The 70,156-nt window shown below is 52.7% G+C and overlaps 1 protein-coding gene across 1 annotated transcript; it reads left to right on the top strand.

Moving 5' to 3' along the window:
- Nucleotides 1–12,613: 12,613 nt before the first annotated feature.
- Nucleotides 12,614–64,646, top strand: SLC6A17 (solute carrier family 6 member 17). The gene is made up of 12 exons (XM_039251136.1): nucleotides 12,614–12,732; nucleotides 29,833–30,208; nucleotides 34,887–35,044; nucleotides 36,727–36,853; nucleotides 37,601–37,782; nucleotides 39,464–39,574; nucleotides 55,192–55,433; nucleotides 55,709–55,901; nucleotides 57,701–57,893; nucleotides 58,393–58,552; nucleotides 60,150–60,312; nucleotides 60,805–64,646. The coding sequence occupies exons 2-12, from the start codon at nucleotides 29,920–29,922 to the stop codon at nucleotides 61,171–61,173; spliced, it is 2,187 nt and encodes a 728-aa protein (XP_039107067.1). The 5' UTR covers nucleotides 12,614–12,732; nucleotides 29,833–29,919; the 3' UTR covers nucleotides 61,174–64,646.
- The last annotated feature ends 5,510 nt before the right edge of the window (nucleotides 64,647–70,156 follow it).

The following is a 70,156-nucleotide window of genomic DNA, read 5'->3' as shown; positions in this document are numbered from 1 at the left end:
CCTTCATAGAGGAAGTGACCCTGGCCATTTTCGGGTGTCCCCTTCCTAGGGATCGCATACGCATTTAGAAGCAGATACGGATATACCAAATATTCATGGTACAGATACAAGGTCTCACATTCAAAAGGTATGTGTTGTATTTAAAATAATTCTTTCCTCCTTGCTTGCCCACAGCCATGCAGTCCCTCACCCTAGAGGCAAGCACTATTATCAGTTTCTTATGTATCATTCCAGAAATATTTTATGCCTGGACAAATACGTGCAGCATACACAAACAGTCCCACCCTCTCCACACTATTCTGCATCTTTTTTCACTTAAGAATACATTTTGAAGATATTTCCAAATCGGAACATATAGAGCAGATCTGTTCGTTTTAGTGGCTGCAAAGAATTTCAATGTGTGGAGGTACCATCAATTATTTAAACAGTTTCTTGTTGATATATATCTAAATTGTGTCCTTTATTTATTTTTTTTAACAAACACTGCTACAAGGAGTATTTTTTTAACAAATGTCTTTAAACAAACACATGTTCAGAACAAGTATGTGCCTTCAGAATTTTCCTAGATGTGGTTTAATGGGCAATGGGTTTGTGCCTTTGTAATTTTGATAAATATGATCTCATTACCCTCCACAGAGACTGTATAATTTAAGTCTTCTCCAATTAACAACCTAGTGTGTTATCAACCTCTTAAAAAGTTTTATTTACCAATATAATAGGTAAAAAATCATATCCCATTGTTTTTCAATTTGCCATTTCTCCTCTTATGAATGAAATGGAACATCTCTTTATACATGTAAAAGCCACTTGGATTTTATTTTCCATAAACTTTCTATTCATAGCCTTCTCTGTTTTTCTTACTCTTTTTGAAAAAAAAGTTTAGTTATTTACTTTGAGAATTAGCAGGGGAGGGGCAGAGAGAGAGAGGAGGACAGAGGATCTGAAGTGGGCTCTGTGCTGACGGCAGGGAGCCTGATGGGGGGCTCGGACTCATGAACTGCAAGATAGTGACCTGAGCCGAAGTCAGAGGGTTAACCGGCTGAGCCACCCAGGCACCCTCTTACTCATTTTTAGGGACTCTTTATATATTAAACAAATATCTCGGGGCACCTGGGTGGCTTAGTCGGTTAAGCGTCCGACTTTCACTTAGGTCATGATCTCGCGGTTCGTGGGTTCGAGCCCCGCGACGGGCTCTGTGCTGACTGCCAGCTCAGAGCCTGGAGCCTGTTTCAGAGTCTGTGACTCCCTCTCTCTCTGACCCTCCCCTGCTCACTCTGTCTCTCTCTCTCTTTCCTAGAAATAAATAAAACATTAAAAAAAAATTAAAAAAAAAAGAAATATCTCCCCCACTTTTAAAACAGTCACTTAATAGATATCTTTAAACATTTACCATATGGCAAGACGTTCTAAGTGCTGGGGATATAGTGTCTGTCTAGTTGGGCAGCAGACAGTGAGCAAATGAAGAAGGAAGTGAGTCAAATGCCAGACGGTGGAAGCGATTTGGGGAACAATAAAGCAGGGAGAGGTAAAAGGAAGCCACTGAAGACCTTAGAAAGTTCTTCCCCAGCCAACATTAGAATAAATTTTCCTTGGGGCGCCTGGGTGGCTCAGTTGGTTAAGCGTCCGACTTTGGCTCAGGTCATGATCTCATGGTTCGTGGGTTCGAGACCTGCATCGGGCTCTGTGCTGACAGCCAGCTCGGAGCCTGGAGCCTGTTTCAGAGTCTGTATCTCCCTCTCTCTCTGCCCCTCCCCTACTCACCCTGTCTCTCTCTCTCTCCAAAATAAGTAAAATATTTTTAAAAATTTAGAATAACTTTTCCATGTTTTCTTTTAGTAGTTTTATAATTTCATTAAAAAATTACACCTTTCAAAGGACAAACTTCTGACTTTGACGATCCTCTCTATTGCATGTTTACTCCCCTATTTCATTAATTTCTACATTGTCTTTATTGTTTTCTTCTTTCTGTTCCCTTTGAGTCTATTTTCCTAAGTGCTTGAGATGTTTGCTTGGCTCATTGATTTTTAATCTCTCTTCTGATATATCTATTGGAGTCCATAAATATCCCTCTAAATACTGCTTTGGATGCATTCCTAGGGCTTTTTATTTTTTTTACATTTATTAATCCTGATATGAATACAATTTGGTATAAGGAGTAAGGAAGGCATTCAAATTTACTTCTTTTCTGGTGGCTAAGCCAATACCATTTATTAAAAAATCCATCTTTCCCCTAGTCACTTGAAATAGAATCTTTATCATAATCTGAATGACTAAGTCTGAATTTATTTCTGGACTCTGTCTTCTGCCTCATGTATTTCTCATACTAGGACCACACGAATTTAAACTTAGAGCTTTATAACATGCTTCCTTACCTCGTGACTAATGCCCTACACCACACCCATTGTTCTCTCTTTTCATAATTCTCCTGGCTATTTTGTGTTCCTTTCCTTCTGTTTAAATGGGGGTTTTTGTTTGTTTGTTTGTTTTTTGTGGGGTGGGGGATCTCTCCGTAGCATTTGGGGAGATGCAGAAAATTTGCAGATTTTCTATACCTCTTTTAAAGTTTATCCCTGAGTGCTTTTCTTTTCTTGCTATTGTAAAGGAAGCATTTCTTTTATCTTTTCACTGGCTGCTGTATACCTGAATGGTTATAGATATTTTGCATGTTAATTTTGCATCCAATCATATTAGTGAATTATACTGTTGTTTAACTTTTTCCATTGCTAATTACTTTTTTTAGTGAAACTTTCAGCTTTTAAGGGGATAATGCACATTAATTTTAAAGCTTTCAGGGTAAGTGGCTGTTTAATGATTCAGTGAGTTAATAAGTGGAAGATGCTTACAGTAGTGCCTTATGAGCCACTGCTAGTAGCAACAGCGATAATACTGCCTTCATTTATCTCTTTAATCCTCATGGGGACCTCGTGAGATTAGAGAACTGAATACTATTTCCATTTTCCAGATAATATGAAGTTCAGGGCGCCGCTGTGGCTCAGTTGGTTGAACATCTGACTTTGGCCCAGGTCATGAACTCGTGGTTCCTGAGTTCCAGCCCTGTGTCAGGCTCTGTGTTACGGCTCAGAGCCTGGAGCCTGTTTCAGATTCAATGTGTGTGTGTGTGTGTGTGTCTCTCTCTCTGCACCTCCCCTACTCGTGCTCTGTCTCTCTCTCTCTCTCTCTCAAGAGTAAATAAACATAAAAAAAAAATATGAAGTTCAAAGATATTAAGTGATCGTCAAAGGTTGGCCAGCAAGGCTGGATCAGGACCTGGGCTTATCTGACTATGTCCATCACGCTGCCGCAGAAACGGAGAACTAGGCAAGTCCTTTTGTAAAGTGACGAGTCCCTTCAACTCACACACACACTCATCCCAAAGGTCTGCTTTGATTTGTACTCTGTATGCTCACGCAGGGTGTGTGTTTAGTTGGGGCACCTTATCCTGTTCCATAAAGACTCTGTGGACTCAGATTCTCTGGGGCTTTGGAACTCCAGACCACTGAGTTCCAAAGAGCAGAGGATCAGAGTTGCCTTGGGGCTGGGCAGTGGGGCCCAGCCTGAATTTGTGGGGTGCTTCCTATTCGTGTGTAGAGCTGTCCATTCATCGCTGTGCTTGACTATCTCACATCGACAGGGGAGATGAGGAACCAGGTGGTTCAGGAGCTTGCCTGAATCACAGTGGAGGATGGGGGGTGGCGGGTGCAAGAAAGAATCTGGAGTCCCTTCCTTCATCCTCCAGGGCAGCTGATCTCTCACTGCCTCTTTCTCTCCTCACGTGCCTCCCCAGTTCTGCCCCACCTCCATTGACGTGCTAACCACTGGGGCTCTCTCAGACCCCAAAGTGAGGCTTCCACTTAACAGACAGGGGAGTTGAGGTCAGGAATAAAGAGACTCTTTAAAAAAAGGGAGGGGGGACTATTCATTTGTTTTGAGAGAGACGGGGAGAACACAAGTGAGAAAGGAGCAGAAAGAGGGAGAAAGAGAGGATCCGTGCTATCAAATGCAGAGCCTGACACAGGGCTTGATCTCATGAACTGTGAGATTATGACCTAAGCTGAAATCTAGAGTCAGATGCTTAACCAACTGAAGCACTCAGGTGCCCCATGAAGAGACTCTCTTGAAGCTGCTATGAGTTAGAACTGGGAGTAGAAATTGGGGTCTCCTCTCAGGGGGTAGGAATGGTTCTGAAGGGCTCTGGTGATACCGCCTCCCATTGAAGTCTAGCTAGGAAGTCATCCCCGTAATGTCACTGTCATGCTCTAAAACTTTCAATGGCTCCCTCTTACCTTTCAATCTCAGTAGAGGTTTCCAGCCTAACACATGAGTGTTAGTGAGAATCTCACTCACCTTGTGGCTTTATCTCTCACTTGTCCCCAAAGCCACAGCCTCTGAATGGCCTGGCTGGACCCAGACCTATGTCTGTGGGGTGGCAGATATGGTGGGTTCACAAGCCCATCCCTGCTTGTTCTCTGTTTCTTTACAGTGGTCCTCAAGCTCCAGAGGGGAAGCTAGATGGACGTGTAACATCCATGCCTTGGTTGGAAAATGATAATTCTACTCACGAAGCTCAAGCTGAAGTTAGCAGCCATTTCACATCGTTGCTTCATATTTACAGCTTGAAATCTACTAAAACTCTGAAATCTACCAAAACTCCAGTTATTTTCCACATAAACTCTGACGGAACCAGGAATGATGGATCTAGAGAAACAGATGCAAACATGTAAAAGGTGATGAACCCATCTGTGTTGCTTCTTCAAAGATGCTTCCTTGGATCAGTATGTGTATCATATACATGTACATACGTGCTGTGCACATGCGAGAGAATCCCGTTCCTTCTTCCAGGCAACATAATGCCCGGAGCAAAAACTGAACTGAACATAAATGCCTGGGTGCTAACAAAGTCCTTTCTCACTGCTTTCGGAAAACGTACTTTCTTTAAACATGGATGATGTCCGACTCTGGCTACTCACCACTGGGGCTGCGTTGGGGACTTTTGTGAGCCTCTGGCCAAGGCAGGGGAAATTGTTTAGCTCCTCAACGCTTCCTGTGCTGTCTGTCATCATCTAATGGTGTAAACCCTGCCTCTGACATGGGCCATGTGCCCACCGTGCTTTCCCAGACTACCATTGAGTTGGTTTGCAAAGAGCCTCACTGCACGCAGATGGCAGCAGTGAACCCAGAGCCACAGGAGGGGCTGCGCACCCACAGCTGCACCAGATGGGCCAGGTGACGGGGAGGCTGCCTGCTGTGTATGGACCCCGGGAAGTCCCTGTCCCGCTCAGGTTCCCACCGCTCCCTCTTCAACACGCAGCTCAAGTTTGGACAGGTGACCTTCCAACAGCCAGGATTGCTAGCAGGGCTTCCTCCCTGGGCTCAGTCCTGTTCCGTCTACACAGGCCCCTGGGGCCCAGGGTTCTGGCGTGAAGCACCTGCTTCCATGCTTCTGGTCTAGCTCTTTACTATGTCATTGTCACTGTCACCATTGTTGTCACTGTCGTCATCATCACAGCAGCGGGTTTCATGTGTCAAGTCCTTGTTCTGTGCCAGGCTGCTGTTATCCAGGCGTTCCCTGTAATGCTCAGCATCCTGTGAGGAGAGCGCCCTTCTCATCCCCTTTTCACGGGTAAGAGCAGTCGGTCCCCACGCTAGCGCCAGTGGGGTGAGACCGGGAGTCCTGGCACCAGCCTGCGGGGCCCGAGGGAGTCTCCGGCTGCTCGCTGTGCCATTGCACCGCTCTGCCCCCACGGCTCTGCTGCTGAGAGCGGACACTCACTTGCTAACCCAAGATGCCGTGTGTGTGTCATTTCCCCTGCGCACTCCAGCTGCTTGGTGAGCTGATGGAGCCCGCAGGGTCTCAGTGGCGAAGCAAAGTAAAGTGTATCAGGAACAGCAGCCACAGGAGAGGAAAAGGAAGGGAGGAAGCAGACATGCCTCCCGTTCCAGGGTCCAGTTTCCACATCCCCCAGAGCGTTAATGCTGGCACCTGCCTCTTCACTGGGGTAAAGCTCCGCTGACCCACAAGGATTGGCGTTATCCTCAGAAGCCGTAACAGGACAACCATATCCTCAGAGAACTGCAATAGGCTTTGCATTTATTCTGAAGACACATATACAGGGGCACCTGGGCGGTTCAGTCGGTTAAGCGTCCGGCTTTGGCTCAGGTCGTGATCTCATGGTTCGTGAGTTTGAGCTCCGGTCAGGCTCTGTGCTGACAGCTCGGAGCCTGGAGCCGGCTTCCAATTCTGTGTCTCCCTCTCTCTCTGCCCCTCCCCTGCTCTTGCTCTCTCTTTCAAAAAAATTAAAAAAAAATAAAAAAAAAGAAACACACCTACACTGTACCGGTGGTGGCTGGGGACTTTCATATCAGCTGTATTTTAGATTTTGAACCCTAATTGGGTAAACCCTACTTGCTCGTCCCCCTTGCTGATCTAACTCAGTTAATCTGGGAGGATGCTATGGAAGGAGGCCCATCTATTGCCTCTTAGTCAGGGGTGAGGGAGTTCTCCAAGGGGTGAAAGTAGCACGTGGTCCCTGACCACCCTGCTACTTCCCTACTTACCCAACAATTACAAGGCTGTCCTGGTTACTTATTGCCGTGTAACAAAGCACCCTAAAACATAGTGGCTTGAAGCAATAATTATTTTTCTCTATCTCATGGTTTCTGTGGGTTAGGCACTTGGAAAGACCTCAGCGGGGCAGTCTGTCTCTGCCCCATGCCGCATCTGCTGGGGGCTTGAGCGGGCTTGGGGGAGAAGCTTCTAAGTCACTCACGGGGCTGGCCAAGTGGTGCCTGCTGTAGATCAGGAGCTCGCAGCCAGGGCCGGGGGGCCAGGGGTCTCCTCTCCCCATGGGCCTGTCTGTGGGCTGCTTGGGCTTTCTCACAGAATGGTAGGTCCTGAGAGCAGGCATCCCGAGAGAGAGATCTCCTTATGGCCTGGGTCCAGAGATACGCATGACTTCTCTTGTTCAGGCATCACAGATCCGGAGTCCAAGGGAGGAGATACAGGCATCACTTCGTGAAAAGAACATTCAAAGAATGCTGGGGCCATTTTTAAATACTTCCACACTGGGGGGGAAAAAAAACCTCTAATAACTGTGCCATTCAGAACAAAGGAGAGATCATAGTTTAGCATCTGTGTGTGTTTAAGACACTCAGAAACACAAACAATCGAGTGAATTGCAACTTTCACCATTTCCCCGTGTCCTGGAGAAAGCCACGGCTGACACTTCCTCCCACACCTTACTACTTTATGATTGTGGGGGTATGTTCCTTGGATTCCTGTAGTGAGAAATAAAAATGAAGGGCATTACTTCAGTTTCTTTCTTTTCAGGAAGACAGGCTTGAGTGGAAGAGAGAAAGCTGGGGAAGGGAGCTTAGGCTGGAAAAGTGTGTCCTTTTCTGAACAGGACCAGTATTGAGAAGAGTGGATTAGGTCATTGTGTCGGACCTGCCATATTTGACCGGACTTCCCAGGCTGTAAGCTTTGACTGAGCACTTACTGTAAGTAAGTCCTGTGGGGGGGGGGGGGGGGTGGGTAGGGGAGCACTTGGAGGATGTGAGGCATGGAGACTTGAAGAAGAAGAGGTCCCTGCCCTATATATATCCACACTGTAATTTGAGAGGCCAGGCACAGATATGTGAAGGGGGACCCTACATTATAAGGCCCTAAATGTCAAGTTTGAGAGTGAGGACTTTGGACCTGGGATGGACCTCACTGTATGACTTGGACACCAAGTCTGAGTTTCTCCACGAGTAAGCTGAGAATACTTCATAATGTTATACTAGATACTTTAAATATCCTTCTATAGGCCTTGCAAGGAAAAATCAGTTTTCTAGACGTTCAGAGGGGAGACGGTCACTGAGAGCTGGAGGGTTCAGGAGGACTTCCTGGGGGAAGCCTTCCTTCCCATCTCCGTGTTGGGGCCTTCAATCAGGGACACCTTCCAGGTTTCACCTTCTTTCACTTGCACTGCAGATGTTGACACTGTGGATGGCCTTTTCCTTCTGGAAACGCTTTATTCTGTGATAGACATTGTCCTCTCTCCTCTTGAGTCTTCCTCTCTGTCTTGTTTCCTGACCATTCCCTGCTCCTCCTGCCCCGCAGAGGCAGGCCCGGCGCCCTGCGTCCTGCTCTCCCGACTGTCTTCTACACCCTTCCTCTGGAGAGCCATCCTTCCCCTCTGCTCCAGCACCCCCTTTCTGCTCACGACTTCCAGGTCTGTGTCTCCAGCCCTCTCTCTCCTGGACTTTCCGCCCATATTTCCAACTACACTTGAACTATTCTTTCAGCAAATCCTTATGGAGAGTCCCCTCTGTGGTGAGGATGGACATAGTCTCTCCCCTCGTGGAGTTTACCCATCACCCAGCAGCCAGTCACACCACTGGCCACCTAATTACAATCGGGACAGGGTACAAAGGAGAAGAAATGTCTACCTAGGAGGTTAACTGGGTTCTTCATGGTCAGGAGAGGCGTGAAGAATTAGGGTTTGAGGTGAATTGGGTGGGTGAGCAGGGAAGTGAAGGAAGAGGAGGAGGGACTGAGAGGCTCTCTGGCATAGAGGGCACATGGCTGAAGGCCAACTGAGGAAGGAGTGGGCATACAGGAGAGCCAGGAGAAGGTCAGAGCAGGCCGTGGGTTGCAAGCATGGCCACGGGGGAGGGTGTGAAATGAGGCTAGGGCCAAGGAAGGGCCCGAAAGGATGTGTTGAAGGTGTAGGCCAAACGCTGTGAGCTTGAGAAGGTTGTGATCATATCTGGACTTCTAAAAGATCGCGCTGCCGCTGCAGTCTGGACAAAGGCAGGAAGACTGCAGTTGGAGTCAGGAGGTGACAGTGAGGGTCCAGGCGGCTGATTATTCTGGTCCGGACAAGGTCATGGCAGCAGAATGAAAGAGAGGTGGCCAGGCTCTAGAGGTACTTAGGAGATGAAGTCTCCAGGATTTAATGACAGATTTCATGAAAGAGTGATAAAGAGAGATAGTCATCTCAAGGATGATTATTGGGCTTCTGGCTGGCTCAACTATTCATGGCGCCAGGGAGCACTGGAGGGGGAGCAAGAAGCAAGTTATGGCATGTTTACAGGGTAGAACTTCGAACGTTGAATTGATTTCTTGCAATCTGTGCTGGAAGTGATTCCAAGGGAGTCAAGTGGGGAGGTTGAGTGTATTAAGCTCAGAAGGGTGTCTGAAATGGAGATGTAAAGGTGGGAGGGAGTCAGTGGTCTGGGAGATGGTCTAAGAGATGGGTAGAGAGGTGAAAAGGCTAGGGCCCCGGGAGGTCCAGCATTTAAAGGTCAGCAGGGAAAACCAAGGGGCCAGAAGGGTAAGGGAAAAACCAGGGAGTATGGCACCCTGGGAAGAGAGTTCTAGAAGGAAGTCTCGAGAGGGCAGCCAAGACAAGTATCACAGAAAGGTCAGGGAGATGAGGACTAGAGACTGTTCCATGGATTTAGGGACACAGAGGTCACATGTGACCCTAGAGAGAGAGAGCCATCTTGGCAGCACCATGAACAGAGGTGGGTTTGAGGAGTGAGTGGGGAGTGAAGGAATGGAAGCAGGAGACATGGAAGAAAATGAGAAGGTGAGGGTGAGAGCTTTAGTGACTTTGTAAAAGGAAGACAGGTGCTAAGAAGGATCCGGCAGAAAGGAAAAGATTGATAAGACAGGAAAGAAGGAATACCCCACAGTGATTGAGGCTCTCGAGAAGGGTGGGGCCAGGGGACCCAGTGGACTGGGGGCTGATCTCAGGGAGCAGAAGAGACTCTCCCCTGCTGTACCAGGAAGGAGGAGGAGAGAGCAGGTGCAAATGAAGGTGCAGGTGGGGGCAGGTCTGCTTGTCCTCAGTGGAAAACCAAGAGGCCTTCCAGCTGGTTGAGGCGACAGCAGGGTGGGTGTTTAGGAGAGTGGAGAAGGTGGGAGTGGCGTCCATCAGACTGGAGGAGTAAGTTGACCGGAGAATCGTAGGAAGGTTGTTGTGGCGCATAAGAGCCCCCTTGATGTTGGTGACCATGAAAGCAGAAGGACACCTATGTGCCCCACGGTGTGTTTTTCTCTAGAGAACATTGCATAGAAAAACCAAGCATTGTGTTCTTCAAGGTTGGGGTTTTACTGGGTAAATGTGATCCAAGGGCGGAGAAGCAGGGACATCTCCAGGTTATTGTCTTTATTTTCAATATATCCCAAATCCGCGATCTCATTACCTTCTTCCCACTGCTTCCCAAATCGGTTCCTCTTTTGAGATTCCCCATCCTGGTTAATAAGAATACAACCATGTAATAATACCACTAATAGCGGTCATTTATTAGGCACACATATCAGATGTTATACCAGATATTTTAAAACTCGTCTTATCTGGTCATCATTACAACCTTATGGGGTATGTATTATTCATTTTACAGATGTGGAAACTGAAGCTCAGAGACATTATGTCACTCGCTCAAGGTCTCTAGTAAATGGCAATCAGAATGAAAGAAAACAGGTCTATAAGGCTCCAGAGTCCTACCTTTTCCCACGAGCTCCCCTGCCTTAAAACCACCTCCTCCTTCCTCTCACCTCCCCCACCAGGGCAGCTGTCACATTCTGTTTGTTCACCTCTCACATGTCTTCTGTATCACTTGTTACTTCCTGTCACGCCCCTTCACCCCACTCCGTGTTGCTGGATGTCCACCTCAATGTAAGCTCCATGAGGATAAGGATCATTATCTGTCCTGTCTTCTGGTGCGTCCTCGGGGCTTAGAACAGTGCCAGGCAAACACTATGTAACACTCAGTAGCTATTGAGTGAAAAGATAGATGCCCATTGGGAGACAATTCTCCATGGGTGTCTCACATTTCTGCAAGTCTTGTGGGCAGAGGCACGGATGACTTTTTGTTCCAGACGATCTTTTTGAGGATATTTGCATAATGAACAGCTTTGGAAGATAGTCTCCCTCAGTGGAGGACAGGCTTGTTTGCTGTAAGATAATAATGTCTCCCTCCGGGGCAAAGGTTGGCAGCTTTGCTTGCAGCCCATTATAAAGGATTGGGGTTCCTAAACTTAGAATTCCTCACTGAGTGCAGGATCACCCAGAATCAGCCCCAGGTCCTTCCCATGGGCCTTGGGGGTCAAGGGGAACTGATTTGAAAGTGAAGCTCACGCTGTCTCCTGCGCTATGGGTAATATATTAAGTCCTTCGTCTCTGGCCCAGGAATCTCATGTCTTCTGCCAGCATCCACGAAACCGTGGAAGGCTCACTCCTTACTCTGCAAGAGTTAAATCTCAGAGTCTTCCCAACTCGTGGTGCAGTCCTATCACTTGTCAATAGGACAATGGAGAAATAGCCCCCACCTCCACCGCCTCCTCCCAAACACTGCCTCTGATGCCAAGACCTGCTAGAGCAGAGAGAATTTATCCCAGACTCTCCACACAGCCCTCCAAGGCCCTGGATGATGGCTCCCACCTCCCTAACCTCACCCCTATTGCTCTACCCCTCCATCTCAGGCAATCACCCCCCCCCCCCCCCCCCCCCCCCCCCCCCCCCCCCCCCCCACACACACACTTCTCCACTCTCTGGTATCTTTGCTTTTGTCATGCTTTCCCCTCCACAAAAGCCAACCTTCTCCCCTTGCAGCTGCTGAAGTCCTGTCCACCCTTTGAGGCCAGGATCCCAGCTCACGTCCTTAAGACCTGCTCAGAACCCAGTCAGAATTTCCCTCTCGCCTCCTCGTCCCCCACTTTCCCCCATCTTGTAGAGTCCTTCCGTCCTTTGGCCTGGTCTTGTGGCTATCTAGGTAAGCCCCACTCTGCCGGTTCCAGAGGCTCCACGCTCAGTTCTGTGATCTTCTCAACCCCTGCTGCCCACAGCATACAGTAGGAGCTCGAAAGAGAAGTACTGTAGTGAAGTTGAACTGCACGGGGAACGGTCTTGCAGGATAGTAGGATGGAAGAATGATGGAGTGCAAAAGGAATTGCATGGGGGAAGAGTGAGCAAAGGCACGGAGCTGGAAGTGTGGACTTTGGGTGGAGCTGAATTCATGAAGGAGGGCCAAAAAGAGCTGCACCCTATAAGGTGACGAAATGAGGCCCAGGATTCCAGAGGCCCTTGGCCATTGGGGCCCCATTCCTCTTTGATAATAGAAGCCCCGGTGTTGAAGCCCTAGAGTATGGGTCCCCTGAGCAAGGGCCTCAAGAGGCCGCTCCTGGGTTAGCCCCTCTCCCTCTCCCTCTCGCTGCCCACCCCCTCCGCCTGCGTCGTCGGCCATCAGAGCCTCGCTTGCGGCCCCAGAGCCTCGCACTGACGCGGGCCCGAGCGTGAGTCAAGCCTGCGTCACGGCGCCCCGCCGCCAGGGTGGCCTTTCGGAAAGCGAGGGAACAGTGCGCGCTGCGCTCCGCCCAGCTCCGTTCCGCTCCGCAGAGCCGGCGCCGCCAGGGCGCAGGGAGGGCGGCCCTCGGTGCTGGCGACCGCAGCCCCACGCGCTCCCTCCGCCGCAGAACCTGGGTCGCAGGGCTGCTCTCCAGGGAGGCTCGAGTGCGCCGTGGGCGGGATCTGACCGGCGGCGAAGGAGGGAGCTAGGAGCGAGCAGAGTCGCGTGCGCGGACGCGCGGCTCCGGGTTCCCTCCCAGCTCCGGCCGGTGCCCGCTGCCGCCAGACTCGGGCTGCCCGCGGGAGGGGCTGTGAGCCCGCGACCCGTCGTCGGAGACCGCAGCTGCTCGGCCGGAGTGCAGGGGGTCGAGTCCGCGCGACGGCTCACGCGGGACAGGTGAGTCGCGGGCCGCGCCCTGCCTGCCTTTCCCCGGCCAGCCACCGCAACTTTAACGGTTCTGGCCCTGCCCCAGCCTGGAAGGCCTAAGGACAGAGGTGCGAGGAGGCGCTGCCAGGTATCCGCCCGGCCTTGCGCTTGCCCCGGGCTCCTCCCGCCGCTCCAACAGCCGTTGCCTGGCGACGAAGCCCCGGGGCCCGCGCTCCTCGGGCGCACCGGGGGTGCCCAGCTCTGCGCTCATGGGTTGGCCAACGGGCTGTAGCTTCCGGGGCTCGGGAGGGCCCAAGAACTCCGGAGGTAATCAAGCAGAGCTGCAGAGGCAAGCGCCCGCAGAGGACCGGGCAGGAGGCCGGGCGGGTTTGGCCTCCCGGAGCTACGCGCCCAGGGCGCAGTTCCCGCGGGGAGGCTCCTGCGCGGCGGGAGACCCCAGTCAGCTGCTGGGCTTCAGGCCCGTGACCTTGACAGTAACATTGGCAGGAGTAGCGGAGCGCTCACGCCCGAGATAAATATTTAATTCCCAGTCCTGGAGCTGGACCTCGCTGAATTCGGAGCTAGCGGGGAGCCCATCTTCCCTCGAGGGAAGCACATCTCGGAAGCGAATGGCTGACATGGGGGACGTGCGCGGGGTGCAGGTCTGGAGAGGGCGCCGTCTCGGGAGAGGCCTCAGCCACACTTATACCTGTGCAACCGTTCTCCCAAGCTTTGCTCAAGGTAGTCCGGGGAGGGCCGCTCCCCCAGGGGCGCGGCTGCCGGGGAACTAAAGCCTAGTGCTGTCTTTTTAAAGGCCAAACAGCCCTTCAGAAATCCTGAGGCCAGTCACCTTACAGGACCCAGCCGCTGTCAAGTGGAGTTAAAAAAATGTTTCCTTTCTATTTTTATTATTTTTGAAATTTTCATAACCAGACTACCTTTGGGGCAATTCAACTGTGAGAGTCAGGCAGGTGGGTTGGGTTGGAAAGACAAGGTTAGTGGTATAGAGAAGGAAGATTCTTTTGAGGGCACTGCCCTTGTTAACAGGAACTTCCAGGAACTAAGAAAATACTGTGATGGCTCAAAAACAATTCAACCAAAACTTTAGCTGGAGCCTGTTAGGCTGTCCCGGACATACTGATTGATGTCTGGAGAGCAAGGTCAGGATGTGTTGAGGTTAATGGTGATGTAGTCTTGTATTTCATGCTGTGCTTTCATTACCCCCATGGTCCAGTGAGGTGGACCCATCACCCGGGCAGGAAGAAGGGCTTTGAGGTCACACCTGATTGTCCTTGGCTGTGGTCCATCCGTGGGGACCGTCAGAGGTTTCGCCTCTCATGCTGGCCTTTTCTCCAACTCAGCAGCTGTAGCTAAGTAGGTGGTGAGTTTCAGCAAATCCCTGCAGCTCAGCCTGGAGAGTGACTCAGTGCAGGAGGCAAATCGTGCCCACCAGCTCTGATTGCAGTGAGTTCGTTTGGCCTGAGTCACACAGAGTTGTGTGTCAGCTGTTTGTGAGTTGAATGGAGGTCTTTACCAGGGCTTGTAAGCAGGGATGGCCAGAGCTCCCGGAGTTTGGGGGCCACAGACTAGAGGTAGGCAAGTCCTCAAGAGTGCACGGAGCAGAGCTCAGGCCCCTGGGCAGGGGTCCTGGAGCTCTGACCTCACAGGGAAGGCAAGCAGAGCCAGGATGGGGTTGAGGGGTTAGAGGAGGTGCTCCAGGGGAGGCTGTGGACTTGTGGTCAGACATGGGACCCGTGCTGTGCCACGTGACCTTATGTCTGGGGCCTTGGTTTCCTCAGTTATAAAATAGGGATGCCTGTGGAGCCTTTTCCTCGAGATTATTTTGAGCCCAGTGCTGGACACATAGCAGATGCTCCTAAAAGGTTAATTCCCCACCCCTTTCTTTATGGGCCTTAACCAGAGGTGGTTCTGTCTCTCCCCGCCCTTGGGCCTGGGTGCGAGAGGGGATGTGGAGACAAGTCAAAGTGTCAGGGCTTCACATGTGGTTGAGAAGGACCCATAATTCAGCTTCAAACTGACCTCTTCCCAACCTTCAGGTCTCCCCAGGACACGCTGAGTTAAAAGCAGGGTTATGAACCACGAGAGACTCTTAAATACAGAGAACAAACTGAGGGTTGATGAGGGGGTTGGGGGGGAAGATGGGAAATGGGCACTGAGGGCACTTGTTGGGATGAGCCAACAACACAGGGTGTTGTATGTAAGTGATGAATCACAGGAACCAAGAGCACACTGTATACAATGTAGGTTAGCTAACTTGACAATGAATTATATTAAAAAAAAAAAAAAGAGCAGGGTTGTGGAGGGTGGGGTGGAGGTGGCGGTTCTGATGGGTGCCCTCAGCTGTCTCTGCAACAGCTCCAGGGCGAGACTCCTGCACAGACCTTGACTCCTAGGATGGTTCATGACTATAGCCCGGTCTCAAGTTGTGGCCCTTGCCCGGTGGACTTCAGGGGTCCCTGCCCTTTGATCAGATCTTGCCATCCTCTCCCTCCCACCCCATCATCCTGTCCCTCACGGAGTTGGAAACTATGAGACAAGCACCCTGGAGAGGTGAGGCTAGACTTTCCCAGAGAGGAAACGAGTTGTCTCCTGCCTTCCCTGAAGGCTCCTGGCCCCTTGCTCCCTCTTTCTGTAAGGTGGCTAGGGATTGGTGCTAAGATGCGTGTGCCTCACGAGTGAAGGCAGTAAGAGGATCCCCAGTGCAGCAAGAGAGGCCATGCTGACCCACGGGACTCCAGTCTACTACTGGCAGTGTGTGTGTGTGTGTGTGTGTGTGTGTGTGCACACGCGTGTGTGGTATACATGCACCCTGGACCGATGGCCTCCCCACTGGATCTGGAAGCGACTTTCAAGGATGATTGAGATGAGAGGAGAGGAGGGTTCTTGAGAAGCAGGCTCCTGCTGCCTGTGGATCTTCCCTTTCCTCGAGCTCCTTTCCTATCTGAGTTTGTTGCAGCAGGACAATTCATCATTAATCCCTTTAAGGCTGCTAAGATAAGCAGCAGAATAATTTAAAGGAAAGATGGATTTGGGCTTTTTTTCCTGGAAGCAGATCTGAGTTATCACTCACTCCTAGGATGGGCTGCAAGAAGTTCTCACAGCCAAACATCTGGAGCACCAGGCTGGGAAAAGGCTTATCACTCAGCCCCTACAAAGCCCTTTCACAACGCCCTCCCCCAGACTTCCAGGGGTCAGAAGCACAATACCACAGGTGTTAACATGTGACCTTCAACTCAGGCAGGTCAGTGCCCTGTGGGGGAAATGCCTACTTTCTGTGCTTTTAGGAGGGGTGAGTGCTGTCTGGATTCCGGCAGCTCACGCCATGCTTGGCACACAGTGAGGTTATCCAGGTTTTTACTGAGGCTTCTGTGTTGCACTAAGTGCTTTATTCATACACCGTCTCGTTTAATCTTCGCTATGATCCCAGGAGGCGGATGTTATTCTCTGCAGTTTACAGATGTGGGACTTGAGGTTCAGCGAGGTTAAAGAATTCGCCCAAGGTCACACAAGCAGTGAGTGCCAATCTGGGAATTTGAACTCAGGTCTGGCAGATTTTTAACCACCTCACAATAAGTTCTTAATACATATTTGCAGACTCCCAAATGAGGCTGTCTAAACCTGTGGGTCCAGTTCTTTAAGCTAGTGCCCTGAGGAAGGGAGGAGTGGGCCTCCACCAATGGGGATTTGGGAGAGAATGAACATACCTAAACTTCCAGGGTGTGGGGAATATGGTCTGTGGTGCCAGGTGAGCTGGGAAACAGCAGACGACCCTAGGCTCCATCATGCTGCTTTATTGTCCTATCTTGTCTTTCCCCACCCCACCCCCCACCCCTGACCTCCATCACCCCTGACCTCATTCCTTAAAATTTGTCCAAGCTAGGGGTTGGTGCTGGAAGCAGGGAGAGGAGTCAGAGCAGATCGGATGTCGCCCTGAGGATTTCTGCATCTGCAGAATCAAGGACGGTCAGTCGCTGGTGGGAGCTCTGGTGTGTCAGATTTCTCTGCTGGAGAGTGTTTGCCAGGGACTTGCAGCAGTTGCTGGTGACGCCCCAGACTCCAGAGCAAAACTGTTAGCACTCTAGGGTGGTTCACAGTGGCCGCTGGCCTGGGCTGCTCAGAGGGACGCTCCTCGCTTCCTCACCTTGCCCGCCAGAGAACCCACTCTCCTCACCCTTGGGGCTCTGCCACCGGAGCCTGTGGCTGTGCTGGGAAACTTGGCATCAGATTCCTCCTGCCTCTTCATCTCTTTCTTCTCTGAGAACCCCCATCCCTGGTAGAACAGGCCCATACTGTCCTAGCCTGCCCGTTGCCTCCAAACCACCCTTGATCTTGGTGGGGAAGCTCCTGTGAGTGAGGGTGGATAATTGGAATGTAAGCATTAATGTTCCCCCACCCCCAGAGCACATAAAGAGATTTCCCAGAAGCCCTGGCTTCACAGGCAGCCATTTTGTGGAGACAGAGTCCTTTGGAAATTCCCCCTCTGTCCCACCCCCATGAGTAATTATTTAAGTTAAAACACTGTTCAACTATGGATAAATCCAGTTATTAAGAGAAATAGATATTCACAGTGCACAGATGAGAGAACATCAGCTCAGATGCAAGGCAGGTTGCTGTACTCCATTATTCTCATGTTCATGACCAGGTATATTTTGTTTGGAGAATAATTCTGGGTCAGGGAAGTCCTGGGCAGCCTGAGTCTCTGACTTGGGACTTGAGACTTAAAGCCCTGTTTGCTCTGGGGCCTCTTGTGGAGTGAGGGTAGGGGGGCATGGGTGGGAGGAAACAATGCCCCAGCTCCTGGGCCCTGGGGTCATCTCAGCAGCTGCATTTGTCTCCCCTCCCGCTCCCCCCCCCCCACAGCTGCCTCTCTGCCTTCCAAGGCCACTCACAGTTCATTTGAAGATAACAAGTTGCCTCTCGCTGTACTCCGTCATTTCTAATTACTGGTTTAGTGAGAATTTCCGCTGGATTCTGTGCACCACTAATTTGCAACCTATTCTTTCACTTACAAATAGAACTCATTGGTCCACACCCCCAAATTCCTGCTGGTTGCATTTTCTCTTTAATTATAAGACTCCTGGGCTCCTGTGGTTTTAAATCCCACTCCAGGCCAGGAGTGCTGTTTGATAAAGCTACCTTTCAAGAGATGTGAACAGTCACCTGCTAGAGTGGCTCCATCAGGTGCTGCCAGGTGACCATTCAGTGAGGATGTGGCCCTCCTCTTCCCTGGGGGGTGGAAGGGAAGGAGAGCAGGTGCAGCCCAGCACTGGCCCCCTGATTGGCCTGGTGGGCGCTGTCCACGGTCCTGGCCCACTACTGAGCCGACCTGCCTGCTAGTAATTTGGGGAATCATTTAGAGAAGCTGGAAGGAATCTCCTTGCCCAGTTCCCAAGCTTGTATTGTGGCACTGGCTTTGGGAAAGGACCTGGCCAAATGAAGAGGCTCCTAACCTCAGGGAGAAATGATGATTGGTACATGGACTCACCTCACTGTTGACTTGCTGAATGAGATTCGTATATATCACTTTGCACTGTGTCATGGTACATTGGAAAACTTCCTATCCAGTGCCACAGATGGGTAGCATGGAGTCCAGAAATAATGATGCCTTCATTCCTTGGAGTTGCCTGGAATGGCCTTGGGTGCTAGGGCCACTTGCCCCAGTGTGCCATACCAGTGTTCTCCTCTCCATGTGTCATGACATACAAAAGATTGGAAAGCCCTAGAATATCAGAAAGAAAATGGGCTGCAGAGTTTGGGGGCCCACAGTTTGAATCTCCACTCTTTCACTTCATGGCAGGGTAATCTTGTACCTGATAGTTTTCTACCCTTAGCCTGGGATTCTTTGTAAAATGAGAATTGCATTTTTCTCCCAAGCTGTTGGGGGAATAAATAACATATGTAAGCATAGCAGGTCTTCAAAACTACTTGCTCCCTTCACTGCGATCAGCTGTCCTGTCCTGTGACCTGTTCCCAGAAGGAGCACTTTCCTGCTCACCTCTCCACAAAGCTGCACTGAGGGGTGGTGAGGAAAGAGCCACAAACCCTCCTCATTCCCAGAAAAGAGACAGCATGTTGGGACTGTAATTAAGGGTTTCTGATCACTATTCCTTCAAGTGCTCTTCAGTAGGCTGATTGGTAACTCAGGTAATTGGATGCCCTTGGCTCCCTCTGTCTGTCTCTGAGACAAGACAAAGTAGTGACTTTAAGAAAATCCAGGTCAGGGACACCTAGGTGGCTCAGTCAGTTGAGCATCTGACTTTGGCTCAGGTCATGATCTCACAGTTTGTGGGTTCGAGCCCCATGTTGGGCTCTGTGCTGACAGCTCAGAGCCTGGAGCCTATTTCAGATTCTGTATCTCTCTCTCTCTCTGACCCTCCCCCGCTCACACTGTGTTCCTCTCTGTTTTATAATAAAAATGTTAAAAATTAAAAAAAAAAAACACACACACACAGAAAAGAAAATCCAGGTCAGAGAATTTGGGCAGATCCTGTGAGGACCCATCTGTTACCACCATGGGCCTCCCATGAATGAGGAAAGAAGGTAGTAAAGTTTTTACTCCTTGGTCCTGGAATTTTGCTTTAACATGTGATTTTTTTTAAAATACTGTCTTTTTCCAAACTGGGACAGTCTCATAGGTAGTCTACCTGTCAGGGACCTGGTATTCTCTTCAGCACTCTGGGGGTCTATGTTGCCCTCTCTCTTTAAAACCTAAACCTCACTCCCCACCCTGGCTCAGGTCAGCATCACCTCTTACCTACCCTCCCTGTTTCTCCACTTGTCCTACAGTCATCTTTTTAAAAACAGTTGAGTCACATTACTCCCCTGCTTGAAAACTTGAAATGGCTCCCTATTAGCCTTGAATGGAAACCCAGTCTTTTCCATGGCCTGCAAGTCCTATCTGCTCTGGAGTCTGGCTATCCTCTCAGCACTTCCCATTCTTCCTTGCTTAGGATGCTCTAGGCCCAGACCCTTCTTTCTAGTCCTCGTACTCAACAATCAGGCTGCCTCAGGGCCTTTGCACTTCCTGTTCCCTCTGCCCTGAATGCTTTCTCAGGATATTCACATGGCCCATTCTCACACTCCACCAGGTCTTTATCAGAATGTGCCCTCCTAATCCTTCCATATATTGTAACACCCCTGTCTCACTCCATCCCTCACACTCAGTATTATATATTTATGTGATATCTTTATATATACTGTAGATATATGTCTATACATATGGTACTGACTATATATTTGTCTGATTGCTTTAAAGTTTATTTATTTATCCCGAGAAAGAGAGGGAAAGAGTGAGAGGGAGAGAGCTGGGGGGGAGGAGAAGAGAGAGAGAGAGAGAGAGAGAGAGACACTCAAGCAGGCTCCATGCCACCGGCACAGAGCCCAACACAGGGCTCGAACCCATGAAACCATGAGATCATGACCTGAGTAGAAACCAAGAGTGGGATGCTTAACCACCTGAGCCCCCCAGGCACCCCATATCGGTCTGATTTTTATTTGTCACTTTGCCCTAGAATATAAATCCCACAGGGGAAGGGCATTGCTTGCTCTGGTCTCTGCTGTGCTAGAACAGGGCCTGACATGGGGCACCTAGGGGGCTCAGTTGACTTCAGCTCAGGTCATGATCTCACGGTTTGTGGGTTCAAACCCCGCGTTGGGCTCTGTGCTGACAGCTAACTCAGAGCCTTGAGCCTGTTTCAGATTCTGTGTCTCCCTCTCTCTCTGACCCTCCCCTGCTCATGCTGTCTCTCTGTCTCAGAAATAAATAAAAACATTAAAAATAAAAAAAAATAGAGCAGGGCCTGACACATAGTTGGTGTTCAGTAAATATTGGTTGAAGGAAGTAAAGGAAATGGGAAGTCAGTTGGAGCACCAGCACCCCATCCAGACTCCTGCGTCCTTGGCTACCCACGTGCTTGTCACACTCTGGTGCCAGGGCCCTCAGGGCAGGGGGCAGCTGTGCCCCTAGACTTGGCCATACCCATTTCCCCCACATGCTCACGCGAAGGGGCGACTGGGGCCAGTTCATGGTATGCCGCCTGCATGATCTCATCTTGTCCTCATGACAAAGAGGCCCTCACCTTTGGGGTGAGATTGGGGCCTTCTTCTCCATCTTTTCAGGTCCAGAAGCCAAGACCATGAAAGGTTGCGTACTTTGCTGAAGACTCACAGCAGTTGCCTTACCTCATCAGGTCCAAGATGCATTTTTTGGTACATTATCACATCTTTAATTCAGGACACAAGGTACAATCAGTGGCATGTGTACACCAGTGGTCAGGGTCAGTGGTGACCTGGTTGGGTGAAAACCTTCCATTGACCTTCTCTGGTAAGTTCAAGAAATTGCCAGCATCAGAGTCTGCAGTTCAATGAAATTAGTAATTCCTCTGAGCCTCTACTTCTTCATCTGTAAAATAGGAATAAGTGTGGTGCCAACCTCATACGGCTATGGGCAGGGTTTAAGGAAATAATGGCTGCTCCACACAGCGGCTGCTACAAAGCCAGCCCTCAAGAAGTATCCCCGGATTGTTGTTGTTTTCTTATTGTTGATTACGGCACACCCCCCCCACCGCCTTCAGAAGTTCCCTGAGCACCTAAGTTCTGGCACATGGTTAATGCATCTGTGCGGTGGTCACGGTACTGCTCTTGTGTCCACACCGATGAGGCATGCCTTTCCCCCTCACACAAAATGGTAAAACTGAACCAAAGGATTGTGTTTGCACTAGCCCCACCCACATTTTCCAGTGCCAGTTCCTCCCCCTCTGGACCATCTGCCCCTTTTCCTGCTTCCCTTCCTCCTTGACTAAGAAAACAAAATACCAACTGCAGTGAACATGCGTGGCAAATGTAACAAGAAGGTGAGACAGGCCACAGAAGCTTCTACTGGCTCCTTTGCCTGAGCTGCTGTTTGGAATGGTCCCACCAGCCTCGTGGGACACCCTGTGCCGAGATGGTGCCCATCCAGTGTGTAACTCTCTGAGGAGAAGGCAGACCCTGTCTACACAGTGGAGAAAGTGAGGCACAAATCGTGGACCCTTTAGAAGAGGCAAAAAGTCAGTGAATGACGGCCACACCTCTTAGCTTACCTTTGCTTTAAACTGCCACGTGGGGCATCTTTGGGGCCTCGTGTGTTTTGGGGATCAGAATATTGCTCCAGAAAATAAGAAAGCTTTGAAGCTAGTAAAATTATGTCAGGCTCTGGAAAAGTGGAGGGAATTCAAAATGCACCCATCATTCATGCACCCATTCACGTCTTTTCATATTACATTTACTGAGCACATACGATAGTAATACCTAAGGATTTAGTCTTGCAGAACCAAAGGTGCTATTATTTGGGATAGAGATGGGAGACCAAAACACAAAGCCAACAGATCTGTGAAGTGGAGTCAGAAATTACCGCTCTGTTTATTTGACTTCCCAAGAAACTTTTCTTTCTCTTTCTATAGAAACCAGATGGATGGTTATCTGGTAGCCAGATGCAGTTGGTAGGTAAGCACTGTTGCCTATTGTACAGGTGATTACAGAACAGAAAGCTGGCTTCCAAGTCCCGGGGTCTTCCCCTCATGGGCTGCTGGGCTGCACTCCATTCATACTCCCCCCACCAACCTCCACCCCCTTCATGGCTGGGGCATGCAGACATCTAGTAGGTTTAAATGTGACTCAGTCAAGTGCGTTAGCTTTTTGCCTTTGCTGCTGTTTCAAAGGTGAAGGCAGTGGTTAGGATTTCAACATAGGAAGCAGGTTGCTCCTGGAGGGTGGGGACGCAGGGACCCTGGAACCTCTCTGTTAGCTGTCCTGTTTTACCCTGTGTGTGCCAGGCAGCGGCTGGGCTGGGGTACACTTTGGTTCTTACCTTCAGGGAGCTCCCTGTTTGGAGGATGAATCAGGAATGTGCACAAGGAGCTATACTAGAAGGCCAAATGGTAAAAGCGTGAAGGACTATTACAAGTTGCGTGCCAAGGGGAAAGAGAGGAGCTTAATTTGCACTTAGAGCATCATAGAACGTGCCACAGAGGCAAGGTGGATCTCGAGCTGCACCTTCAAGGTCATTCAATGAAATTGCGACTAATCCCTCTGAGCCTCTACTTCTTCATCTGTAAAATGGGAAGAAGCGTGGTCCCTTCAAAGGAAGCTTCAGTAGGCAGATGCCGGGGAGGGCTTTATGCAAAGGGGCCAGGTGACCAAGTGGCAGCTGAGGCTGGGGAAAGAAGTGGCAAATGTCTCTGGCCAGGGTGTGGCCTCTCTCCAGTGCGAGTGGGGTGACGTGGTATTTCAGGAAGCTGCCTCTGAAGGCCCAGAGGATGGCAAGCCTGGTGCAGGCAAGGAAAGGTCTTTACGAGAGCAAGAGGGGTGGGAGAGGGGATGGGCTCAAACATAATCACAGCGCTCTGCGGCCTCGGCCTGGAGGGGGAGGGAGGGAGAGGTCCAGAATGGTGCTGGCCGAGAAAACCCGAAGAGAGCAGACATCAGGTGGGCGGCCAAGGCCTGTCAGGGGCAGTGTGCCCCAGCTAACAGCCAGAGGTTTCAATAAAACAATTAAAAATAATTTGTAGGACAATTTGTATCTCTGATAACAGTCCGACCTGCTTTGAGCTCAGTCGAAGCCCAGAGGCTCTGAGGTAATTAGGAGGATTGTTTGGGCCACAACCGCCTGTCACATGGAAATCAGGAAGCTGTCAAGTTGTCTGAAAGACAGAGACCCGACCATGATTCCTTCTCACCTCCCATTAGCCGAGAGTGGGACCCTGGCTTCATGGCCGGGGCCCCTGGGCGTTCTCGCTCCTGGGGGCTCTTCCCGCCCCCCCAGCCCCCGGAGAGGTTTGCATTTAAGAATTTGCAGGACTGTGCCCAGAGCCTTGAGACCCAATGGAGGCGAACAATGGTGCTCCTCGTGGGGGCTCAGGGAAGCAGGGACCTGGGGGGAGGGGTCTGTCACCTCTGCCACCTGCTTTCCCGAAGATGGTGGCCTCCCACACAGGCCCCCCGTGGGAGTCTGGCTTGGAAAAGAAGTGATTCCCTGGAGTTCATCCCTGGACTTACCTCGTATACGCTCCCGAACAAGAGCGACGAGGACCCCAAGAAGCGGTGCTCAGGGGGCTGGCAGGATGCAGTGTTCCAGAAGGCCCCACCTCCGGGTGCTCAGAGCAGAAGGGCGGAAGGGCTGGGCCCGGCCCCAGTCACTGGGTGAGTGGCCTCCCCTCATGCCTGAGGCGATGGCCCAGTGCCAGGCTTCAAAAGCTGTTGGGGAGCCGTCAGCCCTCGGGTGGCGGGGGATGTTTTTACCTGTCTGCCTCCTGGTCGCACAATTTTTTTTTTCTTTTTAGGGAGATTCACAGTTCACTCCCTCAGTGCCGCTTTTTCTCATGCGTGCTTCTGAGCTGTAGGCTGCATCTGTTGCTAAGTGACAGGTCTGGCCCCAAGGGCTTTCTCGACTCTCAAGCCCCCCACCCCATAAGCATTGTGCTTTGAGTAACTGAGGCAGCCCTCTCAGCACCTCAGCACTCCACCATCGGATGCGCTGCTCCCGCAAGCAGCTTTACAGCTTTACAGCTTTACCCCAGCTCCGGGGCAAAATTCCAGCGCCCCCACCACCCCCCTTCGAGCACAGGCCCAAGACCCTGCAGGGTCAAGTGCCCGGGGCAGGTCACGCTTTGCTCACACCCATGGGCAAGAGGACTGCCCCTGGATATATACAGAGCTGGGAGGGGCCTCGGAGATCATGAAGACCAACCCATTTTACACCCTGGGAAACCGAGGCCTAGAGCGGTCAGGGCAGTGGTGCCAGCTTGCACAGTTGGTTGGTGATCTGTGGGGACCAGCACCTAGCTGGCCTCCTGATGCCTGGATCACGGCTGGCTTTGAGGCCTGTAAAGTCAGGGGTTCAGAGGAATCCGCCCCCTCACCCCCTGAGGTCCTTCTCTGATTCTGATGTTCATCCCAGGCAATGCAGTGGGGTTGTTGGCTGCGTACACATTGGGTTCCCGTGCCCTGGTCTGCAAGCTGACCTTTCACCAGCCCAGGGGCTCCTAGGAAACTAGGGGTTGCGGGAAGGGAGGGTTGTTTCAAGCCACTTGTGCCACGTCCTCTTTAAAGCATGGAGGCAGCAGAGGCATGTGGAGACTTGGGAGCTGACAGCCCCGTGATACGAGCCAGGTGCCGTCCTGCCCTGGGGCACAGCTGCCTCGCTCGCTTCCCGGGCTGGCTGTGAGTCCAGTGAGATGACAAGGAGAGGCGATGTTTGTGTGCGCTTGCTGGGCTCCTGCGCAGCTTCTGAGACCCGTGAGACCTGCTGTCTCCACAACGTTGTGAGGTGGGCACCACTGTCCTCCTCTGACAGCCGTGGAAGTGGAGCTCGGTGGCCTTGAGAAAGCTGCGAGGCCAGGCAGTGGGCGAGCATGGAGCTGGGATTCGAACCCACGCACTCTGGCTTCTGAGCAGTGTGGCCACCCCATCCCGTGCGAGGATACTGAGTAAAACATGCTTGCAAGTGATTTCAAACTATTCCACATATGACCTACAGTGTGACTAATAATATTGCTAGACTTTACTCTGAGGCCATGTTTTTTATTAATAATAATGTTGCTGATCTTTAGACCCAAGACTTGGCTTTTACCTGCTTCCCTTTGGCGCAGAGTGAGGTGGGGGGCTGGGCCTCGTGGGGTGCTGCCCCCCCAGCCTCAGGGTAGTGCCAGCTCTGGCTAACAAAAAGGGACATTTCTGAGGTGGTTTTGTTAGAAAACGCTTCTCTCCACCCCCACCCCACTTCTGCCACAAACTCACTTTGGCTTTTGGCATTTATGTGACCAAATATAAATAGGGGGGCTTACATATTTTTAAGTGAAAAAAAAAAACAAAACCAGCAAACAATGCAAGGCTTCCCAGGAGCAAGGTCCTTCCTGGGGCCAGGCCCTGTGCTGGGTACTTCGAATGTGCCTGCTCACTGAGTCCCCAGGGCAGCCCTCCCTTGGAGGAGGCAGCTGTCACTATGAGACCCTCTTTACCCCTGAGAGGCATGACACCAAGCGAAGCGGCCACCCACCTCTCTCAGAGCACCAGCCAGAGCCCTTATGGCCAGTTGCAGGGGTGGAGGGCAGGGACTTTGAAGACAGGCCAGGGGCTGAGCATTCCCATTTATTCATTCACTCATTTGCTCGACATGCATTTCCTGAGTGCCTCTGCTCACATGTCCCCTCCTCAGGGATGCCTTCCTGGACCATAAAATAGCAACCCTTCAGTTAGCAACATGGCCCTCTACCCCAACGCCATGTTACTTCTCTTTATATCTTGTATCACCACTGACCATTGTGTGTTTGTTTCTTTCCTTAGTATCTGGCCCTTCCATAGAAAACATAAACCCCACGAGGGGAAACACTTTGCTTATTTTGTTTGCTGCTCTCTCCCTGAAAAAGCTAGAACAGAGCCTGGTACAGAGAGGGGACTTGGCAAATGGATGTCAAGTGAGTGAGAGAATGAACGACTGAATGAAAGAAATGGGAGATCTAGAACCCAGGTCCCTCTGATTGTAGAGCCCCTGCCCTCACCACCGCTGTCTTCGTCCCGTTTCCCACTTCTCTGCTGAGTCTGACCCAGTGGCTTTAGGCAATCAGCTTCCTCTCTAGGCCTCAGTCTCCTCACACATAAAGTGAGAATATTGCTAGGGCCCCTCGAGCTTTAATATTCTAAGTGTCACTCTTGTCACCTGAGCGTGTTCACGGACACAGAAGGTTCCAGTCATGATTGCAGCTCATCTCTGTGCCTCCGCTTGGAAATTTGCACTTTTCGTCCCGCAAACCTGACGGCACAGGAGGCCCCGGACACCCACCCCGTGATGCAGGGCGCTCGCACGCATCTTGGGAAGAAGGAAGACGCTCCCAATGTGGTCTCTGGGACGCTGCTGCGGCTTTACCAGAATGTGCTGGTTTTGTCCTTGAGTCCTTCTAGTCTAAATGACGCTCTTCCCTCCCACAGCCTTTATCCTGTTGGTGACGAGAGCTGCCACTCTCCGGGCTATTTATGGGAAAGCACGTCCCCAGTTGGTCAGCATCAGGATAAATTCTGCAGACTTGCGGGAATCCCCTTTGGTTTTCTCCAGCGGCGGGATGACGAGCAGTAAATCATACTTAATGCACTGCAGGCTGTTTTCATTGAATCCCACCGCAGGTGGAGTCCCTGGAGACAGGCTCTGAGCTGGCACCCTGGGACCCGCAGCCTCCAGACGGACCCCAACCCTTCTCCCCAGCTCGAGACTTTTGTTTTTAATGCTTATTTATTTTTGAGAGAGAGAGAGAGGGAGAGAGAGAAGGACAGAGGGTCTGAAGCAGGCTCTGTGCTGACAGCAGAAAGCCCGATGTGGGGCTCAGACTTATACACCGTGAGATCATGGCCTGAGCCGAAATCCAGAGTCGGATGCTTAACCCACTGAGCCACTCAGATGCCTCCCACCCCCAGTGCTGGCCTCCAGTTCTAGTTTTTAATAAAAACTCTTGTTTCAGGGGCACCAGAGTAGCTGATTGGGTTAAGTGTCCAATTCTGGATTTCGGCTCAGGTCATGATCTCAAGGTTTGTGAGTTTAAGCCCCACATAGGGCTCCATGCTGGCAGTGCAGGGGCTGCTTGGGATTCTTCCTGTCTCTGGCCCTCTCCAGTGTGCTCTCTCTCTCTCTCTTTCTCTCTCAAAGTAAATAAGTAAACTTAAAAAAAGAAACTCTTGTTCAAGCTTTATGGGAGATGGGGTAGCCAGACAAACAGCCATCGCGTGTGCCCTAGGCTTTCTCCACTTGAGTGCCCTGGGCACCGGGATCTGCTCACCGGGGACGGGGAAAGGGCTCATCCCCGCAGCCCAGGCAAGAACAGCCTCCCCACTACATAACTGCTAGGGGCACCGTTCCCTTATGTGGTGTGGGCAGGAGGCGCAGGGCTGAAAGGTCCCCAGACACACATTCCCTCCGGGACACAGTGGAATGTTTGGCTGACCCAGTGTGAAGTGGAGTCCCAACAGAGAGCTGAGTTTCTTATATGGAATTCTGATCTCTTTTTGGCAGGCGGGTTCTGTCTCAGTTACTCCAAAGCCCAAGACCTTGACCATTCCTGGGTTGGAAGGGGTAGTCACTACAGACTCACGGTTTCCCTTGCAAGAGGAAAGCAGAGAGGTGTCACCTGCTGCTGTGGGCCCAGGCCTGGCCCAGGGAGGGCTGGCTAACTGCACAGACTGGCGTGGACAGTCCCCATCTGCCGGGTGTCCTGGCTTCACTACACGTGTGATGGGATCCAGCTGACCAGGTCCCCTTGACGTTTGGGTCATTCCTGGAGGCAGCCAGGGGGTCCGGGTCAAGCTTCTGCTGCACAGTGCCATTGCCAGTTGCTGTTCCGATGGCACATATGAGACGAACAGACTTCCAGAGGCTCCTTTCCTTAGTAAAGTGATTACCCAGCTGGGTAATTTACATCCCTAGAAAGATGCAGGGCAACTGCAGGCTGGGCTGTGCATGTGTTTAATTTTAAATCCTCCAACCTCCTCTTAACGAGGAGGTGCTTTGAAACACAGCAGCGTGTTGATATCCTTCAAAGGGCTTATTTCCTTGGTGCTTTATTTCTTTAAGCGAAAGCAGGAAAGACGGATGAGGGATGGCAGGAGCAGGGGAGGGATTTGCCTCCCCCGCCCGCATCGAGCAGACATTATCTGCTGTAAAACTGTCACCAGAGGATGGAGGACTGGCTCTTGGCTGCAGTGGCCCTCAGATAATGTCAGTGCTGAGCGATGACCCAGCATTTGTTGGCACTAAGCAAATACCTCTAGGGCTGTGGTGCCCAAATCCTTAGCAGAACCAGTTCAGCGTTCCTGCCTGGGGAATGAAGGGCTTGGACGAGGGGCTGGTGTTCAGGGTCTCCGTGCTGAGAGCTGTAACGTTTTGGGTTTTTTGTTTTCTTTATGTTTTATTGTTTTACTTTGTTTTGGTTTGGTTGGTTGCTTTTGTTTTGTTTGTTTTTTCTTTTCTTTTGGTTTGTTTTGCAAGCTTTAAAAGTCTCTTTAAATCACTTAAGCATTCTGTAAAATACAGAGAATGGTTCGGTAGGTCTGGGGGTGGGCCTGGCATTCTGCATTTTTCTTTTTTTTAAGTTTTAATTTATTTACTTTTGAGAGAGAGAGAGAGCAGGGGAGAGGCAGAGGAAGAGGGAGAGAGAGAGAGAGAGGAAGAGAGAGAGGAAGAGAGAGAGAATCCCAAGGAGGCTCCACACTGTCAGCAGAGTCCAACATGGGGCTGGAACCCACGAACCGTGACATCACAACCTGGGCTTAAACCAAGAGTCCAACGCTTAACCAAATGAGCCACCCCGGTGCCCTCTGCATTTCTTTCCTTGTCTTTTCTTTTCTTTTCTTTTCTTTTCTTTTCTTTTAATGTTTTTAAAAAATTTATTTCTGAGAGAGAGAGACAGCGTGAGCAGGGAAGGGTCAGACAGAGAGAGAGGGAGATGCAGAATCTGAAGCAGGCTCCAGGCTCTGAGCTGGCTGTCAACACAGAGCCTGATGTGGGGCTCGAACCCATGAAACGTGAGATCTTAACCGACTGAGCCACCCAGGTGCCCCGCCCTCTGCATTCCTAACAAACTCCCCACGATGCTGCTGGCCCGTGAACTGTATTTTGAATAGAAAGACCCCAGAGAAGGCAGACGCCGATTTCCCCGGATCCCACCAGATGGGTTGGCTGCATAGAGCTCAGGAGGGCTGGGACTTGGCCACAGATCTGCACCGCCCTGGGGGGTGAGGGCCATGGGGGCCTGAAGGGTCTTGAACACTTCAGGATACGCAGTTATGAGAGGGGCAGTGTCATCACGGGAGGCCCTTTATTTGGGTTTGGTGTCTGGTTTGGCCTCTTCTATGCCACTAAGTTTACCTTTCGGTGATGCTCGGACAGGGCCTGTGGGGAAACTGAGTCTGCACTTTGAGCTCCTCGGTGGGTTCCCTCTGATGGGGAGAAAGGCAAGCCCCACACTCCAGGCCACTCACTGCCCGGCCTCCAAGTGTGTGCCCCAGCGTGATGGCCGATCTATGTCCGCTTGGGCTCCCCACCTCTCTGGTGCGGTCCGCTGATCCTCTCCTGCTCACCCGGTCTCCCAGGTCCCTGGATGAGGAGGAGCTGACGACAGCCGAGTCCCACCTTCTCTGAGTGCTGGGGAGCGGGGCTGCGTGGCCCAGGTGGCACCAATGCCGAAGAACAGCAAGGTGACCCAGCGCGAGCACAGCAATGAGCATGTCACGGAGTCAGTGGCCGACCTGCTGGCCCTCGAGGAGCCGGTGGACTACAAGCAGAGCGTCCTGAACGTGGCAGGTGAGGCAGGTGGCAAACAGAAGGCGGCGGCGGAGGAGGAGCTGGACACAGAGGATCGGCCGGCCTGGAACAGCAAGCTGCAGTACATCCTGGCCCAGATTGGGTTCTCCGTGGGCCTGGGCAACATCTGGAGGTTCCCCTACCTGTGCCAGAAAAACGGAGGCGGTAAGAGGCAGCCCTGCCCGCCCCAGGGGGGCCTTGCAGACGGGCTGGGCTGCAATGTGAAAAGGAACACCCCTTTGCTGATGCCGAATTGGAGCTTTTCTAGGGTGGAGCTCGGGAGTCCAGAGGAAGGCTCCCTGGAAATAGCTAATGGGTAATAGGGGTGTCTGGGTGGCTTAGTCGGTTAAGCGTCCAACTTTCGCTTAGGTCATGATCTCGCGGTTCGTGGGTTCGAGCCCCATGTCGGGCTCTGTGCTGACTGCCAGCTCAGAGCCTGGAGCCTGTTTCAGAGCCTGTCACTCCCTCTCTCTCTGACCCTCCCCTGCTCACGCTGTCTCTCTCTCTCTCCTAGAAATAAATTAAAAAACATTTTAAAAAAAAATAGCTAATGGGTAATAGCTACCAGAGGCTGTCAGGCGTGATGATAATAAGAACGTGGGCTCTGGCCTGGGACTGCCTGGGCACAAGCCCCAGTGTGGCCGGTTGGCATTGCAGCCCTGTGCAAGTTGCTTGAGCTCTCTGTGCCTCTCTGTTTTTCAGCTAAGAATGGGAATAATAGTAGATCCTGCCTTACAGCAGAGCTGAGAGGATTAAACGAGCTTTACGTGTAGAACGTGTAACACCGTTATCTGACGCATAGTGAGGAGCAGCTGCCGGCCATGAGAATGAGGGCTTCGCAGGTGCCGAGCGCTGGTTAACTGGATATAGGCTGAAATGCATGAAACTGCTGACATTTGTCTTGGAACAGCCAAAGCACCAATTTCATACAGTTCAGCCATCGAACCCCTCTACACCCTGGGGGTGAGGAAGGAGTTATTATCCTCGTGGTAGAGACTGCAAAACTGAGGCACAGAGAGGTTAGGTACCTTGATCAAGGTCACACAGCTAGCGATAAGGTAAGGATTCTAACCAGGATAGCTTGGTCCCCAGAGTCTAAGCATACCTGTCACCTCCCAGGTAGGAGGGGGCCTCCCACTCCCCTCCCCCCGCCCCTGAGTTTTAATCCGCCTAGAGGATCTTGCCCCTGGAATCGAACCCCTTCTAGCCACCCGGGTGGGTAGCAACCCCCGGACCCTTATCCTCCGGCCCCTCTGAGGCAGGCTGGAATGTTTCAAAGGTGATTTGTTTTGAAACCAGGGGGAAACTAACAGAAAATAAACACAGAAAAACCTAGCAGGCTGAAAAGAAGGACATTTACAAGCTCAGACATCTGGTCCTGGGAAAGCGACTTGAGCCAGCAGAGAGTCCTTGTGCCTCTTAGTCCCCGTGGCCTGGGACTGCCACACTCCAGCCTGATGGGGGGGCCACAGCTTTGCAGGCATCCTAACCTGACTCCCTTTCTCTCTGCTCCCTGGGACTCTGGCCACGTAGTCTCTCCCAGAGATGCAGCCCCATTCAGGGACACTCCCTCCTCTCTAGAACACTCTCTCATCCAGAGGCCAAGTCTGGCTGGAGACTTCCCCTCCGTTCCAATTTCTGAAGAGTGGGAGGTGAGAATGCCCACTTGAGCCAGTGTACCTGAGGCGAGAGGCTTTTATCTTCCCACTATAGCATTACTCTTCACCAAATGCTCTCCAGGCTTTGAAAGGTCTCCCTCCCCCCACCTCCAATATATCAATAAATAGCTGCTGATTAGAGCTTTTTGTCTACATGGCATGGCCAGACTCAGGTCACTGAGCTGATATACGACCAGCCCAAAGGAGAGATACAAATATAAGTGTGTGGTATACTTATGTGCTGAGAGATATGGGGAGAGGCATCCACAGGGACCTCAGAGGACACATTGCATCTGGGGACGCCAGCTGGGAGCCTCTGACCTCTTCCTTTGTGGCTTAGATGATCAGCTCTGCCTGGGCACTTGGAGCCGAATAAGAGTCCCTCTCCCTGCCACACGCAGCCCCAGGGCAATGGGCTTGCCGAAGCTGGCCAGTTCCTGGTGCCGCCAGCCAATCGCCACGGTGCCAGACACCTCAGTCAACCCATGGAAGAAAAGCGTTGTTAACTCTCTGGATTTTGAGCTCCCCATGGCTTGTTCCTGCCCTCATTCTTCCATCCTCTCTGATTCCTAGAGTCCCTTTCTATCTCTACCTTTAACTCTCCAATATTCTATGGGTTTTATGTTAAGTCTTTGCTTGAATCTGGGTGGGAGCTCTGGACCTCTGCTTAGCTCTGCTAGATGCTGTTTCTATGCTCTGTGTCCCCTTAGTTTGCTTTTTTTTTTTCTCTCTCCTATTTATCTTTATGAAAAAGAGGCAAATGTTCATCAAGCACTTACTAGGGGTGAGTAAGTCACTTAATTCTTGCAACAGCCCTGTGCCACAGGGATAGAGTTGAAGCATGTGAAATGGCCATTTTTATAAGTCAGACATGGTCAGAGATCAGCAGTTTCATGTGGTTCTACCTAATGTTATTATCCTCTTTTACACAGATGACAAAACAGTGGCGTAGAGAGATCAAGCAATTAGTCCAGAGTCACACAGCTAGTAAGTGGCAGCCAGGATTCAAGCCCAGGGGGACTGGCCCTAGTGTGCAGATCTCAGCCCTATTTAGCATGCGTCTCAACAGGCTGAGTCCAAGGTGGTCTTTCAAATCCCAGAAATAACCTCAGGGTTTGCCAGAAGCAAGACCTAGAGTATACACCAAGGCCAAGATCTGGAGATCCAGGAGGCCTCAGAGATCCCACAATCCACCTTCCTAGGGCCACGTTCTGTGAAACTTCCTAACACACTGAACAGTGCTCCTGGCTCTTCAGACTGATGACCTGAAGTTCCCGAAAGTCACTGCAGCATCAAAGGAGATCAATCCAGTTGTGTCTCCAGGTGGTCAAGACTGCGTTTCCAAATGATCTCAGCAAAGGCTGATAAGAAAAAGTACCCCTGCCTTACCAGTAATTCTCGCCCAGCCCCTAGCCCCTGAGCACTGTGCGTGGCTAGGCTGTGGCACTGTGAGGAGAATTTCAGCCAAGTCAGCGCCCTGGGCCTGACGCAGGTGACCGGCCTGAGTGGCAGGTGGTGGGTTGCTGATGACCGTTCTTTGCTGGAGAGCTGCTCTTTGGACAGCACGGGCCATCCCTGGTTCTTTCAGGGAGAGGAGAGAAACATTCACAGAAAATGCCAGCCTACTCTTCTGAACCCCAAAACCCATTTTTCTGCACATCTTCCACCGCCCAAGGATATGTAGGTGAAATACAAAACTAGTGAGGCTGTGTCCCTTTGCTTTTCTGCATGTCACTTCTCTCTTCTTTCATTTCCCGGAACACCAGACCAGGAGACAGAACCGGGAGTCCTTCGAGCCCACCCTTCTTTCAGCACCAGGGTCGGGGGCCGCCGGTTAGCGATGCGCAGAATTTATGTGTATGTGTGACTATGTGCATGTGTGTGTTTAATGAATTAGATGCCGATGTGTAAGGTTTGGTGGGTTACCTCCCCTGGGGGACTTGCCTGATGAGTTGTGTGGGACCCTGACCCATCCCTCAGCATGCGTGTGCTCAGCTGGCTCTGTGTGACTGGTCCATGTGTGTGTGTGTGTGGTTGTGTGTGTGTGTGTACACATGGGCTCGTGTGAACCTGAGGGTCTTGCCGTCCAGATTGTGAGCTCTCCTGGGATAGCATCTGTGCCTTCTTTCACTCAACTGTCCGCCCACCGCCTGTGCCTAGCACAGGGCAGGCCTGCAGTCCCCAGCTGACCATTGCCAATGCCGGATACTGTGCCTGGGAAATGCCCGATCCCTCAGGCTCGTTGGCGGCTCGGACACGTGTGGGTTGTCATGTTATGGGCCCACAGCAGTGTGGCTGGGGGTCTTCTGGAGGCTCCCAGCTGGCAGGGCTTGGTCTGGGGATGCGGGGTGTCTATCACGGCACTGGTGACTGGGGCTATCTGACTGCATCGCTAATAGGACTAGGCTGCTGGCACATCTCTCAGCAGAGATCACTCGTCTGTGTCCAGACACGATTTTAATTCTCCTGCTAAATGCCCTGTCACTTGGAATTGAGATCGTGTCTGCAGTGAGGCCAGGGACAGTGAGTTTAATTTATCATCCGGAATCTTTGTCAAGATCTATTCTGTCTACCCATTATGATCCTCTCGGCTATGCTCTTCTGAACTGCTAACTTCTCTCTCGTTCCTCCCAATTAGCTGTAGATTAATGGTGATGTTGGTTGGACCCTCTCTCCCTGAAGCTGCCCGGTCTGCTGTGTCAGCATCTGTTTCAGATGCAAGGAGGGCAGTGCCGGGGCGGGGAAGCTGTGCCTCTGGGGGAGGCGAATGAGCAGGGTCCACTTCTCTGTGGGTGGAAGGGGGTGTAAACAAGTGTCCACAGAGTACGTCAGGACGTGAGAACATGTCTATTTGTAATTTGACATGTGGATTCCTGAGAGTACAGCATCCGCCTATCTGTCTGTCCATCTCTGAATCTAATCTTGTGAGCAAGAGGCACGGACATGTGTTTCGATCCTCCCTTAGCATTTCAGGGCAGAGCAGTTACTGGGAAAAAGGAGGGCCTGGGGTGCCAGTGTGTGGCGGGTCACATGTAGGAGGCAGACCATTTCTGGAGGAGCACAGGACTGCTGGCACTTTGGGGTGGGGGGAATCGGAGGTGTGGGCAAGTCTGTAGGACGTGGCTGTCCCCCTTACCCTGGTGCTGTGCTCTGAACACCGTATGACATTCCTCTTCCCTCCCCAGGTGCCTACCTGGTCCCCTACCTCGTGCTGCTGGTCATCATCGGGATCCCGCTCTTCTTCTTGGAGCTGGCTGTGGGCCAGAGGATCCGCCGCGGCAGCATTGGCGTGTGGCACTATGTGTGCCCCCGCCTGGGAGGCATCGGCTTCTCCAGCTGCATAGTGAGTGGAAGCAGACCCCGGGCACTACCCAGGGGGCAGAGGGGCCACTTTGGAGTATGGGGTTTCTAGAGCAGAGTCTGGGGCCGGGTTGAGGGCAGGAAGAGAGACCCTCGACATGAGGATTGCCACCAGCTGGTGTCTTGGGGCCACATATTTCCTAAATCGAAAGTTAGCTCTACTGCCTGAAGAGGATATGATATTGGGAATTAATCCCAAGGAGGAAAGGCTGGGACATAGTCACAAGGGGGTGCCTGGGACATCTTAGCCAAAGTTCTCCATGGACACGGGGACCAATCTGATACCCGTGCTTACCAGCCCATCAGCTCCCATGCGGGAGGCCCTTCCTCTTTCCTTGCCTGAGGAGTATTTTAGCCAGGCGCGTGCATGGCACGGGAAGAGCAGTCCTGAGGCACGGGGGCTCCTTGCCACTTTGCTGTGCATGTGAGCAGAGCTGGAGAAGGTCTCAGACAAGAGCCCGTGGCTGACCCGGGAGGCTTTGGAGCAGCGGGAGCTGCGGAGATCCCATGGGCCCAGATGGGGAACTCCGTGAGGCTCTACTTAGCCCTCCAGATGAGGAAATTGAGCTTCCCTTAAGGGCAAATCCCACAGGTGCCCATGTTCACGTCTGCCTCTGGAAGGGACTGAGGATTCTGTTGGGCCTGGCAGCACGGCCAGCCCAAACTGTCTTAGGCAGAGACTGGGAGACGGTTTGTGTGGCTCCCATAGTCATGGCAAGTATCACCTCTGCCCAGGGTGACGGGGGCCAAATACAGCATACTCTGCTGGGGCTGGCCATGTGCATGCACGTGAGCATAAGGGCTTTCCCCTTGGTCTGAAAGCACCCAGGTAAAAGCAGTGGGGGTCTCTCTCCCTCTGTGTTGCTGTTAAGGTGTGCCTAGGAGTGTCTGCTCCTGCACACCAGCAAACGGTGAAATTGATGCAGCAAAGGGCCCTGCGCACCCACGCTGGTCAGCATTACAGAGCAGCGCCCCAAGGGGAAGGGGCCTCTCAGCATCCAGAGTGGAATCAGCAAATCCCCGTGTGTAAGAGCACTGCTTTCTGAGAAACCTCCGGTACCTCGGTCGGAATCCACGCACTCCTGTTTCAAATGCAATTCTACCAAGGGTGGCGATTGTGTTTCCAAGACATGAAAAGTGACATCTTTCTGGAGGCAGGCTGCTGACAGTACCAAAGAGTGGGGTCCTGAGAGGAGGGAGGACGTAGGAAGCCAAGAGGAAGCATCCGCAAAACCTCAAGGAACACTGCAGTCTGGGGCCATTGTCTATAGAGGCCAAAGGCGTGGGGGCCTCAACATCCTGGAGGGGCGGCTCTGGAATTGTAATCCTGAGTCATCAGGAAATGATGGCGAAGTGCTTCAAGCATTTAGAAGAATTTCAAACTGGAAAGGATTAACATTTTAAGAGTGCATTGCTTAAAGGAGAGATCTTTAATATCTGAAACATTCCTCTGTGGATTCCCTGAATACCAGATGAAGGGAGGATTAGGAGGAGGCCCTCAGTGCCCCGTCCCTCCTCCCCCTTCCCCTCCTCCTCCTCCTCTTCCTGCAGGACTGTGAACAGTGTTGTGTGCAGTCAGCCAGAGCCTGGGCCTCGGATGGGGAATGGGGGTGGGGTGGAGTTGCCTTCATGACCCCTCCCCCCACCATGGACCATTGTCCCCAGGTCTGCCTCTTTGTTGGGCTGTATTATAATGTGATCATCGGCTGGAGCATTTTCTACTTCTTCAAGTCCTTCCAGTACCCACTGCCCTGGAGTGAATGTCCTGTCACCAGGAATGGGACTGTGGCAGGCAAGTATGGGACCCCCTGAGTACAACCACCTGGGTTCCCCGGCCAGCCTGTCCCAGGAAGGGGTCCAAGGAGCCGAAGAGGCTTAGGCACAGATTTGGGACTTCGTTGACTTGCTGTGTCACCTTGAATAAGACACCTACCTGATCCGCATTTCCTGTTCTGATGGTCCTTGCCAGCCTGACCCATAGAGTTCTCACGGGGATCGAATGAAATGAGTATAGGGAAAACTCTGCAAGTTGTGACTTGTGTTTAGTTGTTACCATCCTGTGTAACTCTAACACCATCCTATCTGGAAACAGCCTTCATTTGCATGCCAGTCCTGTAAAAGTCTAGATGATGTAACCCATCTCGCAGAGGGGTAAACTGAGGTCCAGAAGCAACTTTCCTGTGGTTGCACTACTGATTTAACCAAGGATCCTGGCTGAGAATCCAGATGTCTGGCTCCTAGCTCAGGACCTTTCCTGGAGGCCAGTTCTGCCTCACCCTTGCTGTCCTCCGCCAACAGAGGCAGGCAGAGGGTGACGTGTGTGAGAATACAGCCGGATCAGTGGGCCCCGCAGCCCCCGGGGACCCCATCTGGAGTCCTCAGGGTCTGCCAGATCCTGGCTAGCCCAGAAGAAGCACAGCCCCTCCCTGCTACCCACACTCAGCCGGCTCCTTGCCCACTGCTGCCCTGGGTGGGGGTCAGGCAGGGGAGGGTTCCCAGAGCTCCAGCTGAGATACTGTGGCCTCTGCTGCTGTTCCAGTGGTAGAGGCAGAGTGTGAAAAGAGCTCAGCCACCACCTACTTCTGGTACCGAGAGGCCTTGGACATCTCCAACTCCATCTCAGAGAGCGGCGGCCTCAACTGGAAGATGACCTTGTGTCTCCTGGTGGCCTGGAGCATCGTGGGCATGGCCGTCGTCAAGGGCATCCAGTCCTCTGGGAAGGTGAGTCAGGAAGGGACTCAGACCCACACAGGGGGTGGTCAAAGAGCGTGGAAGGCAGGGGGCTGAGGATTCTGGGTTACGCAGGGTCTGTTGGGTGGGCTTGGCCTCTGAGTGGCTCAGGATGATGGCCCAGCCCTCCCCCCACCCCTGGTGGAGGCGACGGGGTAACCCTGGTGCATTATTGCCCACCAGGAGGGGGTAGGAGTGGGCTTCTGGAAAATTGTTGCTTTGAACCCCAGCCACCTCTGCTCAGATAACTCAGGCCTGCTCTGCAGACTTTAACAGGAAGGAAAGCTGGGAGAGCTGACCCAGCGACATTCGTCTACATCCTAGCCCTTTAGGTTCCCAAGCAAAAGCCCTAGAAGATTCTGCCTCTGAGCAATTTTTGGTAAGACTCAGCAGCTGGCCCTGTGTAAATGAAAGGGCTCTTTGAGCAGGTGGGTGCTGTGGGTGCAGGCACCTTGGGGCCTCGGCAGCAGCTCTCCACTGCTCTCCTTCTCTACCTCCTCCAGGGCGCAGTCCAGCCAGCGCCACACACCTTCTCCCAGGAGCTCAGCTCCCTTTCAAGCCCTTTCTTCTTTGGCATGTACGGTATTCACAGACAGTCGGGCTGCGAAGGACATTAGGGACCCCGTGGCCTAATCTACTCATTCTATAGATGAGTAAACTGAGGCCCAGAACAGGGAAAGCACCTCACCTCAGATCACACAGCCAGTGTGTCCCAGAGCTGGAACTAGAGCCTTGGCCATCTGTCCAAGGCTCCAACTTTTATAACAGACTTCATGAGTAAGGAAGCCAAGCCTTGGAAAGGTAGAGTGTTCTCAGCTACCACCAAAGGCCACAAATAGTAGCTGATACTTCGTGGCACTTATCAGGCACTGCCACATGTCTGGATGCTTCTGGTCCACAACAACCTTGTGAGTTAGGAAGCATTATACCCATTTTATAGATGAGAAAATGGAGGCACACAGAGGTTAGGTGAATAGCTCAAGGTCACGTGGTTGGTAAAGGTAGAGCCAGAATCAGAACTCAGGTGGTCTGGCTCCAGACACACACACTCTCCTGCCTTCAACACTGTCTTGCCCAAACAGCCCTCTTGATTTGTTTCAGTGCCGCAAACATTCTGTGAGCATCTCCTTTGTGTGAGGCTCTCTGCCAGGCACAGCTAGAAGTGTGCAAAAAATGCACACGCTAGAAAACAGCACACAATGTTTGATCACAAGAGGCAGGACCTTTGCTGATGTTTTCACTCTGGAGCCGGGTCCGTAACCTCCTGGATGGCATGTGTCAAGTTCCAAGGACAGGGGAAATCCTTAGGGAGTCCCCTGCAGTCAAGGATAGTAAAGCAGGCATGAGACATGAAAACATGAAGAGGGGAGAGAAGAGGGTTCCTTTCCCCTGAGGCAGCCCTTGGGGGTGGGGAGGCTGCAGACCCAGCCCTGCGGCTCTTGAAAGGAAGAAACTGGCCCCAGGCACAGCCACACAGACTCCAGCTTGTCTGTGCTCCTGCCTTGGCTCAAGGCCAGATGTGGGGGGGACGGGTTGGCCCTGTGCCCAGGGGTCCCAGGGATTTACTTTCTTCTGCCATCAAGGAGGCTCATGTGCCCCCGCTGCGAGCAGGGAGGGGGTGCCGGCTGCAGGAGGCATTCTGCCCCACAGCGGGTCCCTGTCTTCTCTGCAGGTGATGTATTTCAGCTCCCTCTTCCCCTATGTGGTGCTGGCCTGCTTCCTGGTCCGGGGGCTGCTGCTGCGAGGGGCCGTCGATGGCATCCTACACATGTTCACCCCCAAGGTAAGGGTCTGGAGGACACTGACCCCTCCACTGAGCCCTGCCAGCTTTATGCAGTTTAGTGCTCACTGAGACCTGTTATGTGTCAGGCATAGTCACAGGTCCCGGGGGCGGGCCCTGGGGCAGGGGGCATGGGCCCTGCCCTCAAGGTCCCAGTGAGAGGGACATCACATCAATTTGGATGAAATCAGGAGAAGCTTCAGGGAGGAGATGTCCTGGGAGCAGATCCGATATCAATGTAGGACATTGCAGTCAAAGTAACCGCATGAGCAAGTGCGGAAAAGCACCAAGTATGGGCAGGGAGCAGTGGCGGGCTCCATCAGTGCAGCTGTGACAGCAGGAGCCAAGAAGATGCCTAAGAAAAGACATCTCCCCTCCGGGAATCACAGCTTTCCCAAATCAGGGGAATGGTGTTTCTATTTTATTCAAGGTAATAGGCCACGTGGGCAGTGATTCTGCCCTTAGCAAATCCATCCACATCTTCTCTCATTTAATCCCCACAGTAGCCCAGTGAGGGACCACTGTGCACATTTCATAGGACTCTAGCGGGGCACTGGGCATCCCTAATACATACACATGGGTTTCTTAATGATGGCCTTTGCCCATCACATGGCCTCACCTCTCTGTTCCCCTTCAGACCACCAGCCACAGCTGGCAGAGCCAGTCCCCTGAGGAATAAGGGGAGTTCAAATGCAGATCGGAATGCCCTTCAAGGTGCCCAAGCAATGTACATTAGTAATGCCAGTTGGCAAGGCTGGGGAGGCCCGCCTCCAAATGCCAGCTGGTCAGTGAGCACCTGGCTCACTGGTAAGACTCCAGTCTACGGGCATGGGTGAGAACCCTAGCGTCCTGAGCCCCTAACAGTGCCATGACACATCTGTGCCCACACAGAAAGTTCATACGGATGACACTGGGAGAAGGATCTGGATCTGCTGGGGGTTGAAATCTCCATCCCCTCCCAGCTCTGCTCTGCAGCTGGGAACAGACCCTGATGTTTGGAGGGTGGCCATGGGCAGGACACACTCCATATTCATCAGAGAGGGACTGAGTTGGCCCCCAGCATTCTTGGCTGTAACATCTGAGGTTTCTATGTGAACAACCACAGAGGTCCCCTTTAGGAAGAGCTTAGCGAGCCTCCCGAGGGCTTGCTAGCCACGTGGCTGGCATAAGGTTGTTGTGAGCATGTGATGTCTGACAGAGAAAAAAATATGAACCTGGTTCCTTTGGGGAGGGCAAGGGATGGCTATGAGAAGAAAGCCAACAGTTTGTATGAATTGTTTCAACTGTATTTCTAGAATGATGATCGGTCTAACGTTTTCACTTGAGTCTTTTAGTTATACATTACCGGGCCTTATGAGGAAACTGTATACTCTGGAGGTGTCATTAATGGGGAGATTCACACAGGTCTCCGGATGGGCCCCTTGGTGGCATCCAGTTGAGAGAGCCCAATATGGAACAGATTCGGCGGTTGGCTTCTGGTCCCAGCACACACGGTACCACTCCCCGTTTGATTCAGATGCTCTTTAGAATATATATATATATTTTTTTAGTTTTTTTTTTTTTTTTTTTGAGAGAGGGATAGAGAGCAAGCAGGCGAGGGGTAGAGAGAGAGAGAGATAGAATCCCAGGTAGGCTCTGGGCTGATGGGGGTCTCGAACTCATGACCCGCAAGATCATGATTTGAGCCAAAATCAAGAGTCGGATGCTTAACAAACTGAGCCACCCAGGCGCCCCTAAAACATCTTTTTAATTATGAAATACTTCAGTCAAGTAATCACACATATATAATACTCTAATAAACATTCTTAAGAGATCAAAATTACACATAAAAAGTGCCTGTACAGACTCACCTGATTCTGTTTCTTTCCTCCCCTAAAGATAAGCATAATCCTGAACTCAGGGTTTATTCTCCTAAAAGATTTTTTTTAACTCGTAATACATATCTGTGTGTGCATAAATGACATGTAGCATTTGTGCATACTTTTCAACTTTACGTAAGTGGCATCATATTATATGCAACTTCCTGTGACTTGCTTCAGCTTTTATTTTTGTTCTGTACTGTTATTTGAGATTTATATATAGTGCTTTTGTAGCTCTAGTGCGTCCATCTTCCCTGGTGGATAGGATGCCACCGTTGCACAAAACTTTATTAGTTCATTCTCTAGTTCATGGTCACTTACATTGTTGCCAGATTTCACTCTTGCTAGTAATGCTACAGTAACATTATCACACAGGCCTTCCGTGCACAGTTTTTTTTTTTTTTTTTTTTTAAGGGCTTCCGTGTTCAGGAGTAGAATTACCATCCCAAAGGATGTGCATACCTTCAGTTTTACTAGGTGGTGGCCAAAGTGCTCTCCAAAGTGGTAGCAACAGGGCGCCTTGGTGGCTCAGTCGGTTGAGCGTCTGACTGCAGCTCACGTCTTGATCTCACGGTTCGTGGATTCGAGCATTGCATCGAGCTCTGTGCTGACAGCTCAGCCTGGAGCCTGTTTCAGATTCTGTGTCTCCCTCTTTCCCTTTCTCTCTCTCTCTGTCCTTCCCCTGCTCATGCTCTGTCTTTCTCTGCCTCTCAAAAATGAATAAACAAAAAAAATACACAACAAAGTGGTGGCAATGGTCGACACCCCCACCAGTTGTATAGGGCAGTCTCTGTTGCTCCACGTTTGTTAGACTTCAATTTCCGCCAATCAGATAGATGTAAGACGTTTGATGTGTACTTTGAACAAGAGGACATTCCTCTCCAAAACCATTACCTGGATGTTCAGGAAACTGTGTGCTGTCATGTTAGCATTTATAGGGGCCAGAGCCTCCACGAAGTGAAGTTTAAAGTAACCTGGAGGAGGGGCGCCTGGGTGGCTTAGTCAGTTAAGCGTCCGACTTTCGCTTAGGTCATGATCTCATGGTTTGTGAGTTCGAGCCCCGCGTCGGGCTCTGTGCTGACTGCCAGCTCAGAGCCTGGAGCCTGTTTCAGAGTCTGTATCTCCCTCTGTCTCTGACCCTCCCCTGCTCACGCTGTCTCTCTCTCTCTCCTAGAAATAAATAAAAATATTTTTAAAAATTTAAAAAAAAAAAAAAGAAAAAGAAAATAAAGTAACCTGGAGGAACTAGGTTTCCAAGACCCAGCAGGTGTGGTGCTTGGCCCATCTTGCTCGTGTGACTTTCAGTCTGGATAGAGCCTCTGGGCTCATCTTGCGATCTTGCTCACTGAGCAGTTCTTTGGGGCAGCTCCTGCCTTTGACCTTGGATGGATGTGTTTGTTGAACGGGGAAGGGGAGACCCAAGGGCCTCAAAGGCCAAACTCATCCATCAGGGATCTCCTTGACAGCCTGTGCTGCAGGTAAGGCCAGTAATGGTGGCTGGGTGAGGGTGGACAGTTATTCGACTGTCCATACATGGAAGACCACTGTTGCAGAGCTGTGACTGTACCAGCATAGGATCGATGAGATGGGGAACCCTGGAACCATTTCAAGTCCTTGACCTAGAGCAGTGCTATAGAATGCTGGGGTCATTGCACACAGCTTCCCAGGCTGTGCATTGCTCCATTTAGAGTGACCACAATGTGAATGACATCTCCAGGGGTCATGCCATTTGGTAGCCATGGCAGAGTCCAAGATGCTTTTCAGCCAGGGCATCTCATAATCCGCCTAAAAAAGCATAGGCTCTCCGTGGATATGCTGAAAGTCCTCTTCTAAAGTCTTCCAGTACCAAAAAGGATCCAAGCAGGGACGCCTGGGTGGCTCAGTTGGTTAAGCGTCTGACTTCGGCTCAGGTCATGATCTCACAGTTTGTGGGTTTGAGCCCCGCGTTGGGCTCTGTGCTGACAGCTCAGAGCCTGGAGCCTGCTTCAGATTCTGTGTCTCCCTCTCTCTCTGCCCCTTCCCTGTTCGCTCTCTGTCTCTCAAAATAAAATAAAGACATAAGAAAAAAAAAAAAAGGATCTAAGCCATAGGATCTGGACTTTCAGCCCATGCCCTCAAGCAGTGACTGAATGTGTGGCAAATGCAATGTGGCCAGGATACCATGCTGACCCTCTAGCAGTTTTGATGGGACAGTAATTCATGTTGATGCACAGCGTCTCTCCTGATTACTTTCTTTCCATTCAGGGAAAATCCCAAGTCAGCATGGCGTGCCACGCAATGTACCATGTGACTTGCTCAGCACAGAGTAGTAGATTCTGGTAGACTTCCTCACCACCACAACTTTTTGGAAAATGTTTCTCAAAATGATAACTGTTCATGTCCTTTGAGCCAGAAATTCCATTTCCAGTTTTTTGTCCTAGAGATATAGTCCCTCACAAGCAAAATGACCTGTGCATAATATTGGTCATTACAGTATATGGTTTAGTGGCAAAAGATGGAAAACCATCCAAATGGCCACCTTTCATTTATCGCTTCATTCAGCAAAGGTTCACTGAATGCCTTTTAGGTTCTGGATTCTGTTGTGGGTCCTGGGATCCAACAGTGAACCAAACTGACAAACCTCCAGGCCCTCATGGGAATAATAAGACAATAGAAGATTAAGGAGTTGTTGGGTGCTGTTGCTAAGGAGAAAAATAAAGCAGAGAAAGGAGGAGTAGGGACACCAGGAGAGGGGTTGCTTCAGATAGTGTTCAAGGAAGGCCTCCCTGAGAAAGTGGTTTTTGAGTGAATAGGAGAGGTGGGAAGCAGGCTGTGTGGACATCTGGAAGTAGCACATCCCATTCTGGAGAGAACAACAAATGAAAAGGCCTTGAGATTGGATATGGTTGGCATCCAATTCAAGGAGGCTAGTGAGTCCAGAATGGGAGGGGAGAGAGGTAGGACATGTGGTAAGGGGGCAGTGGGGAGCCCGATCATGAGTGTCTTATGAACCAGGTAGGTCTTCAGTGTCTACTCTTGGTGAAGTGGGAGCCATTGGAGGTTCTGAGTGAAAGAACAACATGATCTAACTTCCATCTTCGAAGGATCCCTCTGGCTGCCGTAGATGATCTGAGAGAGCAAGGGTGGAATGGGATGACCTGCCAGAAGGCTCCTTCCAGGTGAATCCATCCAAGTGCTAGAATTCATCCAGGTGAGAGGAGACTGTGACTTGAGCCCAGGTGATGGCAATAGGAGTGATGAGAAGTGATCAGATTGAGGACATATTTAGGAAGTAGGGTCACAAGATCTGTTGTTGGATTGGATGTGAGGGGTGAGAGAAAGAGAATGGTCAGTTAGGGGATGCCTCCAAGGTCTTTTGCCTGAGCAACCAGAAGCGCGGCGCTGACATTTATGGAGATGAGGGCAAACGGTGATGGGGAGCAGGTTTGGTGGGAACATCAAGACTACTGTTGTGGACACGGCAGGTCTAAAATGTCTACTTGATATCCAAGTGGAGATATAAGCTTGGGAATCTGAGAATTTAAAGCTGTGGACTAGTGATAGTCACCTGGGGAGTGAACACTGAGCAGAGGACTGAGCAGTGAGCACCAGGGCCCAGAATTTAGAGCTTGAGGAAAGGGTAGCCAATGCGGGAGGAGAAGGAAGATGAGGAAGAGGAAGAGGAGGAGGAGGAGGGGAGGGAGACATGGATACATCAATCCCAGAGGCAAAGCAGAGAAACTGCTTTAAGGAGGGAATGATCTGCCAAGTCCAAAGTTGCTGAGGTCAGGCGATGAGGACTGAGAAATGAGCAGTGCACTTAGCAACAGAAGGGTCCCTGGTGAGTTAGACAAGAGCTGTTCTGGTTGAGTGCCAGGGATAAAGTCTGATAGTGTGGGTTCAAGGGAAAATGGGACGTGAGGAATTGGACACGAGAGACCACTGCTTTCAGGAGTTTTGTTGTACATGCTTTTTTTAAAGTTAATTTCTTAATTTATTTTGAGGGGGTGGGAGGAGAAAGAGAGTGAGTGCCAGTGGGGGAGAGGCAGAGAGAGAAAGAGAGAGAATCCCAAGCAGGCTCCTTGCTGTCAGCACAGAGCCTGATGCGGGGCTCAGTCTCACAAAAAGTGAGATCATGACCTGAGCCAAAACCAAGAGTCAGATGCTCAACCAGCTGAGCCCCCCGGGTGCAAACCCAGGAGTTTCACTATAAAAGAAGATCAGAGAAGTGAGAAATGGGTGGAAACTGGAGATACCCATGGGGTCGAGGGTGTTATTTCAGAGCTTGGTACTATGATAACAAAAATCCATCCTACACTGGTGCAACCGCTTTGGGAGACAGCCTGGCAGTTCCTCCAAAGGTTAGACAGAGTTCGCATATGACTCAGCAACCCTGCTCCCAGGCACATTCCCGAGGGAGCTAAAAACACGTTCACCCAAAATCTTGTACACAAATGTTCATAGCGGCATTCTTCCCAAGAGCCAACAAGCGGATGAACTCAGATGCCCATCAACTGATGGATGGAAAAATCGAGAGTGGTGTTTGTACGATGGGATCTTACTAGGTCGTAAAGAGGAATGAAGTACTGACAGGTGCTGACCCCCGAACAGTCACCAAAGACCACGTATTGTGTGATTCTATTTGCGTGAAATGTCCAGCATAGGCAAAGCTGTAGAGACGGAAGCAGATTAGTGGTGCTTAGGGCTAGCTTGGTGAGGAGGCTGAGGGGAAATGGATGGGCTTTCTTTTCAGGGCCATGACAAAGTTCTGAAATTGTGGCAATGGGAGCACAACCCTGAGATATGCTAAATATCACTCAATTTTACACTTTTTAAAATGTTTACTTTTGAGAAAGAGAGAGGATCTGAAGCGGGCTCTGTGCTGACAGCAGAGAGCTCTAGGCAGGGGTTGGAACTTAAGGCTTGCAAACCGTGAGATCATGACCCGAGCAGAAGCCATACGCAACCTACTGAGGCACGCTGGCACCCTCAGCGTGGATGGGAAATGGATGCTTTTGGCTCACCAGAGTCCCTCTGTGAGCAGGAGAGGTGGGACCCTGCGCCCACGCGGAGCAGCTGGTCTCATCCAGGAGGAACCGGGGGCAAGGGCCAGCGGGTGGGCACAGATGCTTACAGCCGAGAAGCTGTGGAGAGGAGCTCCTCATTACGGGAGCTTCCTTCCCATTGTGTCATTTTCTTCTGTGAAGGAGGAAGCAAGGGCAGCAGTTGAGAGTCCGAATGGTGGAGCATGGTGGACGCCTAAGGAGGAGCGAGTGTGAGGTGGCCGTGCAGAAGACGGGGGTGGGGGGGGTGCGGCATGGAGGGCACGCTGGTGGTCAGCGGGCACACGGGTGTGCGGTGGACGCTCCTCCGGTTCCAAGCTGGACAGTGTCTCCTAGTTTAAGGCCTCTGAAAGCACGCTACTTCCCCCAGTTGGGGGGATATTGAACAATCATGTGTTTTACAGCGCATGGTGCTTCCTACGTGCCAGGCAGTGGTACATGCACCTTGCGTCCGTTCGCTCATTTAAGCTCATAATAACCCTCAGGCAGGCGTTAGCCATTTTGCACAGGGCGGGGGGAGTACTGATGCACAGAGAGGTTAAATAATTCATCTGAGGTCCCAGGGCACACCTTGTGTGATTTCTCCAGCTACGCTTCGCTGCCTGGGGGCAGGCCCAGAGTCGGGAGAGGGTTGGCTGGGCTTCACCAGGGTCAGGAGGTGATAACAAGGGATGACCATGGGGAGAGGCAGCAGGGGAGTCGAGAGGGTAGCCAGGGAGTCACCAAATGATGGACCATTGACTAAGTCAATTAAGAAAGGAAGTTAGGCTACAAACAGGATGGGGGTGAAATGCAGATAGGGCCCAGTACGGGTGAAGAATTTCTGGAGTCAAGATACTACAAGGAGTGAGCTGGAAAGATAAGGTGCTTTGGGGTTCAGGTCCTTGGCTTTGAGGTCCTAGTTGGAGCACTGCTCTTAGATATGACAGAGTCTCTGGTATGACCCTAGGAGTGGGGTGAAAGACAAGATCAGTGGAAGGGAGGAGCTGACGGGACCCAGAATCATCATAGCTGTGGAGCTGGACAGAGAGAGTGTACTTAAAATAGTGGCGATGACCTGGAGGAGCAGGAAGTACGCTGTTGGCCTCCAGGCCCGGTGGCAGCGTGGGCATGTAAGAAGGCAGCCTTTACTCCAGAGGGCCGCATGGGAAGCCTCCGGATCAGGCCCACCCTTGACCAACCAGACCCCAGCCAGCTGACTGATTCCCAGACATGGTATCCAGGTAGTAGTAGCTCTTGAAAGCTCCCGGTGATTCTGATGTGCAGCCAGGCTGGAGAACCACCGAGTCGGAGCAGGAAGGCATGGGGAACATCCAGGGAAGGCTTGTGGAGGTGGGCGGTTGGGGGATGGCAAATTGTAAGTTCCAGGGGCCTGGTGGCAGGGTGCAGGCAGTTAGCGAGGGGCAGAGCTTGAGTCAGAGCAGCGGATGGACCCAGACATCCTGAGATAAAGTCCAGATGAAGGACAGCCCAGGAGTCGTGGGAACCTTGCAGCAGCCAAGGTAACCGGGGCCCTGGGACCGAGGCACCAGGCAGGCCCAGCGGTCCCTTGGACAGACGTGGGAACAAGGCTGAGAAGAGGCAGGGGCTGGAGGAGCAGCTTGCCAGGAGCCCCAGAACTCTGTGGGTTCCCAACTCAGCACGACGAGGAAGCCTCACAACTGGGGGCAAGAATACACACAGGCAGATGTATATGTTGCGGTATGTGTGTGTGTCACTGATACACACATACAATACCACTGGAAGGGCACGCAAGAAGCAGATATCATGGTGACGTCTAGTGAATAGGAGCTGAGTGTCTGGTGTGGGGTGGGTAAAGTGTCCCTTACAGTGTCCCTTAGTGCCTCTTGAATTTCAAACTGTGTGCCATCCATTGAGATGAAAGCACGCAGTCTTCTGGGACGGAGCCCCGGCACAGCTTGAGCTACATGCAGCTTAGGGCATCTGCCTCTCGCTTCACCACGTCTGGGGTCTAGACACACAGCAGTCTTCACCAGTGAGCCAGACTGGCCCCAGGGTCAAGGGTATGTGTTAACCCTTAGAGAGCCGGGGTCCCGGGAGGCAGAGGTCAGTGGCAGATCTCCTTGACCCCCACACGTAGAGGCGGGCTTCTGGGCAGGATGGCCAGGGCAGGCCAGCCTTGGGTGGGCGCTGGAGCCAGACGGTCCAGTTTGGATCCTGGCTCATCACTCAGTGGTCAGAGGGCAAGATCCCTGGAGAACTCATTCCTTTCTCCCGGCTGCAAGATGGGCAAACCATGGTAGCTTCCTGACAGCCTTGTCAAGGGAGAGCACAGGGGAGCTGCTCCCGGGGTACAGAAGGAGCCTGGTAAGCCTTAGCGATTATTATTCTCTCCCTCGTGAAGGTGACACTGTTCTTGGGTGCTGGGAACCCGGCGCTCCAGTGCCATCTGGTGTCTCGCAGTCCCGGCCGCTCCTGCACCAGCAGGTGCCCCGCAGGGCTGAGAAGCAAGGGCGTGTGGGCTCCGGTCACGCACCAGTTCAGGCCGGGCGCTCCGGAGCTGCTGGTGGATTCCCAAAGCATCTCTGTCCGCTGAGTCAAATGCGTGAAACACCTCATTCTCCGTGTGAGGAAGTGACTCAGCCCTTGTGCGGAGGAAATGGCAGGAAGCTCTTGCTGCGCTTCAGGGTAGGCACCCCCAGAACGGTACGAGTCTTGTCTTTTCGTGGGGAGGGCCCATTTCCCACCTCTCCTCTTGCAGTCACATCCTGATGCTTGGCAAGGACCTGGGGCTTCCTGAGGGCTGGCCATGGGTTCATCCTCTGTAGGCACCATGATCAGGACCTTGTTGAAATTATGCACCAGCACCCCGGGAACCCTGATAGAGCCCCTTTAAATTCAGGCTTTCAGGGGCGCCTGGGCGGCTCAGGTCATGATCTCACGGTTCGTGGGTTCGAGCCCCGCGTTGGGCTCTGTGCTGACAGCTCAGAGCCTGGAGCCTGTTTCAGATTCTGTGTCTCCCTCTCTCTCTGACCCTCCCCTGCTCATGCTGTCTCTCTCTCTCAGAAATAAATAAAACGTTAAAAAAAAGAAAAAGAAATAAATTCAGGCTTTCAGTCCTGAAGGTGCCTGACTCACTTTACCCCCAGGTGAACACTGGGCATCTGGCATCTCCAGCAAGAGGGCCCTTCCCAGCTGCAGGCTGGACGGGTGCCCAGGGGCTGCTCACATAGGGCGCTTGTCTCCTCAGAGGTCAAGCTCTGGCACACATTCTTTCCTGGGGCCTCATTAGTAGCAGATTTGGGGCCACCAATTTTCTTCAGAATAATCTAGGGATGGGGAACAGGACAAGAGGAGGTGAGATTGGCCATATGTTGGTAATTATTAGAATTGAGCGATGGGTACATGGGGGCCCATTATGTTATCTTCTCTACTTTTTTGTGCAGTTTACAATCAATGTGCCCCAGTTTTTAAAACTGAGAAAAGAACAGCAAATAGATACAGTCTGAAAAATATAAACAGAACGTTCTTGTTCCCATCGCAAATCATTGCATAGAAGACATTGTCCTTGGAGAGCCCAAGTGACAGGGCCCAGCTCTGATGGTGCAGACCGGGACTGTGGTGGCCTCCCTAGGATGTGGCTGCCTCCGTGTATGGAACGTGGCCCTGAAAGTGGCTGGGCCTAAGAACGTACCCATTTTTAGATTTAGAGGGTGATGAAACTCCTGCCAATGACATGTGTTTGAATCTCACAGATGGTCCAGACCCTTTCGCAAAAGCTTTAGTAATGACCGATATAGATGGAAAATGAAATAATCGCCAGAAGAAGAAGAGGAGGAGGAAGAGGGAAAGAAGGGAGGAGGGCGGGGTGGGGGTGGGGGAGAAGAAAAACAAGAGAGAAGAAAAGGAAAGGAGGCCAGCATTGAAAGAGCCACGTTTGAGGAAGTAGAGGTTTAAAGCCCTGAGGATCTTCTTGTCCTAGAAGGCTGCAGCCTAGCACAGAAAGACCAGTACAGATTCGGAGCGCCTGGCTGGTCCTTCCCGCGCAGTTCACCTTGAGGAAGCAACCTTGTCCATCTCTTTCTCTCTTGCCCCCAAGTCTTTCCTTCTCTCCCACGTGCCAGACACTGCTTACACAAAGATGGACAGGAGATGGGCTCCACCCCTAAGAAAGTGTTGAACAGAAGGCAGACTTATCAGCCTGGGACGCAGGTGTTGCCCGGAGCAGTAGGAGCTCAAGGGCTGTGACTAGCTCTGCCAGAGGCATCAGGAAAAGCTTCAAAGAGGTGATATTTATGCTGGGTTTTAAGAAAGAAATAAGAGTTTCGCCAGGATGTGAATAGGAGGAATGGAATTCCAGGCAGAGGGAACAGCCTGGGCGAAGCCCAGAGGTATGAGACTGCAGGGCTTTGGAAGAGGAAGTTCGCAGTATTTGGAGATAGGAACAAAGAGTGGGAAAAGATTTTCCAGCAGACAAGTGGGGAACCATCGAAGATTTTTCACCACGCGAGGGGGATGGCCAGGGCTGTGTCCATCTCAATCTACCCTCTCTTACAAAATCTTGTGCTTCTTCCTGGTTGGAACTCACCAGACCTCCCAGAGCCCAGCCATTGTGTCTAGGTCTCTAGCCTGAGGGAGGTGGCCAGGTTCCAGCTGTTGGTAGAATTGTCATGACTGACCACTTGTGAGCATCAGTGAATGCAAGCGTTCCTTCCAGGCGTTAGTAATCCCTCCACCCACTTCTAGAACTTTCTGGGAGGATCATGTAAAAACCCACCTAGGAGAGGGGAGGTGCAAAAGTCCTTTCCCAGTGGGACAGTGATTATTTTGTTCTGTTTTAAAATAATCTTCAAATTTCCATATAGGCCTCTGTTTCCTTATTTGCAATGCCAACATCCAAATAGCCCTGAAAAAAGTTGTTTTTTTCTTTCTCCCGGAACTCACTTGGCGACAAAATGACCTGAACAGATGTGAGACTATTTATAGTCTCTATTGATTCACTTGGTGTGAATTTTCATATTCCGCTGCAGAAATACCAATGTGCTTGATTACAGGGTGCTGCCCCAGACCCCGCTGGGGGGATTATGTAATTATGTGGCATATGCCTCATGTTACCTTTCTAAAATAAAGTTAGGGGCAAGAGCCAGGGTTCCAAAACCAATATGGCCTCGTAGATAAAGGAAACGTGAGCCTGTCCTACTTTTCGTAAAGATGACATTTCAAACACAGTGGACCGGAAACGATGGGGGATAGCCCTCCTCCGTTTCTCCGTGCTCTGCTGTGACCGTTTTAACCCCCTTCCACCTGTCTGAACGTGCTGACTTCACACGAGTTGGCCTTCTGCTTTACAGGGTGAACAGAGCCACCAAGACGTTGGGCCCTGTGCTGACAGCTCAGAGCCTGCTTTGGATTCTGTGTCTCCCCCTCTCTCTCTGCCCGTCCCCCACTCACGTTCTCTCTCTCTCTTAAAAATCAAAATTTAAATTAAAAAAAAAACAAAAACAAGATAACAAAAATTCAGCACTTCGTTGATGGCCTGAACTGCCATCTTTCTCCTTCCGTTCCAAGGCTAGCTTCTCCCGGGAGTCGATTATCTGCTTTGCCTTCATGTCTTCCCCTCTGCTTCTCATTTGTCCTGGCTTCTACTTGACTCTGGCCGCGTCGCTTCCTGAGCAGCTCCGACCGAGCCCACCCATGACCTGCTCACCATAGCACATTTCTCTCAGTAGCCTGGGTCCCTCCTCCAGTCAGGCTGTGACCTCCGGAGACAGCCCTCTCTTGGGCTTCCTCCCGTCTGGGCTGCTGCACCTCCTGTCCTTCCCGCTTTGCTACATTGAACTTGGACATGTTGCTCCGGCCCCTGGCTTGCTTCCTCTCCCTCCCCCGGTGACACCTTCAGTTCCTTCCCGCACACCTGCCCCTCACGAGTTGTATCTCTGGCTCAGCCTCTCTTCTCTGGACCCCAGACTCACTTGTCTACCTGCCCGCTCTACATCTCCTCTTGGATATCGTAAAGACACATTAAAGTCAACATTTCTACAGCTGATGTCTTGATCTGCACTCTTACAACCCCATCATGACCTGCCCCTTTTCCTCGGTGCCCATCTCCGCCCCCTCAGGTGCACAGGACAGAAGCATGGCTGCCATCTTGGCATCGGGCTCTGCAGCACCCTGCCCCCCATCTCCGGTCCATGTCGAAGGTCGCTTGGTTTTTCCTGCTGAAATCGCTCCACCCTGACCCTGGGCAAAGCCATCAGTACCCTGCCTGGACCCCACAGGCACTTCCTAGCCAGGCTGCCTCATTGGCTCTGGTTTCTGTTAGAAATGCATGTCTGATCACTTCCATCCTCCTCCACGCCCCTTAGAGGGTTTCCCGGATTAAGTGCTTTCTTAGGATCCCTCTAAGACCTTCCATCTGACTCCTCTGCACCCCCCCCACCCCCTCCTCACCTGTACTTCTCCCACTTCATCCTTGCTGCTTCAGGCAGCCTGGCCTCTTGTGGTTCACACACCCTCCTCTGTCCTGCCTTGCCTGGGGCCTCTGCACATGCATACACTGTTCCTCTGCCAGAATGCTATTCCCTCCCCTCTTAGCCTTACTGTCTACCTCTCAGATGTCCATTCAAGGATCCCTTTGGGGGAAGCTGTCCCTGGCCTTCTGACTGACTCAGTCCCTTCCACCCCCAACCCCAGCAGAGGGTCCTGGCCTTCACAGCTTTTGTCACATTTGCAACTTACCATCTTTTGGGGGCTCATTTGACAATTAGAATGTCAGCTCCACAGGAGCTGGGACCTTGCCTGCTCTTACTCTCTTACTGTCTATGGCTACCCACACCTAGCCCAGCCTGGCCCCCAGTAGGTGTTCCATGTTTGAAGGAAGAGTGACTGCATTGCCATATTCACAGGGAGGCCGCAAAGCAGTACCATTGAGTGTGCAGAGACAGGGAGGGGTTGGGGACGGTGTCACCTTATGGAAGTCGGGTACTGTTAGCCCCTTAAAGTCTGGGTTCTGGGCTTTCTTGGTGGACCAAAGATGACTTTACTTTGTGCGAGGTGGGGGCCTCTCCCCTAGAGCGCACATACTCGCCGGCCAGGCTCTCTGTGTACACGGACCCCGAGGCCTCTACTCCCGTTGTCCTCCTCTTCCTCCTCAGCCTGGGGTGAGGCTGGGGCAAGCCTGGGGTCCCTCCCCCAGCCCTCCGAGCTTGCCAGCCTCTTCTCAGCCAGTGGAGTGAGCCAGGTGGTCCGCTCAGCCTAGGGAGCTGCCCAGGTGGAGGGCGGATGGGCCTCTATCCTGGGCGTCAGGGCTGTAAGGTAGTGCTGGGTGGACCTTCAAGTCCAATGCCTCAGTGTGCACACAGGGAATGGACTTAGCCACAGGCACACAGCGAGGGGTGGCCGGGACAGGACCAGATCGGGCTTGTGCCTGCAGGGATAGCAAACCCTCTAGAACCTCCTTGCCTCCTCGGTCACTTGGGTCGACCTCAGCAGCACAGGTGCCGGAAGGTATGGTCTGAGGGGAGCTAGGAGGCTGTCAGGGGCCAGTATCCGAGCATCTGTACTCGAGTAACTCAGAGCAAGTAATTTTCGCCATGGGGTGTCCATTTACTCTTTCAAAATGTGAACAGTAATTCCTGCCCCTCATCAAAACAAACAAAAAAACCAAAAAAACCCCAAAAAACCCTCTCCCGACCAAGTCAGAGGCACTTTGTCAAGATTAACTTGCTATTTATTTACCAGGCGTTCCTTGTTGCTGCACATCTGATCCTCACAACCACTGTGGGAGGGATACTCTATTACTGTTCCCATTGTTCAGATGAGAAAACCGAGGCTCATAAAACAGGCACTGTCACTTTCCTAAGCCTTCTCAGCTATTTACAGATGGGAGTCAGGCTTAGGCCTGGGTCTGTCTAACTCTATAGCCCCGTGCTGGTTCCCAGCTATGGTCCTTGTCTTGAGGAGCAAACAGTAAAAGGAAGATGGATATGAAAAGCACTTTGGGAATTGCCCCATGCCCTCTACAGGCTGTTGTGGTTCAGGGTTCCATCAGGTCTCAGGGCAGATGGAGGGTCAGGAAGGGGGTTTCCCCTCTCTAGGAAGTATCTGGGTTTCTGTGCTTCAAGTTGGTTGGGTGGGAGGGGGGAAGGGTCTTTCTGTGACCTAGAACATGTAAAAGTATAAGAATGAACATTGGGCCCTTATTTTTTTCTTGGGAAAGGGAGATCAGGTGGGCAGGAGGGAGGAGCTGGTGTCCTTTTTCATGGTTTGAAGTGGAGAAGGTATCAGGGAAATATTGATGTTCTCAGTTCTCTAGTGCTGTTGTGCAGGTTGTACACTGCTCAACTCTAAGAGGCACCATTCACACTCTAGTCCGAGTGAATGGCCCTCCCTAGAGCTATGCACCACGCATCATACCTAATGGCCCTGAAGATATTCCTCAGTATAATAGCTCCATGGTAAGCAAAGATGACAGTTCAAATGAACTGAGAAGTTACTGTGTAAGCACACAGCATTTATTTTATCTTACTTAAGCCTCACAACAATCCTCTAAAGTTAGTGCTCTTGTTATCTGTGCTGCACACTTAGGGAGCTGAAGCTCAGAGGGGTTAGGGGAATGCCCAAGGTCACACAGCCACAGCTTTCCCACCATGCCACGTGGCCTCTGAACTCCGGTGAGGCCAAGGAAGGGGCTGAGGTGGGAACTCTACTGTGCGTGAATAAAACCATCATCTGTGTGTCTCTCGTCCTCCCCCCACAGCTGGACAAGATGCTGGACCCGCAGGTGTGGCGGGAGGCAGCCACCCAGGTCTTCTTCGCCCTGGGGCTGGGCTTCGGGGGCGTCATCGCCTTCTCCAGCTACAACAAGCAAGATAACAACTGTCATTTCGATGCTGCGCTGGTGTCCTTCATTAACTTCTTCACCTCGGTGCTGGCCACCCTCGTGGTGTTTGCCGTGCTGGGCTTCAAGGCCAACATCATGAACGAGAAGTGTGTGGTCGAGTAGGTGACATCGCTGCTGCTGTCCTTTCCTCTCCCCGCCCACTTCATCCCCGCTGGGCAGGTGGGCTCTGGATGGAGAGCCCCCGTCCTCCCGGGCTGATGGCTGGAGATCAGAGGAGCTCTGTCCGTCCCTGGCCCCAATCCCAGGGACGGGTTCAGAGATATCTCTGTCGATGGCCTGTGGGAGAGCCCTGCCTGGTCTCTGGGAGGTGCCTCCAGGACCGTGACTTTTTTACCTGCCTTTTTACCTGCCTTTATCCCTTTCTGTGCTGCAGGAATGCCGAGAAAATCCTGGGGTACCTCCACAGCAACGTCCTGAGCCGGGACCTCATCCCTCCCCATGTCAACTTCTCACACCTGACGGCCAAGGACTACACGGAAATGTACAAAGTCATCATGGCCGTGAAGGAGGACCGCTTCTCAGCCCTGGGCCTTGACCCCTGTCTCCTGGAGGACGAGCTGGACAAGGTGTGAGGCAGGCTGCCCTTCCTGGGGTGGGCACGGAGGCATATGGGGGAGCATGGGACCCAGAGACTGGCCAGAAGTGTCAGGCCTCAAAAAGCCGCCAGGGACTCATTCACTCGCTTGATGAGCCAGGACCTACAATGTGTCCAGGGAGAGAGAGAGGAAAAGGATCAGCCAAACCCCTGCCCTGAAGTACGTTGTCTCGACGAGGAGGCAAGGCATGCACACCCATCCCCGAACTCACAGGAATCGTGCACAGTGGCTTTCGGATGCATTGCACGGGTTTCCTGTGCTTGGGTCATGGTCATAAGCGGTGCACTTGCAACAGTGCTTTGTATGCGGCTCACAAAAAAGAAGCCCTTCTGGTCCCTTGGGCCCTCACGGCGGTGCTAGGAGTTGAGTGTTAATATGGTCCCCGATTTTGCAGCTGTGTAGCCTGTAACTTGGGTGCTCGCTCAAGGTCTCACAGCTAGCAAGGGAGCCGGGGTTCAAGTCCCCATGCTCTGAGCCATTCCTCTATGCTTCTGTTCCCCTACCCGGCTGTCCCCACTCACTGCCGCAGGGAAACTTAGTCCCTGGGGCAGAGCAGGGGGCTACCGCTCCCTCATCAATGCTCAGGCCCAAGTTTGGACACCTTGCTTCTATTCCCATTTGCACAGCTGGAAACTTTCAAATTGACTGTTCTGTTAGTAGGGGTGACAGGAGAGAGACATGCCCCCAGGTTCTTGGGACCCAACTTGTGCCAAGGTTTCCGTGGGGCAGAGCCAGCTCCTTTCAGCCTAGGCCAGCTCTGCCCGTCTTCGTGAAACTAGGGAAGGTGAGCTGTCATTGTCCTGATGTTAAGTCAGCTGCATGCTACTGGCCCCGTACTATGCCAAGGGAGCCGAGTCCTGTACCCCCTGCCTCTTGTCCCATGATCGAGAGCAGAGGATCCAGTCTGGGGACCCCTGCCCTGATTTCTGCCCCAGGAGACTGGCAGTATGAAGGACCTCCCCCCTCCATGAGACCCTGCCCCATCCTCATGGGCATGGCCCGGTCCTCTGAATACAACCAGGATTTTAGCCATTTTTTTCTTATACAATTGGACGCCTATAACACCCAAATGACAAGAATTACACACACAGTGGGGGAGGTGTTTCCCCACAATCACAGGTCCCTACAGGACAGCATGGCAGTGATGTCAGTGGACAGGGTGTGGTCACTTGCCCATGAGCAGGGGCCCAGGCATTAATGCAGTGGCTGTCTACCTTGGCTACTCATCAGAGTACCCTGGGGGCTCAATAAAAGCCACACAGCCAGCTTTTACCCCCAGATCAGTCAGATGATTGTTTCCAGGGGGAATACTCAGGCGTTGGTGTTTTAAATGCTCCAAAGTGGTTCCATTCGGCATTTGAGGCTAAGCCCACTACCTTGAAGTCCGGAGCTCAGAACTGGAGCCCCCATAGCTGTGGCTGGAGCCATCAGGGAAAAGTTCTTAGCAGAAGAGGGTCTCAGGCTGGGCATATTTCTAAACGTGAGTGTCTTCATCTCAATCACCTGGCGTCCCTATACAGCGTGTAGCTTCCGGATCCCACAGCTGAACTTCCCGAATTGGTACCTTACTCCCTGGGGTAGGGGGGATTCTGATGCTCACTCAACCTTAAGACCTCCTGGCCAAAGACAAGAGCATTTAAGTGAGGGCAGGGATTCTGTCAAAGAGGGAATCGTTATTCTTAAAGCTCCAGGGGCAGAGATAAGGAAGCAAGGGGCTCCTAGACATGGTGTGGGCCCCACTGAGCCCTCACCCTCCACCCTACCCCCAGTCTGTGCAGGGCACAGGGCTGGCCTTCATCGCCTTCACTGAGGCCATGACGCACTTCCCGGCCTCCCCGTTCTGGTCTGTCATGTTCTTCCTGATGCTCATCAACCTGGGTCTGGGCAGCATGATTGGGACCATGGCTGGCATCACCACACCTATCATCGACACCTTCAAGGTGCCCAAGGAGATGTTCACAGGTAACGCCTCCTGGTGGCCCCCTGGCCTTGTGGCTGCCCTCAAGGACCAGCATGAGGTTGTGCCTCTGACTCTGGAAAGACTCCCTACTGAGAGGGCTCCCCGGCGGCCCGCACTGGGCTGCCGCGGGGGCCTGGCTTGCCACCCGGAGGAGAGCACTCAAGAGCCAGGAGAAGGCTGTTTGGGAAGCTGTGACAAACCTGAGCTGGGGGATGGCCTCTTTCTTGGGTCGTGTCTCCCTTCCCTGAGGGCCTGTCGAGTCCTCCTGCGGGGGCCGGGGGGCGCCCTCCATGCTAGCCTTGCACTCAGCTCCATCTCTACCACTCCTAGCCCTGGGCTGCTCCTCTCCTAACAGAGTGGGAGCTCGGAACATCAGCATCTGGATCCCTCCCCCTGAAGGCCCGCAGGGAGGCGGGGAGGGAAGGCAGGGCCCCAAGCCCCCCCACCGGCCCCACCCACCCTTCACCTGCGCCCCCACACCGGCCTCCCGGCTCTCTGCAGTGGGCTGCTGTGTCTTTGCATTCTTCGTGGGGCTGTTGTTCGTCCAGCGCTCCGGAAACTACTTTGTCACCATGTTCGACGACTACTCTGCCACCCTGCCGCTCACTCTCATCGTCATCCTTGAGAACATTGCCGTGGCCTGGATCTACGGGACCAAGAAGTAAGGGGGACATGGGGAGGGGCTGCGACAGGAGGAGGGGTCTGTCCTGTTACATGCCCCCGGAGAGTGCCGTGTTTCCAGGGCTGCTTCTGAGTGGGACAGGACATCACAGCCAGCCTGTCAGAGCTCAGAGGGCCCTTAGAGATCTGGGACTCGAGAGAGGACATGACTATCCAAGGCCACTTGGCTGGTAAGAGGCAGAAGCCAGGCTGAGGGCGTGGGTCTCATGGCTTCAGGTCCTGGCATCACTGTAAACTGCCCTAAATTCCCATAGCCCCTCACCTGAACACCAGCTCTTCAGAGTTCTGGTAAGCTTGTTAAGCACTTAGTGGGTGTCCAAGGGGCCCCTCTTCTTGAAAAACTCTAGGCCTTCAGCAGCCTGATCCAGTGTTGAGGTGATCAACATGGGGGTGTGAGATGAGGTGCGGTTTGGGGCCTGGCGGTGGCGTGGAGTAAGGAAATTCAGCAGTAACGAAGGAGCGGCCTGAGCCAAGGGCAGAGACACAGTCAGTCAGCCCCCCACCCCCAGCCCCTGCCTCATTCCTCATTTAACAAACCTGTGAGCCCGGGAAGCCCCAGGACGGGGCCTTCCCAGTCTCTGCAAGGCCAAGGGCCTCCCCTGATGTCTGGACCTGGTCTTGGAATCAGGCGCTCTGATGGCCCTGCGACAGCCGTCTTCTTCCCACAAGGGGGCAGGCGGGGACACTGGGTAAGACAGGAAGAGCCCCGTGGGCCAGGGCTGGGGGAGGTGGCTTCTGCAGTCGGGTGAAGCCCCTGTAACCCTTCTCAGAGTCTTATGTTTAAGTGGACAAGATAAAATACGTAAGGTATAGGAAATGAATTCAGTTGAAAAATGGGAAAGTACTGTTGAAAGTCGGATGCAGTAATGTACACATAGTTTATTTTTGCTGCACTAAGTTACAAGCTTTGGCTGTGGTGGTGACTGTGAAATAGCGTGAATACAAATGATGTTATTAGGCGGTTTCAGCTGTAGTGTGAGAGGAAGGTATCTGCGATGTAATGATTTGGTGACAGTCTTGGGTACTGCTAATTCCACTGTGGTTGCTTGCATTTGCAGTAGGAGGAAATGCAAGATTTCAGTTAGGTGTTATTGAAGTAGAAATGATTTTTTTATGACATTCATGTACACAGCCTGCCGGCTATTGTAATTCCATGCACCCACCCAGTGGTTAGAAGGCCCCAAGACCGGGCCTCTGGACACTAGACATGCACTTCACCTCTTTTCCAGCAGGGGGCGTGTAGAGTCAGAGCCGTGTGAGCAGGGCTGGGTGCATGGGAGCACACGGGAGTCCTCTGGTGCCTGCGCCTGCCCAGGCATGTCCCGCGAACAGCAACACATCCCCGGATGGGGGGGTGACGTTAGGAACTCAGGGGAGGTTAGCAGAGGGCACCAGAGCCTGCCCAGAGGCCAGCTGGACCACCGAATAATAAACTGGGGGCACTGACTGTGCAGAATGGAATGTGAAATGCCTGGGAGGGAGGGACTAGTCAGGAAAGGCTTCCTGGAGGAGGTGGTTGTGGGGGAATGCGCAGGTGCAGCGGGGGTGCCAATCTGGGCCCTCTGTGCCCCCGGCAGGTTCATGCAGGAGCTGACGGAGATGCTGGGCTTCCGGCCCTATCGCTTCTATTTCTACATGTGGAAGTTCGTGTCTCCTCTGTGCATGGCCGTGCTCACCACGGCGAGCATCATCCAGCTGGGGGTCACACCCCCCGGGTACAGCGCCTGGATCAAGGAGGAGGTGAGGGGGGACCTGAAACTCCAGGGTCCCTGGCATCTCCCCAGGCCTTTCATGCAACAGGCACTAGAGATAAACCCTTATAGGAGAGCTGCTGTGTGCCAGGCCCTCCCAGGGCCTTTGCACACCCGATCTGTAATCTTTACAACAGCCCAAAGAGAGAGGCGGCATTACCCCTATAGCACGCATGGGGAGACCGGGGGTCAGAAAGTTTGATGCACTTGTCCAGTCTTTCTAACCCATGTTCTCTGTCCATGTGTGTGGAGCAGAATTACCCATCCATTTTCCAGATGTAGAAACTGAGACCCAGGGGAGCTCAGGCCCTTAACCACCAGCTGACTCGGGTAGCAACCCTGATGCCCTCCATCGCTGCTGGTGCCTGGCCAGGATGGCGGGTGGGGATGGGAGAGGGCGGGAGGAGACAGGCCTGGAGGTCCTGGGAGGGTGAGGTGGTTGCAGCATCGGGCAGCAGCCCTCACCCCCATCTGCCCCTAGGCTGCGGAGCGCTACCTGTACTTCCCTAACTGGGCCATGGCGCTCCTGATCATCCTCATCGTCGTGGCCACCTTGCCCATCCCCGTGGTGTTCATCCTGCGACACTTCCACCTGCTCTCTGACGGCTCCAACACCCTCTCCGTGTCCTACAAGAAGGGCCGCATGATGAAAGACATCTCCAACCTGGAGGAGAACGATGAGACCCGCTTCATCCTCAGCAAGGTGCCCAGCGAGGCGCCCTCCCCCATGCCCACTCACCGCTCCTACCTGGGGCCCGGCAGCACGTCGCCCCTGGAGACCAGCGGCAACCCCAATGGACGCTACGGGAGCAGCTACCTCCTGGCCAGCACCCCTGAGTCGGAGCTGTGACCACCGCCCCACCCCGCCCACCTCTCCCCCCACATCCATCCAGCCCTCTCGTCCCGGCCTGGCCTCGCTTTCTGGGTCAGGCCCTCTGCCCAAGGAGAGGGCGTGTGCCCTCCCTCACCCCCCTCCCCAGTCCCAGCCGACTTCTCCCTAGACCTGAGCAGGGGCCAGGTGAAACTCTGTCCCCAGTGCAGGCTCCCAACCCATCTAACCTCCTGAGATCCACTCACCAAATCGCAGCTGATTAACAAGAACAATCCAGAAGTCCTAATACCCAGCACAGGGGAGACTGCAAGTGGCCACTGGAGGGGCTGCTCCCCCTCCCTCCCTCCCTGTAACCTGGCACCTGTCGTTCTTAGGTCCTGGGCATGCCTCTGTATTTCCAGGTGGTGGCGAGAGGCACCAGGTCGGGTAGGATGGGGTGTGGGGCAACCCAGAGGCTGATGGATTTAAGGTTGGGGACAGGACTATTGTGTCGGGACTCGGGGCTCAGACTTGGGATGGAATCTCGTAGAAGTCCCCAGGTTCTGTTTTGTGAGGCAGATGTTGCTCTCTGGCTTGAGCGTAAGCCTCAGCAGTGGCGGTGGAAGGGGGGCTGGGCATGGGGGTCCCTCAGCCTGGGCTCTAGGTGGAATCTTCCACATTCTCCACCCTGCCTGGGGCAGCGTGTGTCCTGTGTCCTGCCTGGAGGCTGATGACTGCCCGGAACCCTTCCCCACTTCCACGAGGGCTTAGCCTGCCCTCTCTGTCCCCAGAGTGGTGGCCTGTGCCTCTTTCCTCTGGAGAGGAGGGGACAGTACACAGAGAGGTTTCCAGAGCACACTTGACGGTTCACAGCACAATTCAGATGGTTTGGAGCACACACGCGAAGCACACTCCCTCTCTCACCCGGGGCCCAACTTTCTCACTAGCGGCAGCTTCTCCCCCTGGAATGGGGGTCCCTAGAGTTCAGGGACTCGTACCCAGGAAACCTCATCCCTGGGGAAAGACGGCTAATTTCACTGCCCCTTTGGGCTGCCACTCACTCCCTTGTTCAAGCACAGCCAGCACTGTGTGTCCATTGTGTGCGAATATCTCCGGAACCTTCCCCGAGCTGCCACGGGCAGTGCTACGGACACCGGTGCGGCCCAGGGGAAGGGTCGGGTCTCTGTCCTGGGGCCCAGGTCCCCCAGCATCCCCACCTACCCTTACCTCAGGCCTCCCCCGGAAGAGGGCTGCCCTTGGAGTGCAGGCTGGGAGGCCCGGAGCCGAACTAGAGAATGTCTGCAGAGCGCCGGACAGACTGGCTGAAGGATGGTAGTGTGGATGCATGGGCGTGGATGGAAGGCTGGCAGGCAGGCTGGCTGGGATGGCCGAGCTCCATGTTTGAGAGCTGAGCAGTGGGCCACAGTGCTAGGTCCTGGATCACTCTCGTGTTCACAGCACCGGGAGGGGCAGACTACGCCCAGGGTTCCCTCCTTCATCCTCTAGACCCCTGGCTCCCTCCCCAGCTTCCCTGGGGGTCCATCTTCCCACCTTGCCATTTCCCTTCCTCGTCCCTCCCCCCCTCCCCATCCGCTCCCATTTCTGGCCCTCTGACCATACCTGTCCTTTCTCAGTATGAGGGAGGAAGGAGACCCACATGTCCCTGAAGATATGAGCTTTTGGGGCACAACATCCCGCCTCGGGCACCTCACCGAACACCTCCTCCCTGGCCCCATGCCTAATCCCGGCAGACTTAGCAACAGGAAAAGCAAGGCCCCAGGAGAGGCACTCTACTATATATACTCTTCTATATATTCTATTTCTATTGTATATTCAATCTGTACATGTGGGTGTAAATGCTGTTAAATGACAAACCCAATATTATACTGTGGCTGGTGGACTATTTTCATCCTCAGTGCTGTACAGATCTATTTTCATTGTATATTTGATATATTTTTAATTTTGTAGCGTGTGGCTGGGCCAGGCCCCAGCCTGCCAGCCTGCATCAGGGCGGCCGAGCTGGGCCGTCTGCTTGGTTCTCGCGGGCTGGGCAGTGCCGGTAGCCTCTTGCCGCGGGCCGGGCCGACCCGGCTGTGGCTCTGCTGGGTTAGACGGGAGGCCTGGAGCTTGGCGAGTGCGCGTGCGTGCGTGTATGTGTGCGGTGCGTGCGCATACGTGGGTGTGGGTGTGTGTAGGTGATCCGTGACGCCCAGTGTCCGCCGCGTCCCTGAAGACCGCCCCGCCCCTCCCTGCCCCCTCCCTGCCTCCTCCCCTCAGCCCTGTCAGCCTCAGGCCAGGGTGCTGTGGGGAAAGGCAGGTGTTTCTTGCTGGTGACTCATCGCCTTCTACCCCTGGGCTTGCCAGAAACGGGGAAGGAGGGGCGAGGGGGTGGGGGGCAGCCCCCAAATTTATCTTCTAGCTACCTTCTCGCTGTTCCCCCTGGAGTGACAAGCTCTTTATTCTGAGGGAAAGCGCTGGGTTTCTTTAGACGGGGAGATCCCAAGGGGGCGCCGCTGTCCCCTGTCTGTCCTTGAGACGTCCTGAGAGTGCTCAGAAAGGACCCGCTTCCCTTCCCCTGTGCTTCTGACACGCACTCCTCACGCCTCAGTGGGGGCTGGGAGCAGGCAAGGCCTGGGTGGGAGTCACGAAGGGGTGTGGCATCTGACCAAGTAAGATCCCGCCCCAGATTTCCTGGAGGAGCAGGAGGGGCCCCCACATCCCCGTACAGGGGCCACGTCCCTTACTGGCTTTGGTGCTGTTCACGCAGTGCCCGCAGGAGACAGCGGACTCAGGGCAGGGCGGGAGGAGGGGGGGGCCTGAAAGAGCCCCCCACCCCACCCCACCCCTTCCCTGCTCCTGCCTGTCTTCCAGCCCCGATCACCAGCTTCTTGCTCAGGGAGCCCTCCGCGCTGAGGGGCAGGAAGCCCGAGTTGGGGAGGGGGGCGGGACAGGAGGGACATACTGACATACTAGTCGTTGTCAGCGAGGTGGGCTTGGCCCTCCAGCAATGAACCTGAGGGGACGTCCTCGTTCCTAGTGCCAGGAGAAGCCTCCTGAGTTAGCAGCGGCCCCGCCCCCGTTGGGGGCCGCAAGCTGGGTGGTCCTGCCAGGCCCTCAGCAGGGGGTGGGAGCTGCCCTCCTGCCCTTCCTCACAGCTACGCCCCCTGCCCCCCCCCCCCCAGTACTCCCACCGTGGAAGAGAGAAGAGACAACATGTTGGAACACACCTGACCCCTGCGTGAGCGTCGGCTAGGCCCTGAAACCGAGGGCCTGCTGCCCCTCACTGGAGCCTAGCGACTGCGGCTGGGGAAGGAGGGCCCACAGCAGCCATGCCTTTTGGTTCTGGCAAAGTTCAGAACAATTCAAGTCCATGTGCCCCGTGACCGGCCAGCGCCCTGGGTCAAGACCGCTCAGCCCAGGGGAGGGGACGAGGCGTCGTCACCCCCAGACCCCCTCCTTCCTTTCTCCTCCCCCCAGCCATGGTGTGCAATAAAGTGTCTGTTCTTACCAAACCCCTCTTGCCTTTCTGACCGGCCCAGGCTCAGGAAGAGGGGCGGGGGAGCCTCAGAGGCCAGCAGAAGCTCTGGGGAGAGGCTTGGACAGGGTGGGTCAGAGAGGACAGCTGGGGGCTTGTGGGTGCTGGCTGCCAGAGGACTTTGGGGAGGACGAGGAGGGATGCACGCTAAGCATTGTCCTGGGTGTTGGACAACACACGTGCCTGTGGCAGACTTACTGGCTCCGGGTACTCCACACATCGAATCTCATGGGAACCGCTCTCTGAGGGAGATGATTTGTGTTCTGGGTTTCCCCAGGTGAGGAGAATCAGGCCCTGGTGACGTGAGGACGGTGTTTGCTGTCCATTTATGGGGTCTTGTGGGAAATTCCTGCCCTTCCTTCGTGCCAGGAAGGCAGATGCCTGTTGCTCAGCAGGGGTGGACTGGGTGGAAACTCACCTCAGGGAAGAACTGGGGGCTGGGAGCAAGGAGAGGGATGGCAAGGGGCTTGAGGGGTCCCGGGAAGCAAGCCACGCTCTAAATTCGGATCTTTTGCAGACTTCAGTGGAAGGTAAAGGCCCCCGCACCGCACCCCACTCCAGTCTGAAATGCTGCTGCCTGATCTGCACACACAGCCAAGGTCCCCCAAGCAACCCTCCATTTCCTTCTCCTTAGAAGAGTGTCATTCCACAAATAGCCACCAGATGGCAGGAAAACCTTTCTCTCCAGATCTTCGTTCCCCTACCCTACTCTCCAACTCCAGCACTTCTGCCTTGTGGGTTCATTTGTTAGTTGAACAAACAATTATTAAGCTTCCACGGTGACAAGTTCTGTGCCAGATATGGACACACAAAGATCAGTAAATCAACCTCTGCTGTCCCGAGTTTTCCAGAGGGAACACCACCCCCCATATCCCTAGACTCTATATCACCCGATGTACCTCTCAATTGAGAAAGTCCCTGTGCTGAAAATGTCCCTCCTTGTAAATTCATTCAACCTTTTGGTTGAAATGTCAATTGCAGGAGGCACACATAGACCCACTAAGAAGCAGTGGGTTTGAAGGAGCTATGGAGTCAGACTTTCCAAGTCCAAGTTCAAATGTTAGCTGGGCCCCTCTCCTTCCTGGGAGACCTAGAGCAAGTTATTTAATCTCTCTGAGCTTAAATGTCTTATTCTGTAAAACAGGATAATAAATGAATTGAATGCGTTAGTGCATGTTGCTGTGTATCAAGTTTCCACAAATCCTAGTGTCTTAAAATAACCATTTTATTATATCTCATGATTTTGGGTGCAAGGAATTCAGGCAGGGCCTGTCTGAGGGACCCTTCTGGTGACAACTGAGGTCACTTAGTGGTGTTAAATTGGCAGAAGAGCTGGGGGGTCCAAGGCAGCTTCACTCACATTCATCCACATGACTGACACCTCAGTGAGAATGGCAGGGAGGCCGGGCTCCGCTGGGCCTGTCACCAGAAGAGTGTGTACACCCAGCTTCTCCAGCATGGCTCTTCTCTGGGTGGCTAGACTTCTTCTTTTTTTAATGTTTTTATTTACTTTTGAGAGAAAGAGAGACAGAGTGCAAGCAGGGGGTGGGGGGCAGAGAGAGGGGGAGACACAGAATCTGAAGCAAGCTTCAGACTCTAAGCTGTCAGCACGGAGCCTGACGCTGGACTCGAACTCATGAACTGTGAGATCCTGACCTGAGCTGAAATCGGACACTTCACCAACTGAGCCACAACAGCGCCCCTGGGTGGCCAGACTTCTTAAGCGATAGCTCAGGGTGCCCAGAGAGGCTGTTTCGAGAGACAGGAGTGGCCAGTGCCAATTTCTTAAGGTGAGGGCCTCAGAAATGACACGATGCCACTTCCGCTGTATTCTATGGTCACAGCATCCACCACAGTTGATGGGCAGGTGAACAGAGCCCACTTGCCGATGGGTGAATTTGTGGTTACCTGTATAACGGGCCCATTGCAGGCTGCTAGAGGTCTTCAGTAGTTGGCATGTCTGGGTGGGAGCTTCCTCCCGGGGTGGGGGGATATCAACTTACAGGCTCAAAACTGGGGCACAGAACAAATTTGTTCTGATGGGGATGTGAGTGGCCAATCTGGGGCCTTGGGTAGAGGGAGCACACAGGTATGAGGGAAGATGTGAGAATAGCTTCTTTTAAAGTTTGTTTATTTGTTTGTTTGTTTGTTTATTATTTTTTGAGAGAGCTAGAGAGCAAGCAGGGAGGGGCAGAGAGAGGGAGAGAGAGAGCATCCCAAGCAGGCTCTGCACTGTCAGCAGGAGCTCGAGGCAGGGCTCAAACTAAGAGTCAGATGCTTCACCGACAGAACCCACCAGGCACCCCAGAACAGCTGCTTCGGCCTCATGTTTGCCTGGAGCAGGTGACATCCACAGGTCTGAGTCACAGCTTTGTCACGGCAGTTAGACCTTGGGCAAGTCACAAACCTGTGAACCTTCATTTTCTAATCTGTAAAAGGTGGATGAAGAGCAAATCTCTTCCTTGCAGAGATTGCTGTGAAGAAGAACTGGCTTCCTTCTGGAATCCCTACTAGAATACAGTATAGAAGTCTTTCCATACTGAAATATAATAGGTGCTCATTAAGTAGTAGCTCCCTTCCTTTTTGCAACTGGAGTAAGTCCGTAGGGCTTGTTTCATTCTGAGGGCCCCGTTACCCACGCAATGAGCCATTCTCGCAGAGCTTTTCAGAAAAGACAGATTCAGCCTAAAGCCCAAAGAAAGGAGGGGAGAGAAGGCAATGTTTCCAAAGAAGGGAGTATCTAATATCCTACGCTGTCCTGCCCCCCTTCTCCCTAACCAACAGCCGTAACCAGCCACAAAGCCTCAGGCTTGGGCCAGGGTTGAAGGATTCTACAGCCCACAGAGATGTGGTGGTTCAAAAAAAAAAAAAAGTGGAGTCTGTGCTCCTTCCCTGGAATCCGCGTGAGTAAGCGTCTCCTTTGATCAACAAAGTAGGGCAGAAGCGACACGAGATTCCGTGCTTAGCTTAAGAAAGGTCATGCCACGTCTACCTGGCATTCTAGGGATGGTGGTCCTGGGAGAACTCAGCTGCCATGTGAGAAGTCTGTCTGCCCCAGAAAGGCAGGGCTAGCGAAGCTGTGTGTTGTGAGTGGTCCCGTGACAGCTTCAGCTCAACCCCCAGCTGACAGACACCATCACCTGCCAGCCACAGGGACACGCCACAGTGAGCACTCCGTCCACCTGCGCTGAAGGGGTCTGAGGCCCCAGGGGACACTGGGCTGCAGCCGCATGAGGGTCCCTAAACAAGAACAGTCCAACCAAGCAAGCCCTTCGGATCTGCCAGACCCGTCGTATCCTCAGCAAAATAGAAGTCCCTTTGCATTCACACCACTAAACTTGGGGAGTGATTTGCTTCAAAGTGATAGAAACCAGAACACAAACCCCAGTGATTATGTGCCCAACCTCCTCAGAGGACAACTGGAGACACTGAAGCCCAGAGAGGGGAAGAGATCTACCCAGAATTCCCATAAGCAAACAGGGGAAAAACCAGGGCCAAAGCCTGGACTACTCAACTCCCAATGTAGGTGCTGCAAGTACTCACAAGGGAAGCTTCCCCCCTTCCCACCCTCATCCCACCATCATTAATGCCATGCCAGGCATGGAGCATGACCAACGCGTTGAGTCCTAGGACTGTGCTAAGCACTGAGAATATACAAATAAGGATCAGACAAGGGCACCTGCTTCGTATAGGTGGTCCTCATCGGACCTGGAACGTTCTGCCACTGTCATACTCGCCGGCGGGTTCCAGGCACACAGATGCGTTCACCAACACTGTCTTATGTGGGAGGAACCCCAGGAAATGGGGAGAAGATGACGTCTGTCACTCAACGCCAAACAAAGCATTATGAAGATTCCTCCGTGCCGGCCACAGCGTCAGCTGCAGAGCAGGACTCAGTGGAGATCCACGCCATGGCTCCGCCAGCCAGCGCTGGCCGGCTTCTGAGCCTCTCTATTCTTCCCAAGACTGAGCCAAACAGGATCCCTGGGCCTCCTGAGCCTCCAAGAGGAGCCAGTGTTTGGTCTGCTTCTGCAGAGGACCGCTTCGCCTTTCCCCGGGACACTGCTGGAGGGGGCTGGGCCCGTCACAGCTAATTAACCACTCTAATGGAATGAACCAGTTTTGCTGGAATTTAGCCCGGGTGGGAGGAATCTGTACTTTTCTAGATGGAGAAATGCTGAGCGCCAAGGAGTCCCACCAGCTGGGGCCTGAGCTAGGGAGTGCGTGCGTGTGTGTGCGCGCATGTGTACGCGCATGTGTGTGTGCATTCTCTCTCTGGACACAGGCTGAGTCTCTATCCCAGGGGGCTTGAGTAAAGAGGGCTCCGGGGGTCTACTGGACTGGTCCTGCTACTGTGACTCCCACAAATACTGTTCTAAAGGCAGAGGCCACGTGGGACCCCGATGACAGGCCCAGCTCAGTCTCCCAGGGCTCACTGCTGCTCCTTAGGCCAAAAGTCTCTCAAGAAGAATGTACCTGTGAGGTAGCACTCAGGTTCCTGCCCAGCCCTGTGACACAGACTCCATGATTTATGAGGCTCTGAGGCTTGGCCTGGCCTGAGCTTGTGGCCTACCCCCTGTGGGTCCTTTAAGAGGTGATACATCAAAGTCCATCTTCTGAGTTCCCTAGAGCTCTAAACACGCCTGCACTATGATTGTCACAGCCACCCAATCCTGCCTTCTCTGTGCAGAACCATTACGGCTGACCTCCACAGGGCCCCGAGGGCTGTCCTCTCTGCTTGGCTCTCCCAAGGCCCCTCTTGGGAAGGCTCTCAGCATCTGATTTGGAGCCTGTTAGTCTCTGCAGGCTGCCTGCGGGTGGGGCTGGGAGGCAGGGTTAAATGAACTGATAAGCAAACAGGAGGCTTCCAGCCTTCTCTGGCTTTTTTCTCTGTTCCTTCCATGAAAGGCTCTTATCACCCTCCCCTCAGTGATGAGATGATAGCTGACAAGGCAATTCAATTAATCGGGCTGGGGAGCAGGGCAGGCTGGGAAAGGATGCTGGCTCCTTGACCTGGGCCTAGGGAGTAAGGGTCAGTCCCTGGCCAGAGCCGGAATGCCAAAAGGGGGTCGTGTGAGTTTTCATTGGAGAGATCCTTGCTTGACAGCTGTGGACTTGCTCCTAGGCCTCGAACCCTTCAAAACAAGCGGAATCCAAAGCAAGAAGATAGGATAACAGATGGCTCCTTTCACCCCAAAGTGACTGAGCCCCACTCCAAGCCACAGTAGCAAAGGGGAATGGCATATGGCTTTGAGGTCAGGCTCTCCAGCTTTGGGGTTGGCAGGGTCAGCCTCAGCTTTCAGAGACCAAGGGCCTTATTTGAGGGGCTACGGAAAGGCTGTAGGTGCTTGGCAGCCGTCATCAGTGTCACTCTGGAAGCAAACATTGCCCTCTTTCCTTATGCTTTTGCCACACATTTAATCCTGGTGAGGGAAACCCACTGCGGCTGCCATTTTAGTGTGAACTAGCACCCAAACAGGTGCTCTT

Source organism: Hyaena hyaena, unplaced genomic scaffold (assembly GCF_003009895.1).
Source record: "Hyaena hyaena isolate Hyena2069 unplaced genomic scaffold, ASM300989v1 scaffold_390, whole genome shotgun sequence".
Lineage (NCBI taxonomy): Eukaryota > Metazoa > Chordata > Mammalia > Carnivora > Hyaenidae > Hyaena > Hyaena hyaena.
The sequence above is the reverse complement of the archived record's forward strand: the minus strand, read 5'-3'. Positions and strand labels throughout refer to the sequence as shown.

Bases quoted from the DNA above. Each gene is read 5' to 3' on its own strand.
- SLC6A17 (XM_039251136.1), top strand. From the start codon at position 29,920: ATGCCGAAGAACAGCAAGGTGACCCAGCGCGAGCACAGCAATGAGCAT. The intron at 30,209-34,886 runs GTAAGAGGCAGC...TTCCCTCCCCAG, and splicing joins GTGCCAGAAAAACGGAGGCG to GTGCCTACCTGGTCCCCTAC. The intron at 37,783-39,463 runs GTGAGTCAGGAA...TCTTCTCTGCAG, and splicing joins GCATCCAGTCCTCTGGGAAG to GTGATGTATTTCAGCTCCCT.